The 72,089-nt window shown below is 32.5% G+C and overlaps 5 protein-coding genes across 9 annotated transcripts in view; all 5 read right to left on the reverse strand.

Annotated features, from left to right (window-relative positions):
* Positions 1–16,016: 16,016 nt before the first annotated feature.
* LOC145568487 (SNAP25 homologous protein SNAP33-like) lies at positions 16,017–20,133 on the reverse strand. Its single transcript, XM_081627911.1, has 6 exons — positions 19,830–20,133; positions 18,336–18,933; positions 17,232–17,325; positions 17,025–17,155; positions 16,575–16,672; positions 16,017–16,417 (listed from the first exon to the last, which is right to left on the reverse strand). Exons 2-6 carry the CDS (start codon positions 18,864–18,866, stop codon positions 16,318–16,320), a joined length of 954 nt encoding a protein of 317 aa, XP_081484037.1. The 5' UTR covers positions 18,867–18,933; positions 19,830–20,133; the 3' UTR covers positions 16,017–16,317.
* A 639-nt stretch (positions 20,134–20,772) lies between these two features.
* On the reverse strand, positions 20,773–26,919 carry LOC145567341 (uncharacterized). 3 transcript variants are annotated; one of them, XM_081626601.1, is made up of 9 exons: positions 26,432–26,919; positions 25,766–25,969; positions 25,037–25,094; positions 24,805–24,867; positions 23,828–23,903; positions 22,450–22,565; positions 22,184–22,273; positions 21,969–22,112; positions 20,773–21,464 (listed from the first exon to the last, which is right to left on the reverse strand). In XM_081626601.1, the coding sequence occupies exons 1-9, from the start codon at positions 26,800–26,802 to the stop codon at positions 21,330–21,332; spliced, it is 1,257 nt and encodes a 418-aa protein (XP_081482727.1). In that variant the 5' UTR covers positions 26,803–26,919; the 3' UTR covers positions 20,773–21,329. The 3 variants fall into 3 exon arrangements, with proteins under 3 accessions (XP_081482727.1, XP_081482728.1, XP_081482729.1); XM_081626602.1 differs by having other exon boundaries at positions 21,969–22,100; positions 26,432–26,909; XM_081626603.1 differs by lacking the exon at positions 25,766–25,969.
* A 451-nt stretch (positions 26,920–27,370) lies between these two features.
* Positions 27,371–34,011, reverse strand: LOC145568488 (uncharacterized). Its single transcript, XM_081627912.1, has 5 exons — positions 33,759–34,011; positions 31,168–31,254; positions 30,056–30,115; positions 29,350–29,452; positions 27,371–28,615 (listed from the first exon to the last, which is right to left on the reverse strand). Exons 2-5 carry the CDS (start codon positions 31,252–31,254, stop codon positions 27,684–27,686), a joined length of 1,182 nt encoding a protein of 393 aa, XP_081484038.1. The 5' UTR covers positions 33,759–34,011; the 3' UTR covers positions 27,371–27,683.
* A 1,763-nt stretch (positions 34,012–35,774) lies between these two features.
* Positions 35,775–39,966, reverse strand: LOC145567342 (uncharacterized). Of its 3 annotated transcripts, none has more exons than XM_081626606.1 (3): positions 39,590–39,966; positions 37,995–38,213; positions 35,775–36,497 (listed from the first exon to the last, which is right to left on the reverse strand). In XM_081626606.1, exons 1-3 carry the CDS (start codon positions 39,857–39,859, stop codon positions 35,964–35,966), a joined length of 1,023 nt encoding a protein of 340 aa, XP_081482732.1. In that variant the 5' UTR covers positions 39,860–39,966; the 3' UTR covers positions 35,775–35,963. The 3 variants fall into 3 exon arrangements, with proteins under 3 accessions (XP_081482732.1, XP_081482731.1, XP_081482730.1); XM_081626605.1 differs by having other exon boundaries at positions 37,995–38,228; XM_081626604.1 differs by having other exon boundaries at positions 37,995–38,498.
* Positions 39,967–66,948: 26,982 nt separating this feature from the next.
* Positions 66,949–72,089, reverse strand: part of LOC145568489 (plant intracellular Ras-group-related LRR protein 7-like) — a 7,091-nt gene continuing 1,950 nt past the window's right edge. The window contains exons 2-10 of the mRNA XM_081627913.1: positions 71,616–71,685; positions 70,925–70,971; positions 70,597–70,705; positions 70,421–70,506; positions 69,884–69,974; positions 69,047–69,132; positions 68,081–68,167; positions 67,779–67,925; positions 66,949–67,252 (exon numbers count right to left, since the gene is read on the reverse strand). Of these exons, the coding sequence (XP_081484039.1) occupies positions 67,815–67,925; positions 68,081–68,167; positions 69,047–69,132; positions 69,884–69,974; positions 70,421–70,506; positions 70,597–70,705; positions 70,925–70,971; positions 71,616–71,685 (687 nt within the window). The 3' untranslated portion in view covers positions 66,949–67,252; positions 67,779–67,814. The remainder of the gene's footprint in view (positions 67,253–67,778; positions 67,926–68,080; positions 68,168–69,046; positions 69,133–69,883; positions 69,975–70,420; positions 70,507–70,596; positions 70,706–70,924; positions 70,972–71,615; positions 71,686–72,089) is intronic.

Below are 72,089 nucleotides of genomic sequence, written 5' to 3' on the forward strand. Positions count from 1 at the left end.
TGTACAATTTAGAGCACATAAGCTCCCCCCCCCCCCCCCCCCTCTTTTTTTTTTTTTTGGAAACATAATTATCTTCTCTCTTGATTACCTTTTATTACACATTTATTTGTAATATGAACTGAAAACGAACCCACCATAATTCCATGACCGCTCCATCTTCATCGGCAAATTAACCCACAATAATCCCACACACTCTTCCTCTTCATATCCCCTCTTCAATTCCCACAAGTTAAAGTGTCTTAAATCATGTTTTTGGTTACAAATTCATCATCCTATAATAATGATGATAATGATTTTTGGGTATTTATTCACTCATCTCTCAATGCAATATTAACTCTCAACAACATAGTACCTCCATCATCAAATTTATATGCAAAAACACCTTCACATTTGGTGAGTTTCTATCATCTTGTGCTTTTTTTTTTTTTTAATAATTATTCTTATTATTCTTATTTTGTTGATTTGTTGAATTTATATTGAAACCCCCATTTAACAAGATTTAGAAATTATTGTTTGATTTTGTAGAGAGCTTGATGCAAATTGAAGGTTGTTGCAAGAGGTAAAACTCTTTGGCTAATTTAATCTAATATTTGGTATAAGCTTCAACATTTTTGGGGAATCGAAATTGTGTTGTTGCATTAGCTTATCTGAATTTGGATTGTTTTTACTTTGGTTTAGTGTGTTTGTTTTCTCTGTATGTTACTTTCATAATTAATATTACCAATAGATGTCGGTTTCGGCATAATCTGATATATAGTGAGTCTTAGTTGATACGATTCAAGTTATAGTTTATCATGAGTTAATATTACCAATATTATTAATTCACATGAAAGACGACACAAGCCCAGAAATAGAAGAAAGTCAACAGCAAAAATAGCACATAACGCAAAATACACAACATCAAAAAAGGAGTCCAAAAAGAAAACACAAATATGGATGCAACACGACGAAGAATGACATCTCATTCTCATCTATCCTATGTAAACATAGTTACTTCAGACATATATTAAATAATAATTTATTCTACAATTTGATGTAATACAGAGTATTAATTTTATTTTTCAATTTCAGTTATTCTCATACTCCGTACAAAAAAGACGGATTAGATTACACTAGAATTTATTCAAATCTAATTAGATTACCTTATTAAAAGTGAAGAAAATAAATTATAATTCAATAACGTTTAATTGTTAATTATTAACATTGGGTGTACAACAAATTTGAGAACACATTGTCCTACAGATGTGTTTTTATATGTACTCATGCACAAATTTTCCCTTAATTAGATGATGCACTCATCTTTTCTTAGGTAATTAGCCAAAGGGTATGTTAACAATTGTTTGTCATGTTCATGCTTCAGAGTGGAGTAGTTTCATAATAATTATTAAATACATGCACTAATAAAAAAGAAAAACTAATAACAAGCCCGTACATTGTACGGGCCAAAAGACTAGTTAAATAGAAATAAAAGATCATATCTATACTTACTATATACTAAAGTAATCACCGGAGGGACACTTGGCATGATTTTATGAAAAATTCTCCCTCCAAAATGCTCTTTTTAAAAAAAAAATTCTATTAAAAAAATTTAAAAGATAGACATTATTAAATTCAAATTTAAAAAAAAAAAAACAGTGTTACATAAGTTATTGAATTTCAATTAACTCTATTTTAATTGACTATTATTATATCATATTTTATAAATCCGTGCATTGCACGGGGACAAAACTAGTCTATATCTATATCTATACTTAATATTTAAAAAACAAATCACTCATGCCACATCTCACCTTCTTTCATTTTAACACAAACCACTCATGCCACATGTCACCTTGTTTATTTTTTTCTTTATTCCCTTTTTAAAACACAAACAAAAAAATAAAAAACAAAAAAAAGCTAGCCTTTCAACATGCATTAATGTTTGTTAATTTATTTCTCCCAATTAATTTATTTACATGTATATTCAATTCCCACCTCTTCCCATATATATATATATATATATATATATATATATATATATATATGGATCCGGTAAGAACTCCTCCTTATATAAGAACTCTTTCTTATGTAAGAACACCTTATATTCTAAATTTGTTCCTATGTTCTAAATTATTTTTTCAACTTATGTTCTAAATTTTTTCCTATGTTCTAAATTAATTTTTTCAGCTTATGTTATAAATTTTTTCCTATGGTATAATTTTTTTTTTTCAAATTATGTTCTTAATTTTTGTTTACTTATGTTCTAAATTTTTCTTTGCTTATGTTCTAAATTTTTTTCTTATGTTCTAAATTTTTTCTGCTTATGTTCTAAATTTTTTTTTCTATGTTCTAAATTTTTTTCTATGTTCTAAATATGATCTCCTCAAAATTACAGAAATGCCATTACTAAAGAATCATTTTAGATGGTTAGATCAAAACTAATAAAGGGTTAAGATTGGTTCTTATATAGAGGAGGATCCTTACATGAGTCTTCCCCTATATATATATATATATATATATATATATATATATATATATATATATATATATATATATATATATATATATATATATATATATATATATATATATAAGGCCAAGAGACTAGTAATAACCTAATAGATTAAATAATATAAATTAATTAATAAATACTTCATAGTAACAATTTGAATTAGATTAAACTATCTAACTATGGTTATTGATAATAATCAATTCTTTAAATAAGGATAATAATAAATTTAAACTATTTAATTAAAAGTAAAAACTCAATTTTTTTTTTATAAAGTGGTGGGTCCTGTGACCCACCATGACCAAGCATACATCCACCACTAGGTCCACGCATCACTCATTTCCCTCATTGATTTCATAATTCAAATGAATAATGAAAAGAAAAAAAGCACTATATATTTTTTGCCCTACAGCTAAGAGCAATTCCAATGGTTGTAGCTAGAGATTGCTTGCTTTCAAAAAAAAAAAAAAACTAGGAATTTGCTTGAAATTATAAATACCCCCTTCGTTTTTTTTTTTTTTTTTTTTAAAGAAGTAGGTTCTACATAATAATAATAATAATAATAATAATAATAATAATAATAATAATAATAATAATAATAATAATAATAATAATAATAATAATAATAATAATAATAATAATAATAATAATAACAATAACAATAACAACAACAACAACAACAACAACAACAACAACAACAACAACAACAACAACAACAACAACAACAACAACAACAACAACAATAATAATAATAATGATAAATTTAAAAGTTGTAGAATACAATTTGGGTGATCATCACATCATACTGCATGTTACTGAAACTTTTCATACGATCTTTACACACAATATATTGACGAAAATGTTTTGCCCTAATAATATAGTTTAGGTCTCAACTTTAATTTTATTTTCTTTTCATTTATCCTCATTTCGTCATTCCCCGCTATACTTACTAAACTTAGGGTAAAAAAAACCCTTTATCTTAATATAGTTTGACCATCTTTTTTCTAATAAAAAAGACCTTTTTTCCATTTCATTTTTTTTAAAAAAGAACTTAATTCTTGTAATACAGTAGAAGGTAAAATAAAAAAATAAAAAAAAAGTAATCGGTGTATAGTAGTAACATAAAATATTATTGAGAATTATCTTGGTACGGAGTATATATGTTAACTTAGAAAAAGAATAATAGTTCACCAAAAAAAGAAATTGACACACCAAAACAAATAAGTTTTTTTAAAAAATGTTCCTCAAATTAGACAACCTCAAGAGATAAAACTAGAAAGAGGTACACCAAATAAAGTTATATTATTACCCGTATTTAAAACTTACTAATTCTAGCACAACTTTTTACCCTCTAAATTTGACTATATCGATAAAAGTGAAAAGTAATGCAAGAAGTAAGAAAGCAAAGGAAATATTGTAGTTTAGGGAAACCTAGGGATATTTATTACACTATTATAGTGTTATTTGCCCTAAGTTAAATATTATTAAATTTAATTTTTAAAATTATAGAGTACAATTTGGGTGATCATTAGATTATGCTTCTAACTTTTTCACATGATAGTTAGACACATTATATTATGTTTTGCCCTAACATTATAATTTGGGTCTCAACTTCCATTTCATTTTTCACTTTATTCCTCATTTCGTCATTCCCTGTTGTGCCCACTAAACTTAGGGTAAATAAAAAAAAACTTTTATCTTAATATAATTTCAACCGTCTTTCTTCAAAAAAAAAAAAAATGGCCTTTCTTTTTCTTTTTTTTTTAAAAAAACTTAATTCTGGTAAAGTTATCATTGTATGGTAGTAAGTAAAAAAAGGTCAGTGTACAGTAGTAACAAAAAGACATGAATTATGATGATATGCAATTTGCTAATCTATGATTTGATTAGTAGTTATACATATAAAAATAAATACAATGATAATGTAGAAAATTAAACCTATTGTATTTCTTTCACAGAGGTAACACTTTCGACGTAAGTTTTTGCATAAAGATCTTGCGCCACTCTCACAACAGAACTGTTGTCTTCTTTATGGAAACACCTATCAAAATTTGTGACCTGAACGATCCTATCGATAAACTTTCTAAATTGATGCATATCGAACTTGATTCCTTCAATCGAGTCATTACCTACAAATTCATGTGCAATTTCTTAGTCAAAAAAATTCCTTATTATACGTACTTGATAACCTCTTAAAAGTATGAAAAAACAAATTAAATAATAATACACACTTACTGCAATATACTTTTCACCCATCGTCATACAATAAGTTTCCTTGCTTTACAAACGCAAAGGGAGTGAAATTCCAAGAAAATTATCATTCACATGATGTTGATACATTAGTGATCCCACTAATCTAGCCATTTTCCTTATTTCGGAAACAAATCCCTTAAATCTTCTTGTTCCAGGCCAATTTTCAATACTATGTTTATCTATTTCTTCGGACAACCACAACGCAAAAGGTATAATATCTAACTTAACCCCCACTACTTGATCTTCTATATTTTTTCCTGGTATTTTGTCTTTTGGACAAACACAACGAAAAAAAAACATCTCTGAAATATTAGGGCCGAAACTTGATGACCGTCATATGCATTTCTATCGGCATTTCCAAACACCCTTAATCTTACCTCCCATTATTGTTCCTCAATTGTATCTTCATCATCGATGATGTGCAAACGTAAGATTCTAAAATCACTCCAATTTGTTTGACCTTATAAGGTATATTGTTTTTTAAAACCACTCCGATTTGTTTTAATTTGTTTGACCTTATAAGGTAAATTGTTTTCTATGAAAATGAGTATAGAAACATAATAATAAGATATGAAAAATTAAATTGATAAATAATGTTAAAAAAATTATGTATTAACAAATTATATAAAATTAAAAATAAATTAACAAATTATATATAACTACATAAAAATTATATTGCACATAGATAATACATATAATTATGTGCATTAATTGAATACTCATTTACATATTATTAAATAAATCATGATTTCGTCATATTATAAATATTTGAATAATGTTTATTAAAAATAAGTAAAAACAATTCCATTCGCAAACAATATGGTAATGATTTTGAGAATGTTATTAAGAAATTTTTTTCCATGTATCACATTAGTGACATTGTGGATAGTACTGTAATTGACTGGGGATTCCACGAAAGTTGTTGCACAACTGGTCAAATGCACATGAAAAATCACTCCTATAATCATATTCCCAAAATAAGGGAGTATGACTCACAAAATAAGACTAGTCCCTGTAAATCAATACATTTAACATTACACTCATTTTTTTTATCTTTATATTTAAACAAATATATATTAATTAATTATATTAAGAGGTAAACAATCACATGATCGTAATAGCTTGTACATAATAATAAAGGTGAAAGTACCGTGCATATAAATCTTTCGGGAAATAAATAAGTTTACAAGTTGTAATTTTATTTTTTGTTTGCTAATGTAGTATCAATATATATACATAGCTGTACATATTTCTTTATTTACTTCTTTAATCTACATATTTCTTTAATTACTTATTTAATCTATATACTTCTTTTTTGAAAAATCTACATCTTTTTTTTTTATTACTTTTTTAATCTACACACTTTTTTAAAATTATTTCTTATGAGGTTATTATTAAAAGATATAATCAAAATAAGGATTAGTATTGTTAAAAATGACAAAGAAAAACTTACTGCAATTCTTTCAAGGTAGTTATTGCAATTACATTTTAATTTCTGATAGTGTGGACCTATCTTTTCATTTCATGGATGGATAATGATGAGATGAATAGCTATGAACGGTCATTATATTATGAGATGGAGGAAATAATATAATATGAATACACGGAGTGGTTAATTAAATGTAACATGTGTTCAAAGTAACCATATAAGAGAATAATTGTATTAGATTCTATGATAAAGGAAATGCTAAGTTTTGAACAATGGTGTGATGATTTGACAGCTAGTTAATTAGCTACTATCCGAGTTTTATAATCACATTTGTCCACCTTCTTTTCATTTGATTCAGAAAACTAGAAAAGCTTTGAGAACCATTATTAGTAAGGGTATGGTTTATTTTTTTTTATATAATTTACAGCTACGATAAGTTCTAATAAGATGACCATAAATTCAAGATGCCTTTTATTTAGTACTAATATAAGATAACAAGAGCATCATCATAAACACATGGAACTATTCCATGCAGAAGTACTAAAAATATATACAATACATACTTAGATATATATAACTACCAGATTTAACAAGCTTCTTGCTAGTTACTTGCTCCCTTTCTCACCAGCATGAAATCCAGAAAAGTAACCCCCTGGGTTACTCTCAAATGCACCCCTAGATATGTAAGACGATCCACCACTTCCGGGTGCAACCATATAACCACCTCCTCCTTTCGAGCCACCACCTTTTCCTCCTCCCCCGCCACTTCTCCCACCTCCGTCACCACCACCACCCTTTCCTCCGCCACCACCACCGCCTCCACCTTTTCCTCCACCACCACCTCCACCTTTTCCTCCGCCGCCACCACCTTTGCCACCCATATTATAAAGCTAGTAGATTTATTTAAGTAGTGCAAAATTATGTAGTAAGTTGAAATTAAAGTATTATTGTATTTTTTTTTTGTGAGCCAAAAACGATAATTGAGTTGGGGTATTTATAGATGGGAGTGGTCAATTGGTCATACTTTGTTGTTCACTAAGATTAATTAGTGAAGCATTAACTCTGATTAAAATGCATGAATCCAGTCCATAAACTTGATTTAATTTCATGCAAAGTCAAGTTAGATAATTTATTGGAAATCGCCATCTCGTACGAGAATTAGTGTCTAATAATACGGACTAAATTTTGACTAGTTTTTTATTTTATATATATATATATATATATATATATATATATATTTTTTTTTTTTTTTTTTTTTTTTTTTTTGTAAAAGGGAAATTTTGACTAAAGTTATGAAAAAGAGAATATTGTTAAGAGTTAATTAATTTAGTCAAGGTGTGAATGTCCACACTCCAATTTCTTCATTACATTTAATGTAGTAGCCAACCCTAATTGCCACCCTCTAAGGTTATAGCCCACAATGTAATAGTGGTTTTTACTACTATAAATAGCCATGTAATTTCACTTGTATGATACACAAAATATTACCAAGAGTAATACATAAAAGTAGTAATACTTCTCTTATTACCTTCTTCTCTTAATCCTCTAATTTCTATATATTTCATAACACGTTATCAGCACGATCTTCAATCAGGTATACTTATACCGATTATCCAATTTTTACAAAGATTCAATTTCCTTCACGAAATATATTTTAAGGAGTATGCTCTATAGTTGCCCATATGGGATCCTCTATACCAGAAACTCACAATATATTTCTCCACAAAATTACTCCACATAATTAGCCATGTTGATTAAAAATGAGGATATCAATACATACCTTATTTATGATATTTAGTTTAGTAACTCTCATGCATGGTTATAGAAAGTAATATATAATTACTTTTGCATGTGGAAATATTTGTTGTATGCATGTTAATAAAGTAAATTTCATGGTCACACAAATCATGTTTATACTTACTTACTTGTGCATAATTACTGAAATGAAAAAAATGATGCAGCCTTTATATTTATTTAATTTTTAGATTACACACTTTTATGTTTCTTTCAGTTTTCGAACCCTTGACCTCATGAATAGATTAGGGTTCTCGGACCACTACGGCTTGCATCCCAGTGTGATACTTATTTACGTTTGTAAATATTAATAGTTTGATTACAATTATTTTACCAGTCTACTAGAACATTGTATGATATTTTTACAGTAGTGTAAAGCTGAAACGGATAATTTACCCCCCTATAAAAGGCGGATTACACCCCCTTATTTCACCATACAAACCTTATCCCCTCCTTAAACTTTACCCAAATTATCTCCTCTTCTTCTTCCTCCATTTACACCGGTCACACACCATGTTCCCCGTCGACAACCGACAACCACCACACCCCTTTACCTTTGAAGAAGATTTAAGGAAATTAAAACTATATTTAGTTTTAATTATGGCCCTAGTAGTTTTATTAATGGCAATGATGATTTTCATCATTTTACATAAGTAGCGCTCGGTTTTTCGACAAAGGGAATTCATGCATGTAATCTCCGTAGTACTTCAAGTTTTTTTGTCTTCTAGGTAGATTATAAGTGCATTTTGTTATAATAAATGTTCCTTTTGTCTTATCATTAATGTATGTCATTAATATTAATATTATTATTGTTGTTGTTGTTGTCGGTGATATAGTAATAGTAGTAGTATTTATTGTTATTGTTATTATTATCATTGTTATTATTGTTGTTGTCGTTACTAACGTAATTATCATGTTTAATTTTAGCTTAACTTTATGTACATCATAATAATAACCCAAGGGGGAGAAGCAAATATGTTTTAAATGGATTATTATTATGATTACAATTTGATTACTTTAATTATCACTTGCTTAATTGGCTTAATAATAATTACCTATTTGATTGTAGTTAAAATGGGAGACTTGATGAAAAGACAATTTGACGTATTAGACTTGTCCGGACATAATTATCTTGAATGGACAGTTGATGCCCAAATGAATTTAAAGGCTCAGGGATTGGAACATACAATCAAAGAAATTACCATCCCAGGAAACGAAAAAGATGCCCCTGCTCAAGTTAAAGTTCCAACTGATCAAGAGAAAGCAAAAGCTATAGTTCTCTTAAGGCATCATTTACATAACAGTTTGAAAACTGAGTATTTAATGGTGGAAAATCCCAGAGAACTATGGGATAGCCTGAAAGGAAGATATGACCACCATAAAAGGGTACTCCTTCCTTCAGCACAATTTGAGTGGACAAACCTGAGATTTCAGGACTTTAAATCTGTCAGTGATTATAATTCATCACTATATAAAATCGTATCAATATTGAGATATTGTGATCAACCAGTCACTGAAGTGCAAATGATAGAGAAAACACTCTCTACATTCCATGCTAACAACATTGTATTGCAACAGCAATACCGTGAAAGAGGCTTTGCAAAATATTCTGAGCTTATTTCTACATTATTGGTTGCTGAAAAGAATAATGATCTTCTGTTGAAGAATCACAACCTAAGACCAACTGGGTCTCAAGCATTCAATGAAACAAATGCTGTAGAAAGCTCAAATCCACCTGAGACAAATGTTGCTCATAGAGGTGGACGTGGAAAATATAATAACCGTGGCAGAGGTCGTGGAAATTTCCGTGGACGTGGCCGTGGACGTGGTTATGGCCGTGGTAGAGGCCAATTTCCCCCTAGAAACAACACTCAAAGGGGGCATCAACAAGGAAACAAAAATCAAGCCACCACAAAAGGAAAAGACACATGTTATAGATGTGGCATGACTGGACATTGGGGACGTACTTGTCGTACGGCCAAACATCTGGTAGAACTATACCAGGCTTCCATTAAAGGGAAAGAAAAACATGCCGAAACAAATTATGTTAATGAAGAAAATGTCCCTGGAATTAGCCTTGATGTGTCTGATTTCCACATAGACAATGGTGAAGCTGGTGGTGAATTTATCTTTGGAGAGAATAATCATGTTTAGATAATTCATCAATTACTATGATATGTATTATGTTTTCATTATGTACTTTTCTTGTATGTTTTTTTTTTCATGTTCAAGTTATGTACTTTTAATTTTTCATCATTAATAAAGTAAGTCCAGTTTAATTATCTTAAACTAATCTTATACTTATTATTTTATGAAGATATGGATCTGCCCGAAGTTGGTTCCAAATTTCAATGCCTTTTGGACAGTGGAACAACACACACTATTCTGAAGGATAGAAAATATTTTTTAAAGTTAAGATTGTTTCAAGCAAATGTTAATACCATTTCTGGGTCAGCCAAGCTAATAGAAGGTTCTGGAAAAGCTTGCATAATACTCCCAAATGGAACAAAATTAATCATTAATGACGCTTTATATTCGAGTAAATCTCGAAGAAATCTTATAAGTTTTAAAGATGTGCGTCAAAATGGTTTTCATTTAGAAACAATGATAGTGGATCAAAAGGAATATTTATGCTTCACGGCAGAAAAACATGGCAAGAAACATGTGTATGAGAAATTGCCAGCATATTCTTCAGGGTTATATCATATAGATATACGACCAGTTGAAATAAATTCGATATCTAACCAGAAGTTAGATAATAAGAATCTGCTAAATTTATGGCATGATCGTTTGGGTCATCCTGGTACAGGAATGATGCACAAGATTATAGCAAATTCAGTAGGACATTCAATTAGGAATGTTAAAATCCCTCGATCAGATGAATTAACATGCTCTGCATGTTCACTTGGCAAATTAATAATAAGACCATCTATGAACAAAATTGCTACTGAATCTCCAACATTTTTAGAGAGGATTCAAGGAGACATTTGTGGACCAATTAATCCTGCATGTGGACCATTCCGATATTTTATGGTATTAATTGATGCCTCAACTCGATGGTCACATGTAAGTCTCTTATCCAGTAGAAATGTTGCTTTTGCAAAACTCCTTGCTCAAATTATTAAACTAAGAGCACAATTTCCAGACCATACAATAAAAAGAATAAGGCTTGACAATGCTGGGGAATTTACATCCCAAACATTTAATGATTATTGTATGTCGATTGGAATTGTTGTAGAACATCCAGTAGCTCATGTTCATACACAAAATGGACTTGCTGAGTCATTAATTAAGAGACTACAATTGATTGCAAGGCCATTATTGATGAGATCAAAATTGCCTTCATCTGCTTGGGGTCATGCCATAATACATGCGGCAACTCTAATTAGATTGAGACCAACTGCTTATCATAAGTTCTCACCACTACAATTAGTTTTTGGTCGAGAACCTAATGTCTCACATCTAAAAATTTTTGGTTGTGCGGTGTATGTTCCTATTGCTCCACCCCAACGTACAAAGATGGGTCCACAAAGAAGGCTGGGAATTTATGTTGGGTTTGAATCACCCTCCATAATTAAATATCTTGAACCAATGACCGGTGATTTATTTACGGCCAGATTTGCCGACTGTCATTTCAATGAGACAGTATTCCCAGCCTTAGGGGGAGAGAAAGTGGACCCACGAAAAAAAGAAATAGAAATCATTTGGAATGCAACACAATTGTCAATGTTTGATCCACGAACAAATATGTGTGAACAAGAAGTTCAGAAAATTGTTCATTTACAAAGCATTGCAAATCAGCTGCCTGATGCATTTATAGATGCAAAGAAAGTGACAAAATCACATATACCAGCTGAAAATGCCCCTGCACGAATTGAAATTCCTTCTGGTGATAAGATCACTGAAAATGAATCTCTAGCACGCCGAAAGCGTGGAAGACCACTTGGTTCAAAAGACTCTAAACCAAGAAAATTAAAAAGACCTGATGAGATCGACAATATTCCCCTTACAGAAGGTCAAGAAAGACAAAGTACAGATGAGAATAGAGAAAAAGATGATAATCCGAAAGGGGATGAACAAGATGACCATAACATCGATAACAATGAAACTTCAATAAATTTTGTTTCTACCAGGAATTATTGGAATAGAAATGATGTTATCGTAAATGAAATATTTGCATATTCCATTGCAATTGAAATGGCATCTGACGAAAATGATAGTGAACCAAGAACAGTGGAAGAATGTCGTTGCAGGCATGATTGGCCAAAATGGAAAGAGGCAATGCAGACAGAGTTAAAGTCACTCGAAAAACGAGAAGTGTTTGGAAAAATAACCCTTACACCAGAAGGTGTAAAGCCAGTTGGATACAAGTGGGTATTTGTGAGAAAACGAAATGAGAAAAATGAAATTGTTAGATACAAGGCAAGACTTGTAGCCCAAGGTTTTTCTCAAATTCCAGGGATTGATTATGAGGAGACATATTCTCCCGTAGTTGATGCAACTACGTTAAGATTTCTGGTAAGCTTGACAGTCTCAGAAGGACTAAAGATGCGATTGATGGATGTAGTGACCGCATATTTATATGGGTCACTCGATACAGATATTTATATGAAAGTCCCAGATGGACTAAAATTACCAGTAAACCACAAGCCTAGACATTTACTTTCCATAAAATTAAAAAGGTCACTTTATGGATTAAAACAGTCTGGGAGGATGTGGTATAATCGTCTTAGTGAATACCTTATGAAAGAAGGGTTCAAGAATAATCAAATCAGTCCTTGTGTTTTCATTAAGAGATCACAATCAGGGTTTGCAATTGTTGCAGTTTATGTTGATGACTTGAATATCATTGGAACCCCAAATGAACTTGAAAGAACTGCAAAATACTTGATGAAAGAATTTGAGATGAAAGACCTTGGACAAACTAAATTTTGCCTTGGATTGCAAATTGAGCACTTAAATAATGGTATTTTCGTCCATCAGTCTAACTACACCGAAAGAGTGTTAAAACGTTTTTTCATGGACAAAGCGACCCCAACAAACACCCCGATGATTGTTCGGTCTTTGACTATGAAATATGATCCATTTAGACCTCGAGAGGAAAACGAGGATGTCCTTGGTCCTGAAGTACCATATCTAAGTGCAATTGGGGCTCTAATGTATCTAGCTAACAATACTAGACCAGACATAGCTTTTTCTGTGAATTTGTTAGCCAGGTTTAGCAACGCACCAACGAAGAGACACTGGAAAGGAGTAAGACACTTACTACGATATCTACGAGGAACAAAAGATCTTGGTTTGTTTTATCAATCAAGGCAAGATGCCACCTTCATCGGATATGCAGATGCTGGATATCTATCAGACCCACAAAACGCCAAGTCACAAACTGGATATCTGTTCACCTATGGTGGAACTGCAATTTCTTGGAAATCAACAAAGCAAACCTTAACTGCGACATCATCAAATCATGCTGAGTTGATTGCCCTTTATGAAACAGGACGTGAGTGTGTATGGCTAAGGTCAATGATCGGCAATATCCAAGAAGAATGTGGGATGAAAGAAGTAACTGAAAGTCCAACCATCATTTATGAAGATAATACTGCATGTATCGCACAAGTAACTGAAGGATATATTAAAGGTGATAGGACTAAACATATATCCCCAAAACTGTTCTTTACACACGATTTGCAGAAGGAAGGGAAGATAAATGTCCAACAGATCCAATCATCTGATAATCTTGCAGACTTGTTTACAAAGTCCCTACCTTCGAAGAGTGTTGAGCGGTTGGTCCACAAGATTGGGATGCGTCGTCTTCATAAACTATGTTAAAATCAGGGGGAGCATTATATGCACTGCACTCTTTTTCCCTTCGATCAGGTTTTTATCCCAATGGGTTTTTCCTGACAAGGTTTTTAATGAGGCAGTACACTAAAGCATATAGTAATATATTGTTGTACTCTTTTCCCTTAGCTATGGCTTTTATCCTAAAGGGTTTTACCTAGCAAGGTTTTAACGAGGCAACATATACCCTATTCTGTATGGACATTCAAGGGGGAGTGTTAAGAGTTAATTAATTTAGTCAAGGTGTGAATGTCCACACTCCAATTTCTTCATTACATTTAATGTAGTAGCCAACCCTAATTGCCACCCTCTAAGGTTATAGCCCACAATGTAATAGTGGTTTTTACTACTATAAATAGCCATGTAATTTCACTTGTATGATACACAAAATATTACCAAGAGTAATACATAAAAGTAGTAATACTTCTCTTATTACCTTCTTCTCTTAATCCTCTAATTTCTATATATTTCATAACAAATATAATCTTATCAAGGTTTTATTTCCAAGGATGTGTATGATCAATTAATTGATTAGTTTGATATGGCCTGGTCAAATGGTCAGCAGTCTCAGCACTTGTTGTTATTTCCTTAAAACACAAAGAATAACAAATGCAAATGTCGTACTTGTAATTTATTCACAATAATGATACATACGAACCCTTAGATTTGCATACAAGCATAAGCATAAGCATTTACTCCATAATATATACGGAGTACATATGTTTTTTAAATGTTCAATAAACTATTGACTCAAAATTATGATATCATAATTAATTATATGGAAAACAAAGCCATGTTCATGCCCATAGAGTTACTAAAAGTATTTTGTGAAAAAATTAAGGGATTTTTCTTTATATTTTACTTTTACCTTTTTTTTTTTTTTGAAAGAATTTTACTTTTACCTCTTTAAAAAGCATGATTTTGATTTTAATTATTTTAAATATTTATTTTTAACACTTTTAAAATCAAAAAAATTATAAAAAAAGATTTTTTTTTTACTTTTACCACTTAAAAGGCATTTCCCATTGCCATGGCACAAACCTAATTAAAAAATTTACTTAATTGATGGATAAGGATTAAGGAGAGAAAATATCATTAACTAAATAACAAAATTTGTCAATAATTTACCACTTGACTTAAAAAAAAAAGTTGTTTTACTACTCTCAAATGTTAATTAGGATGTGTTGACTAAAAAGCCGAAAACCACAGCATAATGTGAGATTTTGTTAGAAATGTCAAGGATTTTTTATGCCAAAAACTTTATACGTCGTACATTTTAACCTCAAAAATCAAAAAATTTAAGAACTCCATCTGTTGCCCTTTTTTCGCTTTCAACACGTCAATTCTTCCTAAAAAGTTCTCATACTATTTCATATTTGCGGCATTAAATTGTTCACGTGGCACTAAGCATCATCAAACAAACAAGCATCTCCAACTAACACTTTTATTCACATTCCCAAACACAAACGCAAACCTTATTTCATTTCTACTTCTCTAATTCTCTCCCTCTCAAGTTCATCTCATGGCAACCCATATCACAACCCCAACAAGGGCAGAGGTAGTTTCTCTCCTTCGCGCACTCCTCCGCACAGCCCGGAAATTCCCTGACTACAACATCAGAGAATACACTAAGCGTCGCACCCTAGATGGTTTTCGACAGAACACCTCTCTTTCTGACCCGGCTCATATCACCAACGCTTATGCAGATGGTGTCTCTCAGCTGGAGGTTGCTCAACGCCAATCCGTTGTCTACTCTTTCTTCCGCCCCAAAGTTAAGTCTATCCTTGAAATGAAGCAACAGCCGACAACGGATGATCTTCAAGCTAAGATGAACACAGATTATTAATGATGCTTAGAAAGTTCGAAGTCTTGCTTATCAGGTTTATCACAACATGAGATTATAGTCGAACTATTCAAGTTTATCAGGTTATCAAATTAATGTAAAACAATATTTTCGAGATTTTTCTTTTCTTTTGGAAGAAATATCATTGTAAAAGATCAATTGATCTATGATAATATGAAATGTTATAGAGAATCAACTAGTAATTTCTATTTGCTAGTATCAATCCAAAGTTAACCAAAATTTTCATTCATCCCAAAATGAGCATCAAGCTAACCAAACGCTACTTGTGGTTACTGTGAACACGATTCAATATCCCAGGTGAATTCTTGATGAAGACCTAAATATGACAATATACTGTAACATGAAGATCCGAAAAAGTAATGATAATGCATTATGTGACCGAAAATTTGAAAATTTATTGTTTACATAATTCGCAAGCTAATGCAACATCGAATACTGATACAGTGAATATAAACAAATATCAAGGTAGTTAAAATCTCCTGTTTCTCTTCCCTAGTTTCCCAAACTCTTGACTATCACTTGCCCAAATACCCTAAAGTCCCAACCAACAATTATAGTAGTTATTAACATGTTTCTAACAATGAAGTTTAAGTAACAGTGCCATTCTTGAGTTGGGATTACCATGCTGCAGGCAGACACTCCAGATCATCATTTTCCTAGTAACCGGCGGCCACGTTGGGTCGCACCTCTAACTCTATCGTTCAAGATTTCCACATCATAATCAAGGCCATTCAATGAGGAGTTGTGCCTGAAATGGTTACAACAAATCTGAGTTAGAAAGGTTTTGACAAAACAATAGGCAGCAAAAACAACAAATGGTGCCAAACCTAAGTATTTGCTGAAGGTAGCATTAGCAAGTGTCTCAAGTTCGGAAACAGGCAAGGGTTAATAAAAATAACACTAACCGCTCAATCTCAGACCCCATGTCCTGTGCCATAACCTTCAGCTCCCCTAGAAGATCGCTTAAGTCTGACAGACCGTCATCTTGTTTCATCTTTTCCACCTGTTATAGCAAAGATAGCAGAAGAGGATTAGCACAATAAGTAATGACACGCATAAATTTTTTTTTAGTTATTACGTTATCCCAATTGGCCAATACCTATAATTAAGAATACAACAAGTTTTTTAGGAAATCAAAGATAATAGTAAAACCAATTTTATCATCTCTCCAACTTAATTAAGTGACAGGGACGACGACTTGTATGAGATGTGAATATTGAATCTGGTTGATAGAGCATATACGCAATAGAAACAGATACATGTTATTATAATATTATAACAAAGTGCCTTGGTGACACTAAAAAGCAGTTGATAAAGCTCCCACCAAATTCAAAGAGTAACATCTTCTAACATACCTCAACTTTTTGTAACGCATTTGTGGGTTCAGGAGGTGGAGTCCGTGACTTTGAACGCCCATTAGATGCAGATGTCAATCCCAGTCTTTCCCTCTGTTCCAAGTGGCTACCCTTGCTCCAAACAGGATCATCTGTTGAGAAAGAGATATAAGAGGCAAAGCTATGTCTCCAACATTAAATATAGAGCAAGAGAAGTGGGACACAAACCTCTCAAAACAGCAGGGCCTTTAACAGGAGCAGTCTTTTTTGGCTTCCAAGTCCTAGAAAATAGCCCCCCAAGACTTCCTAAAAGCTTTTCCCCCTGCAATCATTGAACAAATATTTAATCACGGGTCCTTAAACTAAAGGAAATGATATAATCCAAGATTTCAGAAAGAAGAAATAACTAGAATCCTAATACATGAATATAATAACAGAAGAAATTATGCAGGATTATCAAAGATAACCACCAATCCACAGTGAAAGGTATACCTTGGGAGAAAGAAAACACATTAATTTTACCCGTACATTGTTATATGATATATCTTTCAAAGAAAAGGGAAGTGGTCTAACATAATGACTATTAGTCTCTAGCATGTGGTGTGTTAAGTTCATAGGCCATAGAAAAAGAAGAATTGTATTCATATTTCAATTCTTTATAACAACCCAAGCACAAAAAAGTGGCATGAATTGAGCTAGTCCTGTGTCACTCTCACTCATCCATTAACTATTACACAAAACTCAAATCCATTTAACGGATAGTGATCTTTAGTCCAGTATCTCCAATAAACAGAGCAGTTCATGTCACAATACTATTGCACACATGTTCTCTATGTGTGTGCTTCAGTAGTGGAGGGGCGGCAGTTGTGATAAAGTGTTTTTGCACATGTTTCTATGTGTGTGCTTCAGTATGTGGAGGGAAGGCAATTGTGAGCAAGTGTTTGTGCGTTGTGTGTGTGTAGACTGTAGAGGGTGGGGGTTATAAAAAGGTTATCACAGGTCTTTTATAAAAAGGTTAATATTCAGATAGGAAAACTTAAAAAAAAAATAAAAGAAAAGGAAAACGACACAAAGATCAAAAGGCATATATTTCTGATTCATCCATGACAATTCGTTCAACTTCTAATTAAGAACAGATATACATTATATGTTCAATGGCCTAATGAAAAGGTAACAAAGATATTATGACGTGTGAAGCATGGTAATTAGATCCCAAGAGATACAATTTTAGGTGGTCATGCTACTTTAGATTGAGGGTGTCTTCCACACACACACACACACACACAACACACACAATATCATTGGTAATGAACAATAGTAAGAAAATCATACCCGACTTAAATCATAGTCAATATGTACAGCCTCGTCATGAGTTCTTCTAATTTGTTCACCTTGCTGATGGAGAGTTACTAATGTCTTAGTAGCATCATCTCTTATACCCTCAGCAATCTTCAAACAATTGTCAACAGTCTTGGTTGTCTCCTCAGATTTGTACACGGAATAATTTTCTAGTTCTTCTACATTATGATTGTCCACACCTCCTGAGTCATAGAAATCGTTCTTGTATTTGTTCCTCTGTGCATAGGTGAAGGAGAATTTAGAGGTGGACGAACTCACTTCTTTCTCTCGATCATCAATGTCGTCATCAAAAGGGTTGGTCATGGAAGAATTGGTCATTGAAGAATTTGGTAAATTCTTCGATGCTCCAGAATTTTCTTTTGTAGAGGATCCTTGAGTAGGTGGCTTCTTATCAGACTCATCATCAGAATCAAAAGGGTTATAGCTTGCATCAATAGGAACTTTCCGGCCAGCAGAGCTAGGCTTAGCAAACCTATGTAATGGGGAGTTCTTAATACCATTCATTGTCGAAAATGTATAATGCCTCGAAAAACTGCTAAATGGCACAAATCTGGTTACACAACGCCTGTTTCTGCAAATCATCCAAATACCACAATAAATCAGCAGCAGAAAACTTCATATGATGGAATAACCATACAATAAACATGGCAAATCAATCACTCAACCCGAAATACAAAACACAAACATCTTACACCGAAATCTAATATATTAATACTCTGTATTGCAACTTCGAAAAGAAGAATCAGTAAACCCCTTCAACCTGGTCAAGGCAAGATCGTAATTGGGACAGAATATAGAAACATCCAAGAAAGATAGACATAAAAGTGATCCCTTTTAACTTTAATTTGAAAATTCTCTAGATTCCATTGACTAATATAGACCCAAGCTAACAACTTAAAACACAAGAAAAAACCACAAAAAATGAAACTTACAATTCAATTAAGGGCAAAAATCAATTCATAACATCAACAATTTCGATAATTTTCATTATATACCCGGGTGTACTATACATCCAACGCCATATAGAAAAAGGATTATTGCATAACATGTCATATACTTCCAAATCATAATTAACATAAATCCAAGAAAAGTAAATTATCCACAAAATTGAGATGAGTTCAGTTTAAATTTGAATTATAAAAACACATCAATCCAATCACCAGCACTCACTAAACAATACGATCAAACTTTCAATTAAAACTTTGAATTTGAATCCGAAATTTTTAATCAATAGTAGAAAACCATAGCAGCAAACTTCAATTACTTCCATTATAACATCATGCTACTTATTTACAAGTTAATAAGAGATCAACAACAGCAGAAAAACCCAGAAATAAAAATGAAAAAATTGCAAATACCCACAAAAAATTAAGACTTAAAAAGTAAATTACATCACTTTAGTTACCCATTCAACCAACATAATCAAGAAAATATGAACTCGATCAAAAATATAAAGTATAAAAGTACCTGAAAACTTGCAAGAAATAAAATGGGTAAGTGGAAAATTGGAGGAAAATTGATTGGAGGTGAAGAAAATAGAAAGAAGGGATTAAAGGAAGGCTTAATAATGAAGAAAAATTGGGAGGAAAGAGAAATATAGTGTGTGAAAAATGCAGGAAGTAAGGAAGAAATTGCCCGTTATTTTAAGAACACGGCTTCTTTCTTCCAAACTTACTGTGGAAATTTGGGGTAGTTTGATTTTTTGATTAAATAGTTTGGTTGAACAAATCAAATATTTGAAGATTGGGGGCTTTCTTTTTTGGGCGGACTAAACTTAATCCGTTTATTTTTGTTGGACAATGTCAAATTGGAGTGTCCAATTTTTTTAACATGTTGGGTTTAAAAATTTGGAAAATAAGCTAAAAGAAATGGAAAATAGATGGTGTGCTATAGAAAAGGATTTATTAGAGGTGTCAAAAATTAATCCGATGTGTTCTGAAAGTGATTTGATCCAGATTTTGACTTACATAAGTATAATGAATTAGTATGACTCAAATTGAAATTAAACCCAACTCAATCACTCGAATTGACTCCTCTAGCAAATATATACAGTAAAAGATTATGATTATGTAAAAAAAAAAAAAAAAAAAAAAAAAAAAAAAAAAAAAAAAAAAAGGCTGATAGTCTAATAAGTGGCTTTAATATCAATTAATGATCCAATTTTCCAAGCTCAATTGTACATCATTGTGGATCACATTTGTGGTGTGAACATCAAATTGAAAAAAATGAATTTAACACTGTTTAAAGAAAAACTTAAAGGTGTTATGTTAGTGAAAATTTTTCTCTCCTGTATTCTATCCAATGTTTATATTTCTTGCTCCATTCTCTCCCTATCATCTTATGTCAAGATATTGACAATGAACACTAATTACAAAATGTGAACATCCGCGTCAAGGTCTAGATATGCATATAGCATGATGTTTTGAGCTTTGACTTACTATTTAATAAAATCATTAACAAGAAAACTAAAACTAATTTTAAGTAACCTCAATTATTTCCCAATCATTAACATATATACGAAGTAAAAATAAAAATTATAACATCCTTAGGTTTGAATCCCTCATCCTTCCAAACCCAAGTTGCATGCTTATTTTATATATTTTTTCCCCTTGACTTTGATCATTACCAAGTCAAGCAGACTTATATTGACCTGATAAAGGTCAACGATGGCTAAGCTTCCATCTACTAGAATACAATGATTTTTTGTATTAACAAGTATCATATATGCTTACAAGTCACAAACTTCCCAGGCATCTTATTTATCCTTCCAGATAATCAACCTCGTTCCTTTTCAGTGAATACAGCAAGCCATATTACTATTCTGACAGTAATCCATTAGCTGCTGTGGTCGAAGGCTCGAATCATCCTGCATCTAAGGAATAAAACTGCATTCATCACACTTTCCTTCTCTGCAATGAGATCTTGTTGTAATATGCAGGACATAATTCACTGCAAGCCTTGATCGTATTATTCTTCAAAACGCTTGAACCAATTGGTTATGGTTTGGGCGAGAACTTTGGTGTCATTCAATGAAGCAGTTTTTAGGCCTTGAGCGATAGCATCTACAGGCGTGTAGAGGTCACCCACTTGCCATTTTGGATCCTGAGAATGTCAATATCCAAATAAGAAGGTTTTAGATTAGCTATGCCAACTCAAAAGTGATGGCATTTAAAGACTCCAGGAGCTTATTGTCAGTTTCAATCAGTAGACAGCAAAAGTTACAGATATTTATCTTTGAGTTCATTGCATGGTTAGCTTCATCAATCTTTGCCCTTCTTAACAAGAAATTTTCATTAAAAAAAAAAAAAAAAATTAAAAGGGAATTATCTATGGTAACACTGTACTGGGGCATAGGCAATTTTCCAAAATAACCGACTTATTTGACATTCTCCAAAGTAATTCTCAACTCATAAAGTCTACATAACTTTGATGATTCAGATATATTCTGGAGAATGCAAACAAGTCATGGTTGGTTTGGACCATAGTTCAGGGTCACCACTCACTATGGATAATTTCCTGAGAAGGAAATAAAAGTTTATGTGCTCTTCCCGAAGTCATTTGAGATTTTGAGCTGTGAAGAAACTTGAATCCTTAAATGAATAATACCTGTATGCATGGTGTAAGGTGGTTACCACTGAGTTGGAGCTTCTGAAGTGTCCCACCAATGGAGTTAACACGGGGCTTCAGAGTCTCTTCGAGGAGATCAGTCTCGTCAATATTATCAAAACTAAACTTCACCTGAGATGGACACTCTACTGGAATGTAAAATTGTAAATGACAAATTTATGTGTTATAAAGATGACAAGGGAACCTTAACCTACCAGTAATGTGTGTGGGACGTTGTATGAACTTTTGCAACGTTCACGATTTTCTGCAGGTGTTGGCTTGAACTCTGACACTCCCTGTCTAACCTGATCAGATCATGCAAAATTAGGAAACAGAATCTTAGATCTTGAATACCAAAATTTGTAATGAAATAGTATCCTGGTATTGTGAAACCAATTTAAATACAAGCGGAATGGAAACTGCAGATGATTAATGATTTAAACCAAAATGCATACTTCAATCATGAATTCATGATGTATACCTCATTTAGCACCGAGGGCAATTGATCAACAAATTGAGTAACCGAAGAAAACAACTCGGCATCAGTTTGAGCTACTACTGCTCCAGCTCCATCTAGTAACGCCTTCCATGCATCTCCTATATCAACAAAAAAAAAAAAAAAAAAATAAAATAAAATAAAAAAAGGGAACATAAATTATAATCCTTAATAAACCTCAGACTCTTAATTAACTTTGTGCTAAGTGCTAACTATTTCAAATAAACTAAATAACAGCAAAGGGCAAAAAGGATTACGAGATCAAGAGAAAATATAGCCATTATGGCCTAAAATACTTGTCAGAAATGTATGAGGACGGGGCATCAAATATCTAAAACATGACTAGTACCTTAACTAAGTGGAGAATATCAGTCCACAACAAAGATAATTCTTGCAGTCACGAACATACTGATCATTTTTCCAAGTGGTAATCAGTGTGCTTGTACTTAATGAGGCTGATTTAAAGGCTGAATCCATGACCAGGATAGTCCTTCAAGTCATAGTCATAGTCATAGTCCAAGTGGTTATAATACTCGTTAAGGCTGATCCATAGACCATAAATACCTTGAAAACTTCATGGCATTAAGGATTTAAGGTGGCAGCAAAACACGTGAAGCAACTTCTATGACAACCATTAGAAAGTGCTACAGGAGCACCCCATGCAATAAGTTTTTCAAATGCTTTTCCCAGCTTTACAGGATTTCTACCATTCTACATACAAGCCAAATCGAATTGTGATTATGCCTACAGTGTCACATTTCTAGTATCCAACTAGTCTAATTTAGGGTTGTTCAGTAGTCTGAAATGTCCTGTTCAAAGTTGATTAGGCATGAAATTCCAAGACAAATTGGACAAGATATAAACACTCTTTGTAACACACTAGATCATAAAGGTGTTCATGTAAGCTGTTACATTACAACTGAAATATTGACCTAGTTACAGTCCTGTTTCATAATTTAAACGGATTCATATAGGGAAACCCACCATGCCTTGAAAAAGGTTCCTTCACTCAAATAGTCTACACATCAAATACTATAAGTAGAATTAGCTAATCTCCGTCTTCATTGGGCCTATAAGCAACATATGCTGTCTAAATGTGGATGCAAGATACCAGTAATATCACGATAACATACAGACAGTAGTAGTAAACAAAATTTACAGATTATTTAGCTAAGTGGAAATCCCTATATACCGTAATATTAAAATCTTGTTAATGTATTAAGAAGTACAGTCCATAAGGTTCAAATGCAAGATCAAATCCTAGTTTGCTGTCATAGATGATCAGAGAATTAGAGCTGAACTAGCATGTTTCCAAATTTACAAAATATTGCAAATGAAGTCCAGATGCAATTATTAATACTACCTGATACACTAGTAGCCATTGAATACATTGGACTTGTTTCCACCATTGGCATAACCTGACTCATCAAAGGGCCCAACTGCAAAATAATTACCACAATTACCATCAAGAGAGCATATTAATTACCGCCGGTGGAAAGCTCGTGTTATTCCCCACTATGCCATGCATGCAACACTACACTAGATTGTGAGTCATACAAGGACAATCAGATACAGTTCCATGAAAGTCTAAAAAAAAAAGGCAGAAATCTGGATGTCCACAAAGTACAACATCTGAGGTCAACTAGAGCAGACTTCCAGACATGAGCTTGATATTGGTCATCAATAATCACTGAATTCTATAACATGAGTAATTTTTCATTGACATAGAAGGCCAAAAGCTAATTCATTATTTCAAATGCTGCAGCATCGTCAGAAGTCACAAACAATAATTCACTAGATTCTAAGTCATAATGATCATCGTTGGAAAAATATGATAACAAGAAAAACATAATGAAAGGGAAAAATCGAGTGTAAACCTTCAACACATCAAACAATAGTAACCGAGTACCCAAAAGGCTTAACATCCATGGTTTTGCACTATAACAGAATCCCATTTGATTTTAGATCTGCAGTTTAGTGATGTGACCTGTAGCATCAGCTCAGTTTAGTGAGGATCGCTTAGCCAAATGACCCTGGCAGCAACTATTTGTCACACACTCACACGTGAAGAAGACCAATCCAAAGACCTAGAGTCCGGTTACAAATATTGAAAGCATTCAAGCACAAGAGATTGCATAGCAGATTTTGACTTGATTATTATTAGCATAGAAAATACTGTGGGAAAACCAGAGAGCTTTACATAAGTACATGATGCCCCTAAGAGCAGCTGACACTCTAGCTAGACAAAAGCAATTGGAAACTAAGAATATTCAGGTGTATTATAAATTTTAAATGATACTGTGATACGAGGTACAGAATATGAGTAAGCAAAACTATTACCTGTTCAAAGTATGGCACTGCCTCTGTTGCTGACCGGTTGTTGAACGAAACTATGGCATTAGCCTTCCACAAGAGATATATTCTTCGTCACATTGTGCAAAATGCTGAAGTTAATACAGATTATAATTTACAATTTCCTTTTATCTACATGCTACAGGTTCGTGAAATCAAAATTCCTACTTAAATATGCCAAAACTCCAGCAGAAAATAAGATGGTAACAAAGGAAGTAACCTTTGGTAGTTTGTCAAAAAAGTAGCTTCCTGTCAGAACTTGGAGAAGTGCTCCATTGCTGCAGGGCATTTAAAGATATTAAGAGGAGAAGAATATGTTTTTTTTCTACCGGCTGCAAGTTAAGCAGCCACCAATTTAACTATGGTCAACAATCTCTGGAAATGTAGTGAGAATGATATAGCATTAGTATCCAACAAGTGTCTTATTCAACCTATTTTTTTGGCACAGGCATCATTTGTTAACTGGCAAAGTCAATGATTGAAACATTCAGAGTTTCCAATAGGTTGACAGAAGTATACTGATTAAAGGTATCAACGCACAGCATTCAACTCTAATGGTAAAAAGTCATATGTTCAACAGATTGAAGGCCAAAACACTCGATCAATCACAAAAACATGACCTAATCCTTTAGCTACGGACAGTTACAGAACAAGAAACCAATGGATGAGTGTGGACATAATGATATAAAAGTACACCACATTCACCGTTGTGTAGGAAACCATATATCCATGTTTGGTAACAAGCTGAAACTAGATTAAATTGCTCAAAATTTTGTTGAGATCACAACTTCCAGAATTACAAAAGAAAGAAAGGATTGTTACTAACTGAAGACTAGTGGCATGTTCCTATCATCCTATGCCAGAAGTAATAACTTTTAAAATGACAAATTGACAATCAATAAGCAAAGCATGAGCATAAGGCTGAAGAACTGTAAAAACTAAAACCAACCTGTGGCCGACAGAGAAAACAGGAAGGCCAACAAGCTGGGAAGCTTCGAGTCTGGCTTCAGATAATCCAGAAGTGAGAAGGATATCCAAGCAGGCATTAAACCTCTCATAAACCTGCTTAGCTACATCTTCATGATTGAATGTCACATTATAAGGAACTAGCACAACAAGATACCCTTCCTTCGCCAATAACTCAATAAGATAGCTGAAACAAAAACAAAAATCACAAAGAACAGTAACACTCAGTATCCAAGCTTTCTCTCTTAGCAACAAAAAACAATAAATTCACAAAATTAAATCCGAAAATCGAAGTCCCAAATGCCTGTTACACACATGTATAACACAAATAACTTCTTATATAGCAACTAAACAGCTGAAATAAAACACACACACACAACAATGTGAGCAATCATATACACTAAGGAGCGAAAGTCAACTAGTTTAGTTCGTTAAAGTCCTGAGGACAAAACCCGAACTTCGAATCAAATCCCATCTACATCACTGCCTTAGGGAGCTCCCTACTTTAAAGCTAAAAACTTTAGTTTTAAGTAGTAAATTACTGATCTATTAAAACTCCTTAAACAACATTAATCACATGCCGAAATGCTAATTTCCAATTAAATAGAATTTGATGATGAAAGCTCCTAAAATAAAATACAAATCAAACCTGTAAGTGACATGAGAAACCTTCCCAATAAAAGCTCCACCAAGAAACTTAATAATTGCACGAGGCTTCTTATAATTTGGAGGAGGAATTACCAAGCAAGTATCAACCATAATATTCCCATTTTTCTTATCAAAATTACCAAATGATGAAGATGAAGAATAAGAAGAAGAGTAAGAGTTTGTTCTGAAGCTGATTTTCCTTCTTTCACTCTTCAAAAACCCACCACCAGAAACCAACTTAGGTGCAGAAAATTTGTGGAGTTGATTATAAATTGGGTTTAATTTCCAAGAAAAGGGGGTTGATGATTTTTCTGGGATTGTAAAAATTGGGGATAAGGTTGATTTTAAGGGAGAGATTAACTGTGTTGCCATTGATGGGATTTGTGTTCAACTTCGATTAGAAAGAGTTTCTTGAAAATTTGTGCTGTTAATCAAGTTATACTACTGGTAGTACTGTAGTAGTGTATTAGTTGGGTGTAAGTGATAGCAGTAAATTGTTGTTAATAAGACACGATGAGCTCCTCAAAACCAATTGTATGGTGTGGTGAGTTGGTGACAATGGAAAGTATAATTGGGTGAATTTGACAAGATATACTAGGTATAAGATACTCCTTTCGTCTTTTAGTTACGTCAATTTGCAAGTTATAAATTTCAAACAATTTTGAAAATGAGAGAAATAGGGAAAAAAATGGTCATGATAGGAGAGAGATAGAGAGATTGAGTATAAAGAAAAGTGATGCAACTAAAAAAACAGAAAATATGTTAAAATAGATTTAAGTACGGAATATATATGAGATCAATAGAATTAAATAATTAATAATCTAATATTAAGTTAAGGTGCAAGGCAAGGATCTTTGAGTGTTTAGATGAGAATATTTGCAAGAGAAATTTTGCCAATAAATTGTACTAATATTTTATCATAAAAAATTTATGTTCCAAATTTTGCCCACTCAATTCTACAAACATAAACCCATATTCATCTGTTAAATTTCAAAGCTTCACCCAGCTCCAACAGATCAAAATACAGTAGATGAGAAGGTTCAAAAAAAAAAAAAAAAAAAAAAAAAATCGAGATTGAGCAGCTTAAACTATCTCAGTGAAGGATCATTTTGTGTGCGGACCAAACACAATGCTTTTATCTCAATCAAATGATACTTCCACATTCTATATCTGTACAAAAAAAATAAGTTCACAGTCTTTACACAAGACTGGTAATGTTACAAAACATAACAGTACTGAACTCATCAAAACTATTATGCCTCACGTATTTTTTGAACAGGGCCAACAGATTTTCTTTGCTCCATCTGAAGCTGTACTTCTAACTCAGATATTCTTTGTAAAGAGGCTTGTTCGATGCAAGAACGTCGATTGCGCTCTTCTTCCAGTAACTCTGTCATTTGGTATCTCAATTCTGCCATTTCTTGAGCGAGGTCCTCTGCCTCTTCTTTCGCTTTTAATTTCTCTTTCTTCAGTTCTTCCTTAAGCTGCTGAACTAGTTCATGGGACACTTTCTCTCCACTATCACTACCTTTAAGATCTTTAACTGATGTACCTATCTTTAGGAGTTTTGAGAGCAGTGGTCCTAGGATATCGCCACATGAACTAACTTCTCCTGCAGCAACATTGGACAATCCACAAGAATTTAAACCTTTACTACAATCAATCCATCCTTTGAAGTGCTCTTCAACTTGCTGGCAAAATAATCTTGCTTCCTTTTCGTGTGCATTAAGCACGTCATTCACTCGTTCATTTTCATTTTCCAAATTTCTAATATTCTGTTGTGCTTCCTCGAACTGGATCTGAATTTCATGAAGTGACTTGGTCAATCCGGCAATTTCTTGACAGTACTCCTCAGATTTCTCAGGCTCAAAGCAGCTCTGCTCCAAGGACATCATTTCTAGCCTCAAGCTCTCTATTTCACATTGGTACTCCAATGCAGCAGAGGCAATAGACTCTTCTAGTTTTTCTATATGCAATCTTGATTGCTGTAGTTGTGTTTCTTTAGTGCCTAGTTCCTGAATATAAAAATTACACTCCGAGTCCGATTTATCTAATTCTTCTCTTAGACTGACAACTTCCTCCTGCAGAAGTTCAAAGTCCACCATTTTCATCTCAAAGCTCCCAACACACTCTTCGAGATACTTCACATCAGCATTCCTTGCATTTAATTGATCCTGCAAATAGTCTGGAGTTGACACAATAATGCACTAAATGACTAATGATACTATCAACAATCAGCATAGCAAGTACTCACTTATAAGCACCCAGTAAGCAATCATGAAACTGAAGAAAGGAAACTAGGCACACAATCTCACAGCATTTACGCATTGTTTTTTTTTTTTTTTTTTTTTTTTTTGGCAGACAGGTTCTCAGCATTGCTGGGGGCAGTTTTTCACCAGTGCATTTGACGAGGTCCTAAATAAAGCCACTAGCAGCAAATGCTAGTAAAGTAAATGAGAACAGATTTGGCAAATTAGGATCCGAAGTTGAGTGGCATATTATAATATTTATCAAATCTGAAGCTGAGCCAAGAAAAATAGCAAAGAGGGGTCAAAACCAGCCTTTTTTTTTTTTGGCAGACAGGTTCTCAGCATTGCTGGGGGCAGTTTTTCACCAGTGCATTTGACGAGGTCCTAAATAAAGCCACTAGCAGCAAATGCTAGTAAAGTAAATGAGAACAGATTTGGCAAATTAGGATCCGAAGTTGAGTGGCATATTATAATATTTATCAAATCTGAAGCTAAGCCAAGAAAAATAGCAAAGAGGGGTCAAAACCAGCCAAGTCTACTTAAGTTTCCATTCTAAAGAAAACCCCAACCACACAAGCCAAAACATAAAGAAGAACCTCAATCCCTCAAAGCAAAGACAGAAACAGTGAAGTTTAGCATGCAAATTAAATGAAAGATATAATTATATTACCTATTTCCTGATGGCAGTTATTCAGCTCTTTTTCTAACTCTTGAATTTTCCTCTTATCTTCCAAGCGGGCCTCATTCAATTTCCATACATGCAGCTCCAGTCTCTGCAATGCATGAAACCTAGTAAAAAGATCACTGAGGATAATAGTAACATGCAGAGTCTGCACTAGATCTGACTTCTAATGTCCTTTGGAAAGCCAAAAACAGAGTTCTTAATGTATGAAATTGCAGAAAAGAACTTAGCAACTGACTATATATCCTTCCTGAAGTTAAGTGCAGCCAAAAAAAAAGCCATACATCATTGACTCTATAGTGTTCTTTAAGTTTGGAAATTCCAGAACTATGCATCATTTGTTATTGTTGTCCAGGTTGAACCATCAACGGGTTTGTATTACTATTTAGTACAGCTTAGAAGGCATATTAGAAATTGAATATAGATGCCAAACTGATAATAGATCAGTTCAGTAACGAAAGGAGTCAAATACTACATTCATAACTATCATCTTGGATTCCTAGACAGATTTTGAATGAGTACGTCAACGAATTATTATATTACCTCACAGTACTCATATTCCTTTTTAAGTTTGTAGGTGTAGGGGAGGTTGGAGGATGAAGATTACTGATGTCTAGCTAAGCAAATAGTGAAAATAAACAATAAGAGCTGTATAACAGTAAATAAATAGACCAAATGGAAATTACAATATTACTTTGATCAAGTCGAAGCTTTGAGATTGTGTTTCTTTAAGCAAGTCCTTCTCTCTTCTTAACTGCAACCAAAAATGAAAAACAAAGTAAGAAACCCGCAAATAATTCCTTTTGTGCAACAGTAATTCCTTTTTTTTTTTTTAAAGCAAAGTACTTCGTAAATGATTCAGTGATATTAAAAATGCAGAGCTATATCATATGTCTTCAAGGACCAGACAAATACTGAAATACCAAATTACCAATTAAGCGAATTAACAGGTGCCAGCAATGCCGACACCCCTAGATGTTCTCATGGAATATATATTGAGTATTTCATGACCAGAGTGCACTTATCATTATTACAATTGCATCAGGCTCAACAGAAAAAAAAAAAAAAAAAAAAAAAAAAAAAGCTTTATTGTCGGAAATGAGTAACCAAACTGTCTACTGTGGTGCTTCACAAATGACATTCACAAGCATAAATGCATCTCAGATAATTACGCTTAAAAGGTAGGGGTTATACTGGCTCACCTCTAATTCCTTCCAGTCAGAAGGTTTAGCTCTGACTACTTCACACTTTCAATATAAAGATATAGTGCTAAAAGGGTGGCCTATAAGGGGATAGCTAAGAAGCGGATGGTATTTGTGTGTAACAGTTACTAAGTTTGGGGTGTGAAATAAAAGAGACAAAGGTTGATTTTAAATTATCAATTATGAAACAAGATAACAAAATAATTTTGCTACTCTATTGTTAATAAAACATACCTTGTGAACTTTCAATAGAAATTAACAGATGATAATGAACGTTTTTCCCTTTTTTCAGTTAATTTTATTATCAGCGGGTGGGGGTGTTATTAAATCCTCTCCATCAATCACAACAAAATTTATATTGAGGTATTGGTCCATATCCAAATTCTTTTTTCCTGTCTGAATTGAAGAGTATAATTTGTTTTATTTATTGTAAAGCTTAAATAAATAAATAGGGTTGTTTGAAGAATGGCGATATCAACGCTATCTTGCTATTCAATTCACCAAAGACAAAGGAAAATATCTCCTGTGCCTCATAACTTAAGCAACACTTTTGGAAATTATGTCATGCAAAAACAACCCAGAAGAACAAAATACTGAAACATACCTCTCTACATCTTGCTTCAATCTGTAATAGCTCCTCTATGTCAAAAATGGAGTCATCGGTAGTATCACTCCTGGAGCTAGTAGACATCTAGAAACAAACACCACAAACGGTAAATATTTGTCTGGTTCAGCAACTAAAAAAATCACAAAATATATTTTTATAAAGTTCCCATCAGTTGCTCACAAATTCATAAAGATACATCTAAATGAGTTAGTCAAATTATCTAATATATCAGCACGGACATGATAGTATAAGAGACTATGTAGTTACTCTCCAGTGGTCTCCACTCTATTAATTGTAACAACTAAAGATTACTTTTTCCTTCAAGATTTTATGAGATCCTTGAAACGTATGCTGAGATTCTTTTACAAATGAGTATCTTGACTTCTAGATTCTAGTTGAATAAAAAAAGTAGTTCAATGAGTCAACGATCATGCTACATTTGTTCACATAGACACATTCCTTAAGGTTTATGACTATACATAAGACAGCTCAGCCATCATGCTGCAACTCAATATGCATCATGGCATCAGAAGGCTTGGGATGCCAAACACAAATGCTAATGCATGACAAATTTTCAGAAATGATGTTCCAGAAGACTCAAAGTAACATTTTTAAAACAAATTAATGCTTTTTCTAAAATAAAATAAAACAAAATCTTCAAAGTATTTTCAACAAACTTGATTACATGAAGTCAAAATTTCACCAATTTTGTAAAGAAAACTCAATAACTGAATGATTAGTAGAAGACAGGATAAGGAATTTGGATATGGACCAATAAATTCTGTAAGAACTGTGGCTGTAGAATAAACCACAAGAAAAGTTCTAATGTCAAACTCAATCAGCAAGAGTGCAAGACGATTCATAGAGGCACAATTCAAAAAAAATTACTCCCTCCATCCCTAAAAGTCTGTCCCTTATGGCCAAAATGTAGTCCCAAAATGATCATCCCAATTGCATTAATATATCCTCCAATTTGCAACAATGTTTGTGCAAAATTAGCTTCTCCATGTAAAATTTTGTTTTTCCATGTACTTCTATTTCTTTTTCTCTCTCTACTTTTTTGCAAAACCCATGTAAACTTACCTTTCCTATGCACCTTTACTACTTCTTATTTAACTTTCTTAATACAATAATACCCGTGAAAACTGCCCATAAGGGTTGATCTTTTGGGGACGGAAGGAGTATCAAATTTGTGATGCAAACAGTTGACTCTCTAGCAAGAGTGTTGAATCATAAAGACAGAATTACCCTCCAAAGACCTCTATCTTAACAGATTTGAAATACCTTGATAAGTGCATTATGTAGAGAGTTATGAGGTGGAGAATAAGGAAAATCACTATTTACTCCCTACAAAACCTACTTATATGCCATTTCATCCTCAAAAGTCAAAACTTGATCAAGGGAAGGACAGAAGACGCCCAAGGAATGAATTTACAATGACTTGTAAGGGACACTCACAAATCACCACAGCTAAATCATTGAAGAATCAACTCCTATGGCTGAACTCTTGATCACTCCAAATAAGGTTCCATGGGTAACAGCTAACAGTCAGTCCATTTCCTACCAAGGAAAAGTTAATGGTTATCAAGCTCCTAAAAAATTCGCTTAAGTTCCCCAATAACTTGGGCCAAAAAAGTCGAAACAGGCAACAACATTTCCTACTTCTTCACCTAACATTCACATGATTCTCTCCAAAATTTGATTAATAAACAAAAACATGTCTGTTCTTTCTGTATTGTTGTTGCATTGTCATAACCCTCATAACTAAGGATAATCATGATTGATAAACAAAAGCATGCCCCTTCTCGCTACTTTCTTGATAATTGATGATATGTAAGGATAAAACACGATTTCACTAAAAAGCTCTCTAGAAACCAATTCATCCACATTACTTTCCCTAGTCCCTATCACTCGATTTAAGTAGGGGCATCTCGGGTCATCCAAATATAAAACTACCAATACTATTTTGAGATACATGGAAACTTCCTCAGTGCATCACAAAATAGAATACTTCATAAATGACTACGGAGTGTCATTATCAGAGACAAAGCTAATTACAAATAGAGAAGAAGATCAAAGCGCTGTACATTGCTCGTTCACAAGGTACGCCGGTGAGTACCTTCAACTGGCACATCAAATATCAGATACATACACCTCCTGCAGAGAATGTACATTGAATTCAACAACACAGCACCCACCGGCCACCGGCCGCCCCCGACAACACCCAAATGGAGGGGTAGTGATGAAGAACCTTATCTATTTCACCTCATACAAAAACAAATCATTGTTCTACAATCGATTTATCCCAAAAACAAGCTAACCCTAGCAGCATCCACTTAAAGTATACTCTAAATTAATATCAAGAAAAAAATTGCACAAACAATTAATTATGGTCTTATTATCTGAGTATACTAAAACAAAAAACATGATAAATGTCATCCAATTTATGAAAATGAACAACATAAACCCAGCAATCATACAATTGATCCAAAACCCCCAAAATTCAGAAAATAAAATGAAACCATTCATAACTTTTTTGCATCATATATTCAAGAATTAAATGGGTATAACAAATAATTCGAAATTACCTTAAAAAGTAGATGATTTCCCCCGCTTAGAAAAGGGAATAACTGGAAATACCCAGAAATGAAAAAGCTTCAAGATTGAATTTTTGAGGAAATTGAAATGTATAAATTGTATAATTGTACAGCTTAAACAATTAATTCAGGGTGGTTTCAATAAACAAGCTTGAAGAATGACGAATGAATGATTCGAATGTGAGGAGAGATAAAGTTGTAAAACGAGATTCCAAAGAATTTGAAATGCGCAATCGAGAAGAAATAGGAGGGTCTGTTCACATTTACTTAATTTCAGTTCAGTTCAGTTTCAATCAGTTCAGTTCAGTTCAGTTCAGTTCCAATCAGTTCAGTTCAGTTCAGCTCTTAATTTCCCTCTCACATAAAATATTCATTTCAGCTCAATTCAGTTCAGTTCAGTTCAGTTCCAATCAGTTCAGTTCAGTTCAGTTCAGCTCCAATCAGTTCAGTTCAGCTCATTTCAGTAAATATGAACAGACCCGTAGTCAAATGTTGAAGGGGAAATAATCATGCTCAATAAAGTATTTTTTTTAAGGGAGAAATAATCATTTTTCATTATTTGATTTGATACATAAATTTTGTGTACCAAAAATCTCACCAAAATAAAACAAACACATGAATGTGATTTCACTTAATCCACGTAGGTGTATAGTTGTGTCGATAAAAGTTTTGTCACCCGATGATTTAATTACGTGTTTTTTAATAAAAAGTTCTAGACATGTAATTTCAATTAATGCTTTAATTTACATTTTCATTGTTGTGAATGAATTGAGTCATATGAATTGATGATCGATATTGATGCTTCATATGAAATGATAGGTATCTTAAAACTTGAACAACGTTTTTAGTTGATTCCATGTATGATAATATCAAACATGTTAAAAAAAAGTCAAGGATACCAATTGGTTGTTGGTGTAGTGGTAATTGGAACTACACTTGGTAGGGAGGATCCGTGTTCGATCCCCAAATTCGGATTAGCCCAAAGGGTGAACCAAGTGGAACACCAAAAATTAAAAAAAATAATTAAAAAAAAAAGGTCAAGGATTCTATGTCCAAATTGGTCAAGTAGAATGGGATAGCTAGGAAAAAATTGATCAAAAAAACAAATAAAGCTAGGTAAAAGATAGTTACAAAGGTGATCAAGTTCCTAAGTTATTGTTTTTTTAGTAGAGTTTTATATAATAGCATACTCAAATTTTAAAAATTAAAAATGTATAATCAAGATGGTATTTGATTAGATAACCAAAACTTTTATGCAATACTTTGAGCAATTTATATCTTTAATTATGTACATTTTTTTTTGGTGCTCATCTTTAATTCACAGAAGGCAAAAAGAGACTAGGCACTCCGATTAATAGCTGCAACTTTCCTTGTTCTATCCTGCAAACAAAACTAGACATGAACACAAGATTAACACAGTGCAGCATTTGCAGTTGACGCTCGACCCTTTGTATCATGCTCTTGCAATTCACATGCCCTTCCTGTTCCTCTGTAAGTCACCCATGCAACCTCTTGTCGTGTGTGGAGATATCTATGTTGAGCAACTTCCTCTTCAGGGCTTCTTGAATTGCTCTGTGCAGAGCTGTAATCGTGTTCTGATCTCTCCTTGTGCACTTGATCGTTCCTTTCCTTGCCAAATGGTGTTGCGCTCTTCCTTGATGGTCCCTGAGATGTGTCCTATGTTCCCACTCTTCCAACTCCCCATGACTTTGACTGTATCTTTCCTGCATTCATGACCCCCACAAATGAGCTCATGCCAATCTTCTAAGTCCTCCCCTACCTGATAAATTTGGTTGTTGAGCACTGCATCATGCCTTACAGGAGCCTTCCTTGTACCTTTTATCTCTTTCATCCTCCCACGAGCAAAATTCTTCTGCACACGTATGTGCCCATATGCCCAATATCCACAAGGATGCTAGCAGGAGTAACTTCACGGTCTTTACAGATTTTGTAAAATTTAATATTTTTAAAGAAACCAAATCAAAACAAATCTAACAATAGCTCACATAATAATGTACTCCGTATTTTCTTTTATAAATAAAAACAAAAGTAAATGAGTAGATTTAGGAAACAAAGTTACTTCTCATAAAACTCCCTTGTTTCATTCTCCAAAAGTACCTTTCAAAGAAAAGGTGATTAATATGTACAAGTTTACAAGGAGAGAGAGTCAGAGAGTTCCAAGATGTTACAAAATCTTCATGTTACAGGGTAGACAGCTTGTAGACCACTAGTCGCCTTTGCAGCTTCAGCCTGTTTCACCATAGCCACGTGCTTTTGGCCAGCAAGATGAGAATTGAACACCGTCTCACTGTTACAAACCACACCGCATATAGTACATGTTCTCACAGCATTAGCAGCTGCCCCACATTCTAGAACATTTCGCTTCTTAGTCTCCATAGACAGACCTTTCTTCTTCACCTGCTGCGGTTTGGACACAGGCATTTTGGCAGCAGCTGTGGTTGGATTTTTTGAAGGCTGTGGTGCAGCAGTTGAAACAGGAGTAATGGGATTGATATTTGGGTTCTGGAGCTTTCGTAGGTTCTTCTGGTGTTTCTTTCCTACTAAGTGCATATTAAGACCATCATTGCTTGTGCAGCTGATTTTACAAACATCACACCACGCTGGAGCAGGTTCATCAATTTTTCTTTTCTTGGACAGGTCATGTTGGGTGGTTTCAGTGGTACTCACTGAAGCAGGGTTTGAAATTAACAGATTTGCACTGGCCCGTTCCTGAAGCAACATCGCCAGAAGTTAGAGCTGATACATGAATGAAAACAGATTATCCAAATAGAATTTTCATATCAAGCATAGACTGTACACACACAGTAACAAAGCATAGCCGGTAGAAGGTAGTAGATTAAAACAAGTTTACATTGAGCCTCAAAACCAACTAAAAAACTCAGAAGAAGAATCAGTACATTCTTAACCTTCTCAAAAGCAAAACAACAACAACCACCAAAACCATTTGAAGATTAAAGTGAAATTTGTGCAGAATGAAACCACCTTAAAATAAAATAGGCAAATCAATAGTTATATAACATTCACTACTAAACAGAATGAAAATCCATATTTTCGAAGGAAAAAATAAAGAAAAGAGACTGAAGTAACAATACCTACCATCATATGTTAGCATGCGGTGACACAAGGATAAAAAATGGAACCCCTATTTTCAATCACGGCACTGTGTGGTAACCACATAATTTAGCTCTATGAACTAGTAAGTTTGAACTTAATGAGAGCATGATCCTTAGTATTAAACTGTACATAGCAAGGAGCGAATGGAAAAGAGAATTTTAAGAAATCAAAGGCCAGCTGCAGCTGATTTATTGAAAAAAATAATAATAAAATCAACAATTCAAAACCATGTTACTGAAAGGATTTACTAGGCATGTGTTGGCTCATGTAGTGATGTTGCAACTGAACTAATACCTTGGCTTTTTCCTGAACTAATACTATGGAATAGCTATCTAAGAGAATGACAATAGGATGTACTTCCTTGCTAAAATGCTTGTAAATGGATATTAATACTTCACTTTTGACAAAACATTGTAACATCAAAACTATGAATGCCTATATAGCAAGATAAAGTCACTTTGTAACCGTAAGACTTGTAACTTAAAAACTGTAATCTACATATTCAAAATTATAATTTTCCTGTGTCCAACTCTTAGACTAGACCCATACACTCAATTTTTATCCCTTTACCCAAGTACAAGAATAGCTTCCAAATAACCCACTCCATATTAATATTGTATACAGAAAAATTATGTGAGCTAGATCGGCTAAATTTTCAAGGGTAAAATTTTGTTATGTCCGACTCTTAGACTCAATTTTGATCCTTACACCCAAGTCCAAGCATAGCTTCCAAGTAACCTATTATTACTGTATACATTAAAAGTATGTATAAATGACCAATGGGTGACAATTAAAGCATACCCAAACATGAGTTCAAACACAAAGCACAAGAAGCAAGACACATTAAATGTTAAGATATTAAAAAAAATTATTCAGAACGCAAATATTATAATGAGAAAAGATACACATTAAAATTTGTCAAGAAAGCAAATATTATAATGAGAAAAGATACACTTATTGTGTCTTGCAAATTTATTTCCATTTAATTGATAGATTGATTACATACTCCCAGAGTGTTTTTCATAATACCCGCACAAAAACCAAATTAGCCATGGAAAAGTGACAGAGGGAGTAAAGTTTAAAGGAAATTACCTGAGTAGCATGCTTCTTCCCAGCAAGATGATCATTGAATGCTACGTCCCCATTACATACTACATTGCATATTGCGCATACCCTTACAGACTGAACTGTAGCTCCACCTTCCACAAGCTTTTGCTTCTTGACCTCCAAGTTAGCAGGCTTAGTTTTAACTACTTGCATGCTTTGTGCACCAGGAGCAGTGACTTGACTAGACTGAGATGTCTGGCTTGCCTGCATAGTTGCAGACTGTAAAGCAGGAGCATAAAGTTTCATGAGACCTTTTTCATGCTTTTTTCCAGACAAGTGCATCTCATACATTTGAACATTGTTGCACTCAATATCACAAAGTTGGCACCGAACCCTTTGGCTTGTTGGGATTATTTTAGGAATCGCCTTAGGTCCCTTTAGTTTTTTCTTAGGGGCGTTAATAGAAGAGATTTGATGTATCAAGTTGTGGTTCAGTTCAGGGTCATAACTTAATGAAGCATTGGCTTCGTTCCTTAATGGTTGTATAGCCTACAGATTAATAACATCCACGAGTAAATTTCTAGTAATCACACTCAATTCAATCACATATCATATTAATCACTTAAATTACAACTTTTTCACAAGTAAAGATGAATAACAAGAACACACACCCAACAACACTATCCCTTCGCATTGTGAACAACGAAATCATCAGTACCCCATAATAACTAGACAAATTTAAAGATTCCTTCTATTGTTCTTACATTTAAACACAACCTAAAAACTAGTTTTCTGGTTCCTTTAATGCACAGTGATCATCGTGTACACGTGTACATCTATTTGGACATCAAATTCACATCGTACGGCACACAATATCTTGCTTTGAGGTCAAAATTAAGGGTTTTGCTATACCTAACCCTAAAGCTTAAGTTAAAATTATAAATGCATTTCTTAAAACAATAATAATTCCCAAATTTACCACAAAATTATTTGTCAATCAATGCTATTGATGCTTCTTATATACAAATCCCTACTACTACACATATCAGTTTTAATTTTCCAAAATCTTGTCAACAAGCAAACATAAATTCAACCAAAATCACAAATTTAACAAGAAATGACTTTATAATGCATAATCACTAAATTTATGACAAAATCACACATTGATCATTGTTACTAATGCTTCTAATATACAAACCCCTACTACTACACATCATTTGTTCCTAAAATTAAAACTTGTCATCATGTAAACATAAATTCAATCAAAAACCATACATTCAATCAAAAACCATACATTCAACATAAAACCACACTCAAAAATAGCATATAAAAATTTAACAACGACCCATTTTCAAGAAAACACACATTCAATCAACAACCATACATTTAGCATAAAATCACACTCAAAACAGCAAATAAAACTTCAACAACTACCCATTTTCAAGAAAACACACATTCAATCAACAACCATACATTTAGCATAAAATCACACTCAAAACAGCAAATAAAACTTCAACGACTACCCATTTTCAAGAAAACACACATCCAATCAACAACCATACATTTAGCATAAAATCACACTCAAAACAGCAAATAAAATATCAACAACTACCCATTTTTCAGAGAATAGAATAACATACTGGAGAATATTTAACAGGTGCAGATTGTTTGACAACCCAATTAGCAGAAGAAGCAGAAGGGTCCGAATAATTAACGGGTTGAGCTCCAAAACCCGGAAGATTTAATGGGTATTGCCCAAAACCCGGAAATGGGGTGAACCCAGAAGAATTAGAAGGAAGAGATTGAAATTGAGGGTATGAAGATGAAGGGTTTTGGATTGAAGGGGGCAAAGAATGCCCAGGTAAATAAGGATTGTTGGTATATGATGCTTGATTAATTGGTTCATACATTTTAATTTCCCAAATTTAGAGTAGAAATCAAATGAAATTTGGGTTTTAGAAGAAAGGAATAATGGAGGAAGTGTAGATCTTGACAACAACAAAAGGGAAGGAGAGGATTTGAGTACTGATGAGTCGAATAAACAAGGGTAATTATGGAATTATAAATAGAGGTGTCTTTGTTCGGTTAAACGTTTGGATTACCAATGTCATTTTTCATTTTGACTCCTTGTTTTTTTACATTAGAGTGAACCCAACAACAAAAAAAGAAAAAAAAAAAAAAAAACATGGTTATCCCTTGTTCTAAAATAAAGACTTCATTCATCCCTTATTAATAGTCCCTTATGACCAATTTCAAGTCCCAAGATGATATTTTTATTTGCTTTTTTCAAGTACTATCAATATTAATTTCTCACAAAAATTTTCTTCAATTTGCAATAATATTTGTGCAAATTTAACTTTTCCATGTACATTTTGTTTTTCCATATACTTCTATTACTTTCTCTTTCAACTTTTTTGCATACCCAATGTAAATTTACATTTTCAATGCACTTTACTATTTCTTATTTATGATTATTAATTCTCAAGAAAATTGCTCATAAGAAACTATTAATAAGGGACGCATGGAGTACTACATACTCAGTATATTTTATAACAAGTAACCAATAAGAAAGTGATAAGTATGAAGTAAATATTGACATTCAAAAGTTTTATGTTCAGACAATTCTAATAAATATGTGTATTGTTAGAAGATAGGGTGAATGCAAATTACCAATTATTGATTTGATTTTACAACGCTTATGTAAGTCCAAACACTTGTGAACTTATATTGCTATATATGAGTATGATTGTACTCTTAGTATATGACTCGTGGTTATATATTGAATGTCATGCAAGCAAAATTTACGAAGCAATGCTACTATACTATAATTTCACCTATCTTCTTTACTCCTTCTTTACTTCTCTGATCAAAACTTTATATCGATAAAACTTTAATATGTATGACTATTTTTTAATCTACAGTACTTTGTAATGTATAAAGCACTTACAAGTACTTATATACTCCCTCCGTCTCCGAAAGAATGACCCTTATGGCCTAAATTTTAGTCCCAAAATAATCATCCCATTTACATTAAAATACTCTCCAATTTGCAACAATATTTGTGTAAAGTTAGTTTCCCCATGTAAATTTTGCTTTTCCATATACTTTTATTATTTTTTTTCTCTCTACTTTTTTGCAAATCCTACGTGAATTTCACTTTTCAATGTACTTTTACTACTATCTTTTTCACTTTCTTAATACCAGCGAAATCAGCCCAAAAAGGTCATTCTTTCGGGGAAGGAGGGAGTATTTTTTAAAGTGGTGTATGTGAATATTGAAAAGGTCAAATTTGGAGTAATAATAATCTTAACTACAATATACGATTCATGTGAAAGTCGTGGAAAAGTTATTTTTCTAAATTAAATTGAGGTATTCCTCAAAAATAAATAATAAATAAATTGAGGTGCACAAAATTTTTTCACTGCGAATTTAGAGTGTTGTCAGCATATAATGCATATATATACTACGAGTACTTCGCAATTTCGCATTAGAAGATTTTGAAAAGAAATCTTTTTACTAGCTAGTACATGACTACATGAATTATGATAGAAATAACCTTAACTTTATTTTTAATTCCAATTATTTATGGTGTTATATGCACTTTTATGCTTTAATTCCGTCATCCCAATTTTAATGTTCAACTATTTCTGTTATCTTTAGATGGTTTATATGGTTTGCTTTAATCACTAGAATGTCCTCTAATGAATTTTTGTTTATGGAATAATAGGAAGTTTTATAGTTGAACGTATGAATTCAACAATTTATTTACTCTTTCCGTCCCTTTTACATTCCTATTTCTAAAATTACACTGAAATTAAGGAATTTGGAATAAAACAAAGAACAATAAAACAAAGTACAATGGGAATTACAAGACATCAATTGATGTCTTTGAATAAAACAAAGATTGAATAATATTTAATGATGCACATGTCATCAATCCTTTGAAAAGAAAAAAGGCCAATAATATTTTTTGGTGAAAAATAAAAGGACCAATCATATTCATCTAAAGTGATGCACATGGATTGTGAATGTTTTAAAGGCATTAATAAGAGTGAGAATGAGAAAATAAGAGTGAGAAAATAGAAAAAGTATTAATTACAAAACAGAAAAATAGGGATAATTTGGGATATTTGGTAAAAATTTACTTACTAAAAAAGAAAAGTAGGAATGTAATTTTAAAATACCCAAAAAAAAAAAAAAAAGCAGGAATGTAAATAAGGGATGGAGGGAGTAGCAATTATGGTGTGAAATCATTCGATTTTAAAGAGAAGATAACCTCCCAATTTAAAAGAGAAGTGGTGATTTCAAAAAACATGGGTTTTGAAGAAGTAGTCTCAATTCAGTTCAATGACATTCAATTTAATTTACCTTAGCAGTTGACTAGTTGAGGTTAGGTTGTGTACTTGTATTATATTTGGATTTTGTACCTTTTTTTTTTTTTTAAACAAATGTAGTAAATACGGAGTACTCAATAACTAGTACTCGTAATATGTTCATGAAAAAACTAAAATAGTAATACGATTATACTGAGAATCACTTTCACTCCAAAGCAATATGTCGAATAGGGTCAGTATCATGATGTAATTTCCTAACTTTTTTTTTTTTTTTTAAGAAATTTCCTAACAGTTTGTGTTTAGGTCGGGTTACTTCGTATTATTTTACTTGAGTTATTTCATTTTGAGGTATAAAAGAGAGGACTCTATTAATATAAGTAGTTTTTTTTTTTTTTTTTAAGACTTGGTTTTTTTGGGTATGTTGGGTATGTATGTAGTTATGTACTATACAACCGAAATCACAGTTTAGGCGCTCCATATTACAGTACTTCTATATTACATTGACCTTGACCCATTGCAAATTTGAAATTGGTAATCTTCAAAGGCATACTTAAACGTGTGGTTATTTATTAGCTTAAGACATGAAGAATTATGTTGGACAATTCAATTATAGTCCTCAAGCACGAGAGAGTTGCACCAGATGAAAAATTTAACAATAAATTAAGTTTTTTATTTAAAACCTATTGATTATAATTAGGGATCTATTAGAAGGATTATATGCCTATTTTTCTCTATTTTATATAAGCCTATTTTGTTTGGGGAAGATTGGACAAGGATTTGGTTGTAGGTTTTGCAAACCTGGCCTTTGTCTTAGGCTCTTAGCTTGTTTAAGTGGGGAGTGGCTATGGTTATCAAGTTGGTTACGTTGATATTAGTTATCAACACTTCAAAAAATCAAATCCGAATTAGACGTCCAACTTGATGCTGGAGATTCTCGAGCCTCGACATTTATTAAGCATTGTTTTTTAGACTTAAGGCCTTGCATCTAGATGTAAGGTCCATATATGTTAAGTTACTTATGTTTTCGTTGGCAAAGATAACGCTTTTAATAGTCAAACAATTTGATACCCGATGGCTACAACTTTTAAGATCCTTAATAGAATATAGAATATATATTCTGCTATTCTGTTATAGGAAAGGATTGGGAGACTTGACAATACCCATACGTAGATGGTGGTTGCGACTTTAATTGTGGAGGTCTTGATCGCATTGTATTTTTAATAAATATCATTAAAGCTTTTGCAATTTTTATACTTGTTATTAGCTAGCAATCACAGCAGTAGCGATTAAAAGAAAGGGTGGGTGGTGTCGTGGTGGTTTATTGGGTGTCGGATGATTTTCATCCAAAATGTGGGGTAGAGGTCAAAGGAAGTCAAGAAGATAACATAAAAAATAAAAATAAAATCTCAACAAACCAATTACAATGTGACGAATCACTCTTTATTACCTAGGATAACAAATTAACAATCAAAAAATATTATTAAATATACATACAAGCAAAAAGAGAATAGCACACAAAAGTAAGACTCCAAGACCCCTAACAAGTTTCCCTCAAACAAAAAAAAAAAAAAAAAAGACGACTTCTAACAAGTAACAAATATCCAAAAGCTTAACGTAAAGTACCCGCAAATTATTATTGACAACTATATACAAAGTACTTTTTTTAAAAAATATACTCCGTATTATTGACAACTATATTAGTCATAGACTCATACCCCACAACAATAATTAGAAAAGGAGTGAAACCTAACAATTTAAAACTGATCCCCGAATTCAAATTAGCCCAAAAAGTAAAGTGGGTGGAACACCAAAAAAAATATTAGTCATAACATATAGTAATATGCATAATTTAAATTTACCCTCCTAACCTTTACTATTTGTCTTAAATTACTTGCTACATTCAAGGGAGGGCCCCAAATTAATACGGATTAGCCTGTCTGATTTAAGATTTTAATTCATTGTCATATTAGATTTTATATTAAATTTTTTTTTTAATTTCTAATTAGGTTAAGACTCCTTAATACTCAATTAGATTTATCTCTTCATTTCTCATATTTATTTTAGATTTCTATAAAATATTTATTAATTTTTTTTCCCTTTTAACATATATATTTCAATATTTTTTTTTTGAAATACATATATATTTTTAATATGAATATTCACATTGGTGTTACAAATTTCTAATCCAATTTAGAAGTCATAGCTGAAAAATAATAGCAAAATAGATCAAGCAGAAAAATCAATTATAAATATATATATAAATATATAAATAAAAATTAAAAATAATTTTTGTATATAAAAAATTATAAAACAACGAACGAATAATTTTTTTTTTGAAACAACGTACATACATTTTTTTAAAAAAAACAATGTACATACAATTTTTGTAAGGAAATGCAAATAGGTTTTAATGTTTTTAAATTTTTTTTTTATTTTTTTTATTTTTATCATAACACGGTGTAATGATGAATATATAGGGAAAACACTGTGTATAGTTGAGCCTTGAGTTTTCAAGACTCTATTTCAGATTTTGTTAAGAGTTGACTTCTTAAATAAAAACAAAGTCTTGTCTTAAAACCAAACACTTAAAAAATGATGATATCATCGTAAGTCTTAAGACTTAGGACTAATCTTGCTCTTAAGATATATAACAAATTAGATTCCTAAAAAAAATGATAAATTAGTTAAGATAATACACCTGATTTAGCGGTTATACAATTTGGATGAAGCATATTGTCTAGGTTCAACTTTTGGGATAAGAATTTTTTGTGCAATTAAACAATAAATTGTAATAGCATGTGGGGCCCTATACTTCAACCCCTGAATTTCCTTATTATTTTTTTATCCTGTTTGTTGCCTTTTATTTTTCTGTGTTTTTTTTTTTCTTTTCTCAAACAAAGTTTCAAGTGTTGAATTTTTGAAGAAAATCTTCAACTCATAAACATTTAATTTATAATAAACAAATAATAACACCAAAATAATTGCAAATTCATATCTTAAACGTTTAATCTAGTATAAAAAAATAATAACACCAAAATAATTGAGAATTCATATTGAACCGTGTATATTAATTTTCCGGGAAATAAATAAGTTTATAAGTTGTAATTTTATTTTTTGTTTGCTAACATGTTATCAAAAGAATCATTATATATGTACGTACTCTTGTACATATTTCTTTAATTACTTTTTTAATCTACATACTTCTTTAATTACTTCTATAATCTATATACTTCTTTAATTACTACTTATGCGGCTATTATCATAAGAAATTACTTCTTATGAGCTTATCAAAAGAAATACTACATAGTAAGGATTATTATTTTTTAAAATGACAAAGAAAAACGTAATGCAGTTGTTTCATTGTAGTTATCCGATTGACATTGCTTTATTCATAAAGGTCTTGTGTCAATCTCTCAAGGGACATATCGATCGTCTTCAGTTTGATATATCTAGGCATTCAATTTCGTGAGGTTTGAATCAGTAATGAATCTATTATAATCTATTATATTAACAAATTACATCAAACTATATATATATTAACAAATTATATGCATCAATAAATACAGTTCATTGAGTCAATAACATATGCATATTCTATTGTGATGAGTTATATAAACCTAAGTCTAATATAAATTCAGGGATATTCTATGTAAATCATGAAAAAAGAATTAAAACATTGAAAGTAATTTTTAAATCGCATTTTGTTTTTGTATCCAAATTTCAAATTATTTCAATACTTATTAATGTTGCCTTGAACTAATATATTAGAATGGTTTGAATTTTTTCAAATTGTCTCGACGTAGTCGAGATCATAAATGAAAAATCCTAATAAATAATAATAAAAAAAAAATAGAGAGAGTTGATTGTCGAAAACATGTAAAGATTAAAATTTAGGGTTTGTAAATAAATACCTTCGTTTCTCCAAATTGCAATTGCACGGGAACATAGAGCAAATTGCCGAATTCGTTGGTAAGCCATACAAAAGAATTATCCTAATACAATCTCTAAAATTCATGAGTATCAAATAATATAATAAATTATTACAAAACATAATAACAAATATGTTCTAATAACCTTGTAAAAAAAATATATTCACATAATATAATATTCCATATTGTAGAAGAATGAACTTTTGTATGTATAAGCAAAATGCAACTATGGTTCGTCTTACCCCAATCTTTGGTTATTGTACATATATGTATCGGATTGTATTAGACTAATATAATGACTAATTATTTTACATATATGGTAGGAAATAATACAAGAAAAAATAGAAAAATGAAAGAAAAAAATAGAGAGAAAAATAATCTAGATATTTAGTTGGGTGAGTCGCGAATAAATTTCAGCTCTCCTCAAGAAGATTCACGCCCTCCAATACAAATTGCAGGGAGTAAATTAAACGACGTGTCATCTCCAGGATAAAAGCCCAACTTCCATGACTTTGTTGAAAAATAAAAGCACTAGGTTAGATCGTGCCATGAACGGTTTTTCACTTTTTGATACAGAGTATTAATTTAAATATAGTAAATAATTTGGTCCAAAAAGGTGATAAAAAGTGAGACCCAAATGCCGAAAGAAAAATGAAAATTAAAAATCCAACCTTTGTTCGGTCTTCTCTTAAAAATCCAACCTCACGCTGCAGCGTTCCCACCAATCACCAATCCACATCCATCTTGCTCGCCACCACACGAACCAGCAAAACAACCACACAGCCACACACTTCACCAACAACAACTCGCCACCTTCACCAACAACATCAACTCGCCAACAATAACAACAATTGGCGCAATTGCAGCAGCTAACCACCAATTTCAGGCCAATATTAGCCAACAATTGAACCTGCTACCCCAAACTACGGCCACCAATCGCCAGCAATCAGCCCTTATCACTCACAACAATTCCCCAAATACACGGACCTACCCCAAACCGACCACCAATTTGGCTGCCGCCGTATCATTTCCACCACCGGACCTACCCCAAATACTCCTTTATTGTTATCTATGAAATCTATCTAATCTGATACGGAGTAAGAAATTAAGATGATTTCGTAGCGCAGCGATGAGTGAGATCAACAAAAGGCCAAAAGGAGCAGGCAGGATGATGTTCGCTTGGTTTGTCGCCCTTCAATTCATGGTGCTTGCATGAGCCATGAGGAGGAGTACATACCATATGTTGGGTTTCGGATTTTGGTGGTGGTGATTGGGTTACGGGTGGTGGTGTTGGTGCGAGTTGGTTGGGGTAGTTGACTGGTGGTGGTGGTGTGTTGGCGGTGTCATTGGTGGATTGTTTCCATTTTTGAGGAGAGAGAAGAGTGAAAGAGGAGGAGTGAGAAAGGAAATTGAGAAAATTTAAAAAAAAAAAAAAAAAAAAAAAAAAAAAACTTTTAACAGGTTAAAGGTTAAATGGATCTGTTGGTGAAGGTGGGGTATATAGGTTGGATTTTTATGAGGATAATGGAAGGTTGGATTTTTAAGAGAAGACCGAGCAAATGTTGGATTTTTAATTTCCATTTTTCCAATGCTGAAAATTCTAGTCAAAATTGTTAGAGTGGTAGTGCTATTTAAACTTTTTATAACTTTGTGGTAATTGTTAAAAAAAAAAAAATTTAATACATAGTTGTTTTCAAAACACGTGCTTTAATTGGTAGTTGTTGACAAAATTTTTTATCCTTTATGATTATATATTGTATTTTTTGTTCAAGCTTTCTTCTATTTTGAACAATGATGGCATATTATTTTTTATTTTCTTTTTGATAATTTTTCATTCACTAATTACATTAGTTTGAAAGATATATATTCATGATTTTTTTACTATATATAATCATTACACATTAAAGGAATTAAAATAAAGATATGGTGAGAAATCTAAATTGGTAGATATATTATTTTATGATTTTTTCCTAAATTTTGGGAAAAAAATATTTACGTATATTCTCTATTAATTTTTTTTAATTTAAAAAAAATATACTAATAAGGACACACCAGAAGATGACACGTGTTATTGCCGGTGTGTTTTTTACTATATAGTTATTAATTGATTGATTTAATGGCTCAAATCTTATTCTACGGAGTAGCAACATTATACAACCTTGATGCAATTTAATTAAGGTTGTGGCTATGGTGAGGGGTAAGCGAAAATTTTGGGTACCAAAATTGGAACTTAAATTGGTTAGGGACTGGTTATAAAGGGATCGTAATTGGATCAAGTGATTTCTTTTTTTGGTAATAGAAAGAAGTGGTTAAAGTTGGTATCAGTTCCATATATTTTTTAACCAAAATTGGTTGGGTATCCAATTTTGACATATATTAATATAAGTATTACAAAAATAAAAAATAAGAGTTTTTTTTTAAAAAAAAATAAATTAATTCATGAAAAATTCTACATGGTGGACTCATGGAATAAAAAATTTTATGTGGAAGAAAACTTTTTTTCAATTCTATCAAGTGGCACTTTAGCTTTGAAAAATTAAGCATATATAGTACCTTTTTTTTAGTTTTATGGCTAACCTTTATAATTAAAATGGTTAACCTCATGTTTTTCTTTCTAGGTTATCCATGATAAATATGTATGTTCTTAAGGTTAACATTAAATGGGCTAACCTTTATAATTAAAATGGTTAACCTTATAATTTAAAATTGGGTTTGTTTTCTCCCTATTGGCCTATTATTTTCAGTTCAACTTGTGTTAGTTTTTCTCGAGAAGACTGATAACATGCTCATGCACACATATTGCTTCAAAAACTCCGTACATGGAGAAATAGAGCTAGTAATAAATTACGGATAGAGTAGTATTATAAATTATGTATTGAGTTTGTGAAGCCCAACCATATTACTTTTGGGCTAGGCTTAAATGAGTGGACCAAGAGGCGAAAACCATATTCATGTAAATTGCTCCATACATTGGACCCATTCCTTTGTTAATGATAAAGATACGTGACTTAAACCTGAAAATAAAGTGTACCCAAGTAATACTACATATGTTTTAAGCCCAAATAGCTTAATTCTACATAAATTTTGTACATAAGTTAATATAGACAATATTGAGAGAGTGAGGGAAGCTCAAGTGGTTAGTGCTTTTCTCCCAGTTCCAGGTGATCCTGGGATCGATTCTCACCCCGCCCTTGTAGCTCTCTAAACACCAAAAAAAAAAAAATATAGACAATACTGATTGTCATAGCCATCAATGATAAATCATAGCGTACTACTAACTTGAGCTATTTGTTACCGAATAACGACTAATTGACTCAGACAAATAACTTGATCGGAGTAACTCATTTGTCACAATTTCGTTATATTATCTTGCTTTATAAGGGAAAAACAATGTGAATCTAGATCGAGTAAATAACTAATTAGAATTCAAGTAAACTTGATGATCAACTTATCATGATTAGGAAACTAGTATTAATCCTAGCATACTTTAATTTTTTTGTTGAGTCAAAGGTGGATTAGTTAATAATTCACACAAATTAGTTGGTGGGTTTGAATTGGTCGAACTCTTACTTTGCTTCTAGTTGAGAAAATGTAACCCTTGCCAAAGTAAAAGGACCAATTGAGATATGAAAGCTATGCATATATACTATATACTTTTCTTCTTTGATGCCCACATGATTGTAGACAAGGAATGCAACAATCTAAGGAATATTTTCCTTAAATAATTAACTCAAAATCAAGCAACTATGTGGTTAATTAATATTAAGTAGTGCATGCATAAGTTGGGTATACACTACAATTAGTGCATGATATATGCCTAATTAGTGCCATTGTGTGCTCATTCCTCACCCAAAACACCATCCTCATCTCCAACAACATTACACAACATAGGGATCAAATCGTCTATTATATAAAAATGTTTTAGTACGTGTTCTTTTATCCTTATTTAAAAAACTGATTAACAAGGTTAAACACTAATTTATATAAGTAGAGTTTGTATTGACTAGCAATATGAGAAAGAGAACATATCAGCTAACTTAGATGTATTATTGCGAGCATGTATTGACTTTTCAAATTGACTTAGCATTGTATTGACTTTTCAAATCGACTGGGTATGTATGTACGTGTTAGTTACTCTAATTATTGTTGGTGAGAGAATAGCTAGGTCACTCAAACATGATCCATTATTACGCATAAGAGGAAAACACATGCAACATTATGATTAGAACCTAAAATGGAGTATATAAGAGAGAAGGTGGAATTGTAGTTGCTTCCTTTGTCCATTTATATATATAGTACAAATTTAATTCTTTGCTGCCACAAAAAGCTGTAATGTAAGTGGTCACTCAACTCAGCCTTTTCTTTTTACCCATTTCGATTAAGATATGGTGCTGATTCCAAATAACCGATCCCATGAAAACCATTATAAAGTAGTAATCCGTACAATCTATAATGTTTAGATATATATTGGATATTTTGCACCATGTATATGTATATTTAAACAATGTCTTTTTTTTTTTAGCTAAATTAAAGGAGCTTGTTGTATTATTCACTTGATTTTTACTTATTTAAATTTATTTAAATTTATATGAATTTTTAGAGCTTATTTAGTAGTAATTTGAAGTTGGACCGGATAATCTGTATTTAGCGGTTAGTGAAAAGGTCAACCTAGCTTAGCCTAGAAAATAAGGTAAATGATGTTTGATAAAGTCTCAATTCATATCTTCTCTAAAACAAGTTTGTGATCAATCATAGATATGCCATGAATTTACAAAAACAAAAAAAATATTATTCTATACGATTCATAATCGTTCTATTTATATCATATTACTAACTCATTATTTAAGTAAGTTAAACAATGTTAAAATATTCATCTATCATATATTAATATCAGTATATATTCCATATATATAATAAAGAAAACTGACAAATTTTATCAGACATCTTAAAAATGTAGACGTATGTAAATAGAGTAGTAATTTCAAAGACGGTCTCCAAAACTACTAAAATGTGAAGAGAAGGGAATAAGAGTATGTGACAAGATCTAAAATTAGTTGCTGGTCAGGGTCTTTACTATGCAGTTGAGCAAGATCTAGTCCAACTACCACAGCTAAGACATCCAAGTCGATCTAAGTGTTGAGTAAAGCTTATGAATTAATTTATCAAGAGTATGCTTTATTATTAATGCAAACTCACTAATCATTTGACTTTAATCCTTTTTTTTACCTGCTTCCTAAAGCCTAACCAACTAATCAAGTAATTAAAAGTTTAGAATTCTTTATTAAATTACTAGTAAAAATTAATAATCTAAGCTATGTTTAATCACATGAGATATTTAATTTAATTTAAGTAATTTTGTAGGGTGTGTAACATAATTCCTCCGTTTTTTTTAGTTGACACGTTTCTTTAGTGACGTTTGTCAATGTACAACTTCAATCATTCATATCTTTAATTACCGATAAGCAAAAATTATGAAAAGTTGATATTTTGAAAATCTATATCGTGACGAATTTAACAAGATTCCACGTGACTGTATTTTTCATTATGTATAAAGCACAAAACAATGTCAAAAGAGAGTGTGTGAATAGTGTTAAAGTCAAAACGTATCAACTAAAAAAACGGAGGTAGTATATAAATAAAATTATGGGTGTCAGCAAAATAATGTACTTTTTGCTCAAATAAAGCCGGTGTAGAGGGTTCTGTCTTCACATGGCAAAAAGTCACTTGAGCATTCATCCATATATTAGCTAGTAGTAACTGACAGTTCAACTATACATTTTAAGATTATCTTCTTCAATTCTTTAGTTGGTGAACTTTTATGCAACTGTTGATCCATAAGTATTTATAAATACGAGTAGTTATGTTTTCTAGTTAAGAAATGAGAAAATCACGTACAAACTAATGAAACTACGACGTAATATGATATTTGTGTTTAGTCAAAATAATTAATGGTTTAATTATGTAGTTTAGAAGATTATACGGATCATATTGGATGTAGTTATTGTGCGGTTTAGCAGAACGTACGGATGTAGCTCTAATTGACACCATTTTATTTGATTTTGAGGAGAACGCATCTGTAAGCAACTCTTTTTACTTCTCACTCCTTTAATCTAATTTTTATTGGCGGATTCAATAAATATGTAGATAGAATAAACTGAATAATGACTAACTTGTTAGTGGACCATCTCAACTAAAAGTTTAAACTAATAGTTGAGGTCCAGGAATATGTTTTATACTCTATCACGCCCTCCCACACGAGAGCCCATCGGGCTAGAAGTGTGGATGTAGCATGGACCTTCCTCATACCTTGCGCTTAATATTCCACTTGAAAGTGGGGGTGGATGAGATTCGAACCCGTGACCTTTGTGTCACGCTGACTCCGATACCATGTTAGTGGACCATCTACCTCTTTTTTAATTTTCCTCATTTATTCTCACTATACTCTCTTCATTTGAACACACAAATGTCCAAATCAATGAGAAATGCGAACATATAAATCTAGGTTTAAAAGTACTTCACATACATAGGGCAAATCTTCTTCAGCTTAATTTCAGTTCAGTTCACTTTAGCTTAGCTTAGTTCAGCTTCAATCAGTTCAGTTCCTAATTCTCTTCTCTCATAAAATATTCATTTCAATTCAATTCAATTTAGTTCAGCTCAGTTTAGTAAATCAGAACAGACCCATACTCAACTTCTCTCTAATTCATTTGATAGAATTCTAGATTTGACACAATTACTCACCTCTTTATTTTAACTGAAAACATATATTTATACTAATACTATGACAACTAATAATTAATCCCATTATCATTATCAATATGAACCTAATTAAAGAGTAATTAGCATACATAATGGTGGTTCTAAAGTCAGATAATGGATGGTGACAGTACTTGTACTAGGAAGCTAAGCTAAGTGAGTTTTGAGTGCTTAAGCAAGAGAGCATGCTTTTTACTTGTATTATTATTTAATTAATTTATTTTTAGAAAAAAGGCCAAAGTAGAAATATGCGTATCTTAATTATATTATGTCTGTATTAATAATAATCTTATGGGAAAACTATATATTATAATATAAAGCAAATATATAACAGGGTGGTACCATTCTTTAGTTGGAAGTAGTAGTAGCTAACAAGTATAAGTGAGTCTTTAATTGGAGCATCTTTTTGCTTGCGACGTAACCACCTACAACCTTTACTCATAAGTGAAGTATCTAGCCAATTGATGGACCAACTTTGCCATGTTATCATGCACATTTTCATCCAACTTTTTACTTGCACCATTTTAACATGTGCAAATGATACATGTAGTATGAAATAGGAATGTGAAAGATACTAGCTAATAGCTACTTGCTACTATGTTTAGTAAAGACGCTTACAGATCGGAGTAGCATGTTTATATATTTTAGAGGCGAAGACTACTTTTAATTCCATCTTTTCCTCGCTACTGAAAGGCATGGTCGACTAATCAAATCTCACTTGATGATTTTAATATGAAAGTAAAATTAAACGGAATAAAATATAACTAGTGACAAATATGTAGCCATAGAGTGATCTTAAGAAGTTAAAATGGGCAATATCAAGAATTGATTACATTTCGTCAAAAAAAAAATAAAATAATTACATTGATTAAAGCATGATTTTATCGTGAATTCACAACAAGAATATCTTTTTGAAACACTATACTAATAGCTAACATCAATATGTAACGGAAAAAGGTGCTCATTTCATTCTCGAAAATAACTTAATGTTCACAATTAGCTCAGTTTAGGGTTGTATACGTCATAACCAATATAATTAAAACAATGGAGGATTCTAATTACCAATTCATAACAATCAATGATGAGGATGTTATAATAATATGGCAAGAATCTAATGAAATGATTAATTTAACAAACTTGTTATATACTATACATATTAGTCACACATATAGAATCCACTAAATTAATTTACTTATAACTTAAAATTTGGATAATCAGTCACACCGGCCATTAAGCTAGCTTAGACATGAATGCACATTTGCACATGTAATTTAGAGAACATGTTGGGTTTAACACCAATTACATGTAACATGTTCTTCTCTCTAATCACCTTGATGCTATCTTTAATTTATTAATTCATTTAATTAAATTTTTGAAGGGCACCTTGATGGTTCTTGCTGTTCCCTCCTTTGCATCAATACTCAAAAGTAGCAACAAAATTGGATAGGAAAATATTTTGTGGTGGACAAATTACAACTCAACGTCGTACTAAGCTGCCGACGACTAAATTTTTTAGCACACATCAGTCGTTGTAGCAATAGTCAATTAATTAATACATCTACCGGTGATTGAAAATATACGTAGAATATTTAAGTTTAAGACTTGTAATATAATTTTGTAAAAGAATATATTTATATTCATTCACAAGTTTTTCAGGCTAGGTAGGTGAATGTGTTCTACTCGGATCGACTCAACTCGGTAAGATTTGAACCAAGCTTAGATCGAGATTATATGTTCCATCATATCATACCCTTTCAAAATCTTAGAGGATGTTATGTAGGGATATTCATAATTAATAATTACTTTAAGACATCATATATAACCATAAAGTAAAGTTCTAGGAAGTGTTAGATACTTACGTGAGGTCATTTTCGTTATGGACAATATATTGTACACATACTCATCCCAAATGTTTGAAGTAACTCAAATTAATTTTGTTAATGTAGGAGGGACAATGTATGGTTGGTAAGTGGTTACCAATTTAGAAATACGAAAAATGTCACATTTCTATTTAGCGTCCTTTCAATTTAAAAAATAAAATAAAATAAAAACTCCTAATATTATTATTGTTATTATCATAATAAAGAATTATGAGTAGTATTTGGTGTTGGTGGTGGTACAGACGAATATATATAAATTATGCGAAGTATATAGATAGTGAAAAACATCATTAATATTAAACTTTCTTAAAAAATTACCAATTAAATAATCTGTATTAATTAGTTTTTGAAAACATAGAAAAAATAAGGGTGGTGAAACAATTCATTTGAATCACACCCCTTATCCAGATTCCAGAATTTTTTTTTTTTTAAAAAAAAGGTTTTATTTGTGATCAATAATAAATAGAGGCTCCTTTAACAATTAGTGATACTATGTAAATAATAAACGTATGCTCTATCCAATTAGGGAGCCCTAACACGTACATAATTTCATTTGTATCCTTCGTATAACCTTATTATCATTATAGTAAAAACTGGATTAAAGGATCAAGACTTCTTAAGTATATTACTATGTACCTTCGTTTTCGAAAGTTTGACTCATCTACTATTCCTGTGGTCAAAACAATATAAATTTGTTTGTATTTTATGGAATTAAAAGAAAGATATAAGTCTGTGAGATTGAGCTTCTTAGATTTGTCTCAACGTATGTATATTTTTAAAATATTAGCTTTATATGAAGTATTATATTCACTTGTGTATATAATCAAAGACAGTAATGGTCAAAATCGCATGTGAAAGACCATGCAAAGGTAAGAGAGTTAAACTTTTAAAAATCGAGGGAGCATGTATGATGCATGTTGCATCATATTATAGTTAAAATAAAGGCATAAAACAGTAAAATGATGCTGAGGAAGTAGTATAAATTAGTTGAAGCAGCTGAAAAAAGTTTGACAAAAGCAGTGGACCAGAGTATAGAGAGAGGGCAGCAGCTTTGGCTAAGTAAGGTTGGTGAACAAGGGTGACAAGTTAGTACAGTGAAAATGAGCTAACATGCATGTGTTCATGTCTATTTCTATTTCTTAAAGTATCTTATAAACCTCTTAACTATTAAACAGCTTGTATACTCATATCATATTGTAACTCTCTACTTGATTTTTTCTGTTTAGAAGATGGTAATCATCAGATTCACTTCACAACAAGCAACTATCAATGATCTTTTAATTGAATAAATAAATATCATTAGATAATTTACTGTGACGTACTAGAGTAAGTTGTATATAAACGGGTTACAATATAAGGAGACCGGTTAGTTGGTGACTATATCTGTGTTGTAGATAGAGTAACTTGATGCTTATGATATGAGGTGACTTTCTACTGTATAAGGAGTGAATCGAACTATCCTATTGCATAAACACGCTCTATAAAAAGTGCTTAATTTCCATTTGACGATTTCATGAATTCGAGTGTGACAAGATTTTGATGTTAATTAAATGGATCATTGCCTTAGCTTGAAGGTAAAGAATGTAAATACTATACAAACATTTATGAAAGATTTTACTTAATTAATGAAATCAATCATCCAATAAACTTGTGTCCTATATAGTACAAGAGATTCAATTTTGAAGAGGCTATCAGTTAACCATTATCTTTGTAAAGATAACAAGAATAAGTGTTTAGCAAGAGTTTGAGCTACCTTAATTATTTTATTACAAGTTAAGAAGCTTATTTAATATCTCTAAAGCCGCATATACATTCCTTCAAGTTTAGAGTTTAGGAAGATTCTGATATATACAACCTTATGTGTATTGTCAGAAAGTAATTAACTGTTCATGTGTTCGTTGTAACAATCAAATTGAGCTATTCGCAAGGTCAATAAGAATCGGTTATAAGATAACTATTTTTGTAGAGGAACTAAATCCCATTTTTCTTTTAATTTGATGTTGGAAACTCACTAGCTACTTAATAAGGTGTTGAATTTTGAAACCAAACTATTCTTATTTAGATCCGTATTTCATATTTGTTGTTAAACAAACACGTTGAGCAAAGAGGTTAGGGTGATTTTAAGCCACACTTTTAATGCTACTATAGGGAGTTTGGGACAGATACTCACCAATTTAATTAGATAAGATAGATCAAACTAGAATTACAACTTTCAATATTCCAACCAATACCATTAACTTCATATAATTACGAGTGACTACTTCCTCTTAAAAGTACTCCACACTTCAATTTATTCTAATATACTTGATAGCATGTTTATATTCGTATTAATTTTCTTTTTGCCGACTTGACTAATGACCGTGTGTTTTTACTTCTCTCGTTCCTAAAAGATTGTTACATTTGAAATCTCTTGAATAAAGGTCCAAGACCATGCATACATACTTGTAATTATTAATTATATGTTATTAATTATGCTACATAGTCAAATATATAAATTGAAAATTATGAAAAAAACAAATACGAAGTAGAATAATATTTGATATATGAACCATCATGGAGTAATATTTTAAGTGATTGAGTATATGATACTCCTTTGTAGGAAAAAATATTACTTAGAAATATAAATGAACCGAGATACGATAATTACTTAAAGTCAATAATAATTCTTAAAAAGAAAAAATAAAATAAAATCCATCACTAAATCACAAATACCATAAAAAAATGCAAAATTTGTGAATGTCATCGTAACAAACACAAAATTAATTGGCTGACACCTATAAATCTCTTGACCACTCAACCAAGTCCAAATAAAGTAAGTATGAAATTAAACTAAAATTCAACTTCTTGATATTCTAAAGAAGAAATAAATGCAAATGATGAAATGATAATGTTTTTCTTAATTTTATTTCCCTTTTCCTATTGCTACAATAAATGCAAAAAACGAAAATAAAAATAAATATAAAAAAAGGGAAATTCTCAATGGTGACCCTTAATTTGTGTAACACTGAAATGGTAATCCTATTTATTTTTTATTATACAAAATGACCTTACTTATGAATTTATTCTCATAAATAATATAACTTTAATAAATGGTTAGTTAAACTTAACTATAGTTAGTTTTTTAATTAAAAAAAAAAAAAAAGAAACACTCAAATTAAAAGAAAAAACACCACCACCACCAACTAACTGTCTAACCCAGCAAACACCTCCATCACCACCAGACCCGACCCTAATCCAAACCCTGACCACCGCGCGCCAAGAACTTTTCGACCTTAACCACCGCGAACGTCCCAAAAAGGCCAGAACCTCTGACCTCGACCACGGCTCGGCCATAAACCCCTGGCCTCCTCTCCTGTTTCAGGCGGAGGAGTTAGGGTTAGCAGCGAAGAGAAAAGGGGAAGGGGAGGGGGAATATGGAATGGAAGAGGAAGAAGAGGAGATTAAAGATGTGAATCCCGCCATTGATGGGTTGCTCAAGCTTTTCCGGTTTCAATGGAGAATGGAGAAAGAGAGATGAGTTTTTCGAGGGAGGGAATTTGGGGTTTTGATTTTGGAGCTTTGGACAATGGTGCTCCGATGGTTTAGGGTCCAGTGGTTGAGGGAAGAGTGGGCGCCGGCGTAGAAGCCTTGTCGGACGCCGGCAGCGAAGGGTGAGGGGGAACGGGTGGCTGATTGGTGGCGGTTGTGGTGGGGATGGCTGTTTGGTAGTTAGTTTTTTTTTTTTTAATTTTTTTTATTAAGTGTTTTTCTTTATTTTTTTAAAAAATAAAAAAACTAACTATAGTTTATTTTAATTAACTATTTAATGAAATAAGGTCATGATTGGGATAAATTTCTTAATTAGGGTCATTTTGTATAATAAAAAAAATGGGAGGTCACCGTTTCAGTGTTACACAAGTTGAGGGTCACCATTGAGAATTTCCCTAAAAAAAATACAGTAGTTAAATAGTAAGCTTGCTTAGTTGCAAATCAAAGTGTAAAAAAATAGTATAGTCGTTAGTTTTGAGTAGCTAGCTAAGCTAGGCTCCCCAACCACATAGGATCAATCCACGTACACTCTCAAGTCTCAACTATATTCATTAATCAACTCGCTTTAAAATCTTTTTCATCTTAACCCAAATCCTGACATACATATTACGACATATAAACTAGTAAAAATAAGTCAAATTTATATTATTTTTCCAATTTGATATGAGTGAATCATAACCATTATATAAGAACGGCAACGGATTGGATCCGTTACCCCGATCCGTTCCCAAGCTTTTGGATCATATACACTTGAGAAAAATGGCGAAAGATGGTGAGAAGAGAACACGTGCAGCTTCCATAACACTCCTTCCCGCTTTTCTCTTTTTATCTTTGCTTCCATGCATGGATTTCTCCCCCCACCAAATTTAGTACTACTTATTTAGTACTAGTAGAGCTATAAACTAGCTTAAATTTTAGAGAGAAAAAAAAAAATAGAAGAGTAGAAATTCTTGCTCAGCAACTAAAACCACACAATAAAGTAAAAACTAAAACTACCCTTTTTTTTTTTGCTCTTTCAATTTTTGATTTGTTTCCTCAATTTTCAACTACCCAATAGCTAATTAGTGAGAGAAAGTTCATAATCTAGAGAGAGAAATAACAAAAAAAATGGTGAAAAAATATGTGTAAATTTTTCTACTCAAAACAAAAAAAAAAAGCTCCTCTTTTTTTGCATCAGTAGTTCAGATCTTAAACTTGCTCAAAAACAGCAACTTCCCTCTCCTACTTTCACCTCCTTCTCCTAACTCCAACTAAATAAAAATCCCATCTTTTTTAAGCTCAAATTTCATCAAAGATTCAAACTTTCCTCTGTTTTTTCACAAAAAAACCTCTAAATTTCACTTCTTGGGTTATTTTTTTGTTATGGAAGAGCAAAAAAATAAGCATATTTGCAAGTTTTGTAAGAAGAGTTTTCCTTGTGGAAGATCATTAGGAGGTCATATAAGGTCTCATTTACCAAAACCAGGGTATGAACTTAGAGAGAATCCAAAGAAAACATGGAGATCAGTAGCAGCAGCTGATCATGAGGATCACACTATGAATTCTTCCTTTTCTTCATCTTCGAACGAGACTGGAAACCCGAAATCAAGCAAGATTAGTAGTCAGAATCAGGGGAAAAGATCAAGTTTTGGAAGAAATAATTCTCAGTCTTCTGTTTCTGAGGTGGTTGAAGCAGAGCAAGAAGAACAAGAAGAAGTTGTTGTTGCAATGTGTTTGATCATGTTGTCTAGAGATGTAGGATCTTGGGGTGATGTTTCTTCTTCTTTCGCCGCCGCTGCGACTGCTGCTGCTGCTGCTACTGCTACTGCTGCTGCTGATCAGGGGAGTAACAGCAAGAATAGAAGAAGAAGAAGAGAGAAAGTTCAGGGGAATGTCTCTGTTTCTGCTGACAAAAAATCTGAATCTGCAGTTTCTGGGTATCAGCAAAAAGGGCTGAAATTGAAGGAAATTGAAGTTAATATTACTGGGTTTGGATCAAATGATCAAAACAGCAAGTTTTCTGAGAGTAAGAAGAAGAGAGAAAAGATTGATCATGTTGGTAAAAGCATAAAGATGGAATCTTTAGCTTCTGGTTTTGTTAAAGATAGTGTAAAAATGAAGGAATTTGATGTTTTGGAAAATGGGTTTATGTCAAATGATCAAAACAAGCAATCTTATGAGAGTAAGAGAAAGAATAATGCTCAACCATCAGCTTCTGGGTTTGTTAAAAAATCATCGAAAATCGTGGAATTTGAGGTTTCTGAACATGGGATTTCTTCATATGATCAAAAAAGTAGTGATCATGAAATATTTGATTCAGAATTTTATAGTATGAATAAAAGGAGCAAATTTGAGTGTACTACTTGTAACAAAGTATTCCACTCTTATCAAGCTTTAGGGGGTCATAGAGCAAGTCACAAGAAGCATGGTGTAGGAGGTAAATGTTCTCCTCCCTTTCCAAAGCTCGAGCCTGAGACCGACATCGGTGGCAACGACATCGTTTTATCTCCTGATCCTAGGCAGCAACCCCAACCCCAACAACAGCACGAGGTAGTTCCCGAGTTTGGGGCTATTATTGGATCATCGCCGTCTAAGAAAGTTGTGCATAAACATGAGTGTCCGATATGTTATCGAGTTTTTCCATCAGGACAAGCACTAGGAGGGCACAAAAGGTCACATTTACTAGTAACTTCTAATGGTGATATAAATGGCAAAATTACTGAGGCGAAAATCAATAATCACATTCATCAAACTAGTAGAATTGATGATGTGGTTGAAAGATTATCAAGCATAGAAAGTACTAGAGATTTGCTTGATCTTAATTTCCCTCCTGCACCAGCACAAGACGAAACGACTATGACTACGACAACGACCACGACTACTACCGTTACTACTACTACTAGTAGTAGTACTTCACTAGTTGGGTTCATCAAGCCATATTGGTGTGTTGAAAGCTCTCAAAAGCACGAGTCTTTATTGGGATTAATCTCAAATTGATTTATTATTATGATTCATATAGTTTATAGTATAATGTTTAAGGATTTCAATTATTCAAGAGTGTACAGATTTATGGCATACTTTCGCCATTGATTCATTCATTATTCGAGTTTTTATTAAAGAAATTCAAAATTGGCCAAGGGTTGCACCCTTTTTTTTCATTTCTTTTCTTACAATCAATATAGACCTTGTGTACTTTGTTGATCAAGTGAAAAGAGACAAAAGGTGAATTGCAATTAATGATAATATCATCTAACTTGTGAATGTCATACTACATAACAATACTCGAATTGCTATATACTAACTTTTAAAATCTTACATCAAAGTTGATTTGTACTTTTATCAAGAGCAGTCTACACTATAGTATCATGTGATATACTGATAAGAGACAGTAATCTCGCCTAGAAACATAGGGCCTGTTCTGATTTACTGAACTGAACTGAATTGTTTATGAGAGAAGGAAATTAGGAATTGAACTGAATTGAATTGAGGTGAGCTGAGCTGAATTGAACTGAACTGAAATTAAGCTAAAGAGAGCAGGTTACAACAGGTATTTTTGTACAAACTTGGAGATTCAACAAGCTATAAAAGGTTACGAGTACATAATCGATTCATGGTGTGGTAATAATAATACTTCCTTGCTATGGAAGATATATAAGTGTGGTGTTGAAAGTTGTAGTATTAAAAAGAAAGAACTAACTAACAAAAAAAAAAAAAAAGTAGTAGCAATAGTAATAGTAGTAGAAGAAGTAGAAAAAGAGAAGTAAAGCAAATAAATTGAAATAGTTAAGTAGTGTACACAAAGATAGCATGTGAGCATAGGGGTGGTTGTGTAGTCATCACCTACCTTATACATGACAACCCATCTCACTTCTCTCCTTTGCTCTCTTATACTTTTAGCTAGCATGCAACTTGTGCTAGGTGTTTTCTTAGTAATCACCAAGCTCATTGGAAACATTATTTCTACTTTTTATTATTAATAGGACCACCATTTTTTTTTTAATTATGAGCTCTAATTACTTACTAATGAGGTTGACAAGCTAACACCTAATAAATCAAACTTAAGTAAGTAACTCATCATTATTAATTGATTACTCTCCTCATCTAAGTTACATTACTAATTACTATTTGTACTAGGTTGGGTGAGAATGAAGCTTTGGGTTTAATCTTTAAGGATTAGTTTCGAGTTGGGCCGAGATTAACTACTCTTTGCTTCAAATTTAGTACTAGTAATTACTTGTTACAATTAGCATTTCACATTAGTGTATAGTTTAATTATGTCAATGTTTCAAGGATTAGCAAATGGTAGATTTTTTAACCAAAGTTTGATGGCAATTGTAGGCAAAGTGGTTGCTTCACTTGCTCTACTTGTTTAGTTGCTTGTGGACGGTGGTAGTTACTTTCAGTATTTATTTATGGCGTTATCTATGCTAGTTTCTTTTGTATTTTTTATGTGAAAAAAAAGACCCCTTTAATGGCTTGATAAAGGGGAGTAAGGACTAAGCTTCAAAGTATAAACATTATGATTCGAAAACTTAGCTACTTTATGTGAACATAAGGAAATATGTGCTCATTTTAGTTGGCGGAGTCATTGGAAAAGTGTATCTCATTAGATATTGTTTGGCAACAGTAGTTGTTATAGTAGCTATTAGCTGTTATAGATGATAAAAAACTGATCGATAAAACTAGTTGCTACTAAACACTATTTCACATGTTCGTATGTGGTCTAACTGAAAAAATTATTGTCAAACAAGTGGTTAGATTCGAAACTATCTATGATTCTTAGTAGAAAAATAGGGAAGAAGTTACATAAAGATGCCGGTACAATTAGGCAAATATAGATAATTAGTCGAATGGTTAGGCATAATTATAGGTTAAGTTGAGAAGTTTAGATCTTAGTGGTCAAAAAGGAATTGAAGTTGGAGATCCAACAACTTTGGTTCTTCTCCAAAAAAATGCCGAAAATGTAGAAAAGATTGGTCGTTGATGGGTTTGATAAATGCACTTGAGAAGTCAGTACTTTGTTAAATGGTTAATAGAGAACATGAAGTTTCTGTGAAAAAACCAATACACCTACAATTTGGTACGTGACATCAAATTCGGCTCCATTCTTCTTAGATTACATTCCTAGAATAATATCCTTTCTTTTGAATTTTAAATTATCAAGACAGTAAAAGAGTTTGCTAAGAAGTCACCGCCAATCAACCTATATTCTTAATTGTTTTACGAGTAAGTCTTGTACATAACGAATATATAGTACACGATAGAGCTAATATCTATCTATCCTAAGTCACATACAAATTTCCCTTTTGAAAATTGAATATTAATTCACGTATCACATATAAAACACTTTGATTAGTAACAAGCGTTAACCATTTAAAAACTAGGAAAAATTGACAAGAATAATCCCAACTTTGTCTCATTCGCCCAAAATAATCCCAAATTTGGATTATCATATAACTAATATATAAAGCTAAACTTTTAGCCAGGTAACAAGGCAACGACACTTGGCGTTACAACTTTTCGCCAAGTGTCGCGCCACGTTGGATAAATTTAAATAGACTTCATAAGATAAACATATATATATATATATATACATATATATACATATACATATATATATATATATATATATATATATATATATATATATATATATATATATATATATATATATATATAATTTTAGGATAAAATTGTTAGTTTAGAGTTTTATTTTCGATAAAATACCAATATTTCAGATGTACAAATTGAATTATAATTTTATTCAAAAAAATTATTAAATTATAATTATAAAAAATTATCATAAAAATTTATTTTTTATATCATAATATTTTTTTGAGCGAACGAAGTAGTTTAAAGCGTAAAACATCCATTTATAATATATACTAATCGGGTAAAATAATATACTTCACAATCCAATAGAATTTTATTACTCTGTAGACTTGTCAATTAGGGTCGGGTCATGAATCATCTCGGATTGGGTCACTTTAGGTTATGAGTCAAGAAATGTTCAACCCTTGCCCTAAGTTTTGGGTTCGGGTCAACCCAACGGGCTTTGAACATTTATTTTATTTAATTTATTTTTTGCTAATTTTTTTTTTAATGTATTAAATTAAATCGAACATTTCCACCAACATTATTATTAATCATTACATGCCTACTAGATAGCAAATCGTCACAAGACCACTTCAATTCCTAATTAAGTTTGTATCAATGATATATTTTAAAATTTGACATATAAATTAAAAATTTATTTTAAAATTCAATAAACAACCCGGTCATCGTACGGAGCACAAAACTAGTTGTTTAATAATCCGAACTTTGATATGAATTTGGTTCTAATGGTCCTAGCAAGTCATCAAACTTGTTATAATAGGTTAGTTGACGCGTGTCGGGACATGAGTGGACAAAAAAATAAAAATAAATACATAAATTTTATAAAAAAAAAAGTTAAAAAAAATTTATAAGAAAAATAAAAAATTTAGTAATTAATCAAAGAAAAACCACCCCACCGGCTCAACCACCCTCCCCGCCGCCTACCCTGCCCAGCCGCCCAGATCCCCCGGTACCGATCCCCCTCCCCTGAAGCATCCACCCACGCCACCCAAACCAAAACCCCTTATCTGATTTCAAAGATTGGCTCCACATCTTATCTCTTTATACAATAGCATACCATTAAAGGTTGGACATCAAGGCTCGAATAGTCGATCCTACACACATCTGAGTAAGGGTGCTTTCGGTTTAGGTGGGAATTAAGGTTTCGGGTGTGGGTGGTTTTGGTTTACCTGGTTTTGCAGTGGTTGAGGGAGGTTGTGGTTCCGATTGTGGCGGGTGAGTGAGGAGAGAGAAGGATAAGGTTCTGATCTGGTAGTTATGGCGAGTGAGGATAGAGAAGGATGAGGTTTCGATTCAGGTAGTTATGGTGAGGAAGGTGTGCGGCTGGTGGCTCAGGGAGGAAGGGTGGTGGAGGTGGCTCAGGGCCAAGAAGGTCAGATCCGGGCAGCAACACCTTGTTTTCCTCTTCGTTCTCTTTCCCGGTGGTGGTTTCGAGTTTGTTGGTTGAGGGGTGGGAGCTTTCGGGTCAGATTGTTGTGTTTGGGGTGCGGTGTTTGGGTTACGGTGGTTGTGGTAGGGGTAGATATGGAGCTGGTGGCTCAGGGGAGGTAGGGTGGTGGAGGTGGCTGGGTTGGTGGTGGCTAAGGTGGTTTGCAATTTTATAACATTTTGAAAGTAATTATTTTTAAAATTGTTAGTTTTAAATTAGATAATTAAGTGTTAGTTTATAACAAATAATCATTTTTAAAAAATAAATCTTATTATTGACCAATCATGTGGCGACACATGTAAAATATTTTTTTAAAAAAAAAAAATTACACACTCAACAAGTTACCGGTTATTTGGGACCATTAGAAGCAAATCAATCAATCAATATACCTATATTAAAGGCGAAACCAGAAATGACACTTGTCATAACCTGGTTAAAAATTTTCCCTCCAAGAGGTCTTTTTTTTTTTTTTTTTTTCAATGCTTCTTAGAGAAGATTTAATTTAATACTTACTTTACGATAATATTTCTTTTTTATTTGGCAAGTATATTCATTTTTACACATTCAACAAAGATTTATATATTAATTTATTTTATGACGGGAACAAAGTCATATAATACAATAATGTAATATTATCTATAACTTTGTAATGTAATCCATGGTTATTTTTATTAGTCGTGCATGCATTTCTTCCTCTGTTTTCTTTTAAGATTCAAAAAATTGTAATTACTGAACTTTCATTCTATTTTGCAATTTAATATTATTTTTTATAGTAAAATAATTGTATTAAACTAATGATAAATATTGAAATTACCGTGCATGGCACGGGATCTAACCTAGTTCATATTAAAGTTCAGATTATTAAAAAATAATCGAAAGTTTGGGATTATTTTAGGCGAATGTAACAAAGAAGGGATTATTCTCGTCAATTTTTCCTAAAAACTATTTAAATGATGAAAATATTCTTAAAACACGAGAACCTCTATTATGCACTCGGGTGTACATCGTGCCTATGCACATGCACAAAGTTAGTTAAAGATTTAAGAGTGAGCAAGAATATACATCAAGTGCGTGTAAAATATTCAGTAAAGTGATTTGCCAATTTGTATTCCTTTCTGTAGATTAATTAAAGTTAGCAGTTAGTCTTTAGAAGAAGTGTTAATTGCAAAGTGCTTATCATCTTTGTCTTCATTGATTAAGTTAATAGTGGTAATAATTTGCTCAATGTCTCAAAGTTCCTGCTCACAATTAACAATGCACAGTTTGGTTGGCTGGTTAACAGCAAATTGAAGAGCTTTTAGCGGATTAGAGCACTTATTGAGGTTGACCTCTGCAAGTCTGCAATCCGCTAATTGTTAAGTTTGTGATCTGTTCCAAACTCTAACTTGAAAATGCTGGTTAGTAGCGTTCACAATTAGCTAGTCAAGCCGACAAATACAAGCACTTTAAAGCTAATTGCCATACACGGCCAATGATAGTACACAGTATACTTGAAAGATGCTGTCATAGATGCAAAGAAGGCCAATTGAACTTATATAAACACTTAGAAAAACAAGCAATTCGTAAACTCAATATATCAAACTTCCTGTGGTTGCAAGTTCAGTGTAGCAATTTGCAAGGGAACTCTTTCTCTATATACACACCTGCACAATATAAAGCTTCCAGCTTCGGGAGACCAGATAACAAAATTACTCGAAAAAATTTATCATATACAGAGGCCATTTCAACATTTTGACTGAAGTTAAATGAGCAGCAAGATGACTGAACACGACTGGATAGATTCACCTGGAGAAACACAATCTGAGCGGTTATCTTTGCCTCAGATGTTCACAGCTTAAATTTGTTTGACAACCTTGAACAGAAAAAAATTTAGTCAGGAAAAGATGAGACACTAGAGGCATGACTAAAAGCTCAAGAACCAAAAGCCTAATCGCACATTTCAAGTGTATATTCATTTTAATCTATAGTAAGTATAGATTCAAGCCTAATAGTTGACAACATGGGGCGAGATGTCAATAGTGCATATACTAGTCTAACTAAATTTTACCCATTAAAGGAATTTCAGGGCTTTTTCCTCGTTAGCTAACTAACTAAATAGGCAGTATCACACCAAAAGCACAGAATCCCTCTACCTTCCATGGAATAACTTTATGTATAAAATTTTGAATTTTGCAGCTAGCACACTAACTCGTGCTTCTATAAGTTAGGATCATCATAAAGCAACTCTTAGTAACAGAAGTCAACTGCAAGACAGTCTATTAAAATAAAATAATATTATTGTTATCGTGCTACAGATAAGAGATAATTCAAGCCATTCTTACGATCAGAAAGAAAAGTGCAGCTAGTAATTCAACTTATGCGTAAACAATAAAGCTTACCAAGATTTCATCAAAATTGGTATAGGATACACAGAATCACGAATCAACACCCTGATCTAGACCCTTTGAATTTATCATCACATTCGAATCTATTTGTTTGTCAAACTTCTTTCTCCGTCGTTGCTCAAATTCTTGGTAACCTTCCATCTAATTAATGTGCACCATCAATAAATACAAGGGAAAATAAAAAATTAAAAAAAAAATTGGAAAAATTGACATAGCTTGGATGTAGAATCCACTAGACTATGTTACAGAAAAGACAAATTTGCAGTTTGAACTTTGAAGAATAGTAAGTGACATGCCTGTTGGAACTGATCCATGGAAATGGGATTATTATGCAAGGAAATACTTTGCAGGATTTTGCAGTCTCTGAGTATAGTTGCAGGCATCTAAGGAAAACAGATGAAAAGCTTCACGATTAAAATCTGATAACGGTTTCAAAGAGGACAAATCACTAACCCACATATAATTCTGACTGAAATTATCAAGAAAATGATTCTCGTATACACAAACTTAATGGATAACTATAAGAGCTAAAAGTAGAACCATTAATCATCAAAGAAACATCAATAACACGATTGACGTGTGAATAATTTGTCATATATTCTTATAATACTTTTAGTAAATATATAAACTGTTTATAATTAGCAATAAAGGCAGCGTATGTCAAAACTAAAATTAGTATTGTATTTAACCACAACCTAAAAGAGTCCACAGCTCCACACTGGTTAATGCATACCCAGAAGAAAACAATTGTCCAACCGCTGATCACTTAGTACCTAAGCTAACTTTAACAAATTAGCCACCATCAAAACGGTTAACTTTGAGGTAGTCATTTCAAATAGGACGACAAGGTACTCAATAGGCATAGCAGGTGACCCTTCTCACACTCTTAACTAGGAGACATTTCCCAGAAGCCAAATTATTGTAGCTCAGACGGCATGAAATGTGTTGATTTGCTCACAATAGGAGGGAGCAAAAAGTATGGGTATCTAGTACCATAGCCAAGATCAATCTGGATTTGGTTGGTTTCAAACAGGTCAGAAGTTTAAGCAATGCAAATTACCCAACACAGGTTCAGAAATGAAACAATAGTTTCTCAAGGCTTTGATAGATAGCTAATGTACAAATACAACAAACAAATTTACAGCATAAAGAACAAAGTTACCTAATAACATAAGTGTAACAGAAGTACAAAACTCCAAAGGACAGTGTTCAGCCAAAGAGCAATAAGGGATACTAGCCTAATAAGCAACAGAAACATTTACCTCTTTCACATTGTTGTTGTTCAGAGAAAGTGATTTCAGGTGAACGAGATTACATATTGAAGGAGGAAGATCGTCAATAGAATTATCTACAAGTAAAAGCACGAATCTTTAACTTACAATTGTATACACTATAGGCTAAAATAAAAAAGAGGCCAAAGGAAGAAGAAAAGAACAAGGCTTTGACAGCAGTAAGAGTCAATGGCATTAATTATCATATGTTGTCCATCAATGTTGAAATAACACGTAGGAAACACAATAAACAAACTCATCAAATAATCCATACTTATAGCACCACAGAAAGAATAAAAGTCAGATAACCATAAGACATAATATTGAACTACAATCACTATGTATATAGCTAAAATAGGACAATAAATTCAACTACAAGTTCTTAAAAAAGATCATTGTTATTTACAGCGTAGACAACCCTCTTTACTATATCTGTCTCAAACTAAAAGTTGTAAGCGACCTCCAAGAAGAGACTTCAAGAACTGCAGTGCATCCATGAAGAGCAAGAACAGCTTACCAAAAAAAAACTTAAATGCTTTATACTCATCTTGTTCTAGTAAACATGAAAAGAATACTCTGAAACAAGAAACCAATAAACTCCGCTACATTCTAGCATATTATGAAAACAAAGAATTATACGAAATATAATACGAGTAGCACATCTAACAATACTGTGTATGAGGAAAAGTTAGACCAGTAAAGTATAACAATAAACATCAAATTTAGAACTTAACACTTCACTGCATCAAAAGATTCTATAGACATTGAAGGTCTGTACTTCATCATAAATTGTGCATTTAAAGTAAAAAAAAAGGAGAAAATGGTTACCATTTGCTTGAAGCTCCTCGAGTGAAAAGCAACTCCCAATTGATTCAGGAAGATATTTTAATTGGTTGTTTGATGCATTTAAGAGCTTCAACTGCATCACAAAATCACAAGTCATACAAAAGATAAGATATAATAAAATAAAACGGTGAAAAGATCAAACAATTAGCTGAGTACCTTTTATTTTATTTTATTTTTGGGTAGCAAACCAAACAGTTTAAATTTCTCTATTTTTGCTTGACTTTTAATATTTTGCAAGTTGGATTATTACAAGACTTGAACTTAGGTCAAATACTTCATTCATCAGACTAAGTTAATTAATTGTAGCTTTTTACTTTTGCTTGTATCGAGGAGTGCATTTAATAAGGACAAGTTAACAAGTACCACGTATGTTACTACACCGAGAATTAAGAATGTTGATTGGATAACTAAAATTTAAAAATATACATAGGACAGTGTTTTGGGACAGTTCAGAATATATAGGTGAGGAGATAGGGGGATGGAAAGAGTATGAAAAACCACAGGAGATTAGTTACTTACATTCCTAAGACTCCCTAAAGTCTCCGGTAAGTATGTCAACACATTCCGAGATACTGACAACTGCTCAAGCCGTACCAGTTGACCCACTAACAAGACAGACTTTGTCAGAGACAATCACCATGATTTCACAAGAAATGAGAAGATAACACTTCGAATGTTAGAGAGAGGTAGATTACATTCATCAGGTAAGCCAGAAAGTCGATTCCCGTCAAGTGTCATTACTTTTAGTGACTGAAGTTTCCCCAGGTTCATTGGAAGACATTCAATAAGATTTTCTGCCAAAATCTGAGAAGAGAGTCATATATTAATTGAAATAAATGTATACTATTTTTATAAAATCAGCATTACAATATATACAAAGCACTGTCCCTCAGTCAGAGGATCAAGCATTCACATAGGTAATCAAAGAATAAGGTTGTGATGTGATATTTTGAGCAGCCCTCGGAAAGCAAAGCAAGTATAAAGCATAACTCAGGTTTACAAAGAAAAATACTTTTCTCTTACCAGGCGCTGCATGTTGATCAATTTGTTGATTTCTACTGGGACATCAACTGTAAAAAGCATACAAGAAAGGAGAAGGTTCAACTGTTAGAAATAGAGTTCAATAGCACAAGGCATGAAAATAAGGTAACATAGAAGACCCTACCTAGTTAAAGCAGTTCAAAAACAAATAATAACATCCATGCGATAACAAACATGATGCACATCGTCTGGAAACTCCAAAAAAACAATTTAGACAAAACCACTTCAACTAGACAGCAGCCTTATGACTTCTCTAACAGTCAATTTTTATGCTATCTGGCAAGCAAATGTCTCATACTCCCTTCACCACAAGTAGCAAGACACATCTCCCCTTTTGGGATGTCCCAAGTGACTTTCCCATTTCCTTTATTGTAAGCTCTTCCTATCAACTTTTTACTCTACAGTTGGGTTCCATGCTCAACAACCCACTAATTTCTCACTAACTTTTCTCACTCATTGAATAGTATGCAGATAGGCAATGTGACAACTCTGACAAGTAAACAACATATTAAAACCTTGGAAGAGAATATTATCACACAAACTCTAGAGTGTTATATTGTTTCCATCAAAATGTACAACTCAATAATCTTAATTCTTTAGTGAACTTAAAAGCACTCTCTAATGCAACTACTATTACTGAAAACATACAAAAATTCCCAATTATATAGTGTACCTATTTTGTTGTGTGTTAAGTCCACTGTGCGTACAGCTCTGTCAAGGGTAAGAACTTCATCAGGAAATGTCTGTTCATGGAAATAATGCTCATTAGATATTGAATATAAGCAAAGCCTATATAGATAAGTAAAGAGCTGCACTCTGAGAATCTAAATAAGAATTCAAAACCATATTTCAAAGTAACATAAATGCAGAAAATGCAAAAGAATACAAGTGTAAGTATATTTCAAAATAAAACAACACTTGAGCCCATGATCATGCCCACACACATAATAAATTGCCTATATTCAACTGATAACAAGGCAAAGAGAAGCGATTAAATATAAAATATAAAGTGTAGGGAGAAATGCATGGCCGAGAAGGGTCAAATATTCCCAATAGCCAATAGAGTACAAGAGAATAAAGCCTCTTGCAAAACCCTACCCTATAAACCCTAAATCATTCAAAGTGGCCTTATATATCAGCAACAATA

Source organism: Chenopodium album, chromosome 11 (assembly GCF_948465745.1).
Source record: "Chenopodium album chromosome 11, dcCheAlbu1.1, whole genome shotgun sequence".
NCBI classification, from domain to species: Eukaryota; Viridiplantae; Streptophyta; class Magnoliopsida; order Caryophyllales; family Amaranthaceae; genus Chenopodium; species Chenopodium album.

Excerpts from the sequence above, each read along its gene's own strand:
- LOC145568487 (XM_081627911.1), bottom strand. The coding sequence starts at position 18,866 with ATGAATGGTATTAAGAACTCCCCATTACATAGGTTTGCTAAGCCTAGC. Across the intron at positions 16,673-17,024 it reads ATGCGTTACAAAAAGTTGAG|GTGGAAAAGATGAAACAAGA; the intron begins GTATGTTAGAAG and ends TTGCTATAACAG. Across the intron at positions 16,418-16,574 it reads ATGGGGTCTGAGATTGAGCG|GCACAACTCCTCATTGAATG; the intron begins GTTAGTGTTATT and ends TAACCATTTCAG.
- LOC145567341 (XM_081626601.1), bottom strand. The coding sequence starts at position 26,802 with ATGGCAACACAGTTAATCTCTCCCTTAAAATCAACCTTATCCCCAATT. Across the intron at positions 23,904-24,804 it reads CAGTGCCATACTTTGAACAG|TTGGGCCCTTTGATGAGTCA; the intron begins GTAATAGTTTTG and ends ATTATTTTGCAG. Across the intron at positions 22,566-23,827 it reads AATGGCTACTAGTGTATCAG|GAGATGCATGGAAGGCGTTA; the intron begins GTAGTATTAATA and ends TTGTTGATATAG.
- LOC145568488 (XM_081627912.1), bottom strand. The coding sequence starts at position 31,254 with ATGTCTACTAGCTCCAGGAGTGATACTACCGATGACTCCATTTTTGAC. Across the intron at positions 30,116-31,167 it reads TTGAAGCAAGATGTAGAGAG|TTAAGAAGAGAGAAGGACTT; the intron begins GTATGTTTCAGT and ends TTTTGGTTGCAG. Across the intron at positions 28,616-29,349 it reads TAACTGCCATCAGGAAATAG|ACTATTTGCAGGATCAATTA; the intron begins GTAATATAATTA and ends TGTCAACTCCAG.
- LOC145567342 (XM_081626604.1), bottom strand. The coding sequence starts at position 39,859 with ATGTATGAACCAATTAATCAAGCATCATATACCAACAATCCTTATTTA. Across the intron at positions 38,499-39,589 it reads CACCTGTTAAATATTCTCCA|GCTATACAACCATTAAGGAA; the intron begins GTATGTTATTCT and ends ATTAATCTGTAG. Across the intron at positions 36,498-37,994 it reads GGAAGAAGCATGCTACTCAG|GAACGGGCCAGTGCAAATCT; the intron begins GTAATTTCCTTT and ends ATGTTGCTTCAG.